This window comes from Trichosurus vulpecula, chromosome 2, assembly GCF_011100635.1.
Source record: "Trichosurus vulpecula isolate mTriVul1 chromosome 2, mTriVul1.pri, whole genome shotgun sequence".
Classification (NCBI taxonomy): domain Eukaryota; kingdom Metazoa; phylum Chordata; class Mammalia; order Diprotodontia; family Phalangeridae; genus Trichosurus; species Trichosurus vulpecula.
The window spans coordinates 13,159,767-13,230,316 of NC_050574.1; the positions used below are offsets into that span (position 1 = coordinate 13,159,767).

Below are 70,550 nucleotides of genomic sequence, written 5' to 3' on the forward strand. Positions count from 1 at the left end.
ACCTGTTTTTTTTTTCTCTTAGGCTCTCCTTGTACTTGCGTATTTGTTTTATTTATTTTCATCTTCTGGACTTAACTTTTGGGATTCTCTCCATCTGTAGGATTTTTTTTTAATTGTGTTTTGTTCTGTTAATTCATTTTACTAGATTCATTTTCTGTATTAGGTCTTTGTGCTTAGGTCAGATTCTTCTCTTCCTCCATATTCTTGGAGTCCCAGGGCCAATGAGAGCAGTGAGTTGTGTTATTGTAATAGTATTTTGGGGACTGGTTAGTAGGGACTTCCTACTTTTGTTTTTTTCTGTAGTTTGAAGTGAGCCAAATGACTTTATTACAGATGTAGGTTTTGTTGGTAAAATTGTTGGTGCTGGAACAAACCAAAACCAGAACCAGAAAGTTTAGGAAGCAATAAAAGTTTATTGAGTTCACCAGCAAGGGAGATCCACCAGTGTGGGCAGAAACTCCCTGAAGGGACAAAAGGACAAGGCTTAAATAGGTTTTAATTAGGCAGGAGGTAGATTAGGTATGGGGTACTTCTTGATTAGATAGAGCTTGTTGCTTGGGGCTTAGACTGGGGACCTGTAATAGGAATGCCTGTTCCTTAGGTTAGCAGTTTCTTGTAACCCATCCTAAAAAGTGGGACTGCTCGGAACACTTGCTGTTTCAGCATAAAGGAAGGGTGCAGATGTGACCACCGCTGCAGAATAAACAGGGTCAGGCACAAAATAGAGGAACTACAGACAAAATGGAATTGCTTAGTTTTCTTGACTACCTACAGTTTTTACCTAGGTCCAAAGCTAAGCATGAAGGCCATGATACATTTGTAGCTTACTTGGGGAGATAGTGTTTTTGATTAGTACACAATACTCTCCAGTATATACTCCATTCAGTTAGATGTGTGTTCAGTAACCTTAAAGTAGTCGAGCATTTCGAAGCCACTCCTTCTAAATATGACCAACCTCTTGCCACCACCAAGGAGTTCTGTAATTAGAGATATCCTTGGTTGAGCAGGATTGTGTTGGATGTTTTAGGAATCAGTGGCATTCAAGGATGTGGCAGTGGACTTCACCAGGGAAGAGTTGGGGCAACTGGGCCCTGCTCAGAGGGACTTATACAAGGAAGTGATGCTGGACATTTATAGGAACCTCATCTCCCTGGGTAAGGACGACTTTTCTCTGTAACTCAGCATCTGCACATTATGGGATAGGGAGGGAGGAATAATGTTTCCATTCTCAACTTGGAAGTTTCTCCAGTTCTTGGCTGACTCATTGGTATTCAGGCATATTCCATAAACTGTATGATATGAGGAGATCTCTAATCCCTTAGGACCAAGAGATACTCCCTGTTCCCAGGTGAAAAGTGTTTTGTACTGCGGATACGTTTCATGAGCTTCACAGTTCTGCCTCTGTGGCTGTACCTTCCGTATTCTTTGTTCCACTAGCTCAGAGTTTGTCCCCTAATGCACCACAGCAGATTGCTGAAGATTGTGGTGTATTCCACGTTGACATACTTGTTGTGAATATAAGACACAGATAGTCTTTTTTTAATTAGATTTTTTATTTTTAGTTTACAACACTTAGTTTTATATGTTCTTGAGTTTCAAATTTTCTTCCCTTCCCTTCCCTCCCCTTCCCCCTGCCCCCCAAGACGGCATGCAGTCCGATATAGATTCTACATAGACCTTCGCATTAAACTTATTTACACAATAGTCAAGTTGCAAAGAAGAATTATGACCAATGGAGTGAATCATGAGAGAGAAGAAATAAAACCAAAAAAAAGAGGAAAAAGGAAAAAAAAAGAGAGAGCAAATAGTTTGCCTCAATCCGCATTCAGACTCCACAGTTCTTTCTCTGGATGTAGCTTGCTTTTTCCATCGTGAGTCCTTTGGAGCTGTCTTTGACCCTTGTATTGCTGAGGAGAGCCAAGTCTATCAAAGCTAGTCATCACAGAATCAATAAGACACAGATAATCTTACTGCAACCCTCTGGATCTTCTTAGCACACCTTTTTCCTGATAAGGGAAAGTAGCAATACTTGTAATGAAAACTGACCTTTCTGAAGAGCTCTAAGGTTTGCAAAGTGCTTTTTGTGCATTGTCTGATTTGATATCACAACAGTCCTGTAGGGTGAGTTCTCTAGATCTTCTTATCCCCATTTTGCAGATAAATAAACCAAGGCTTTGAGAGGTTAAGTGACTTGCCTGAAGTCTCATAGCTAGTAAGTGTCAGATGGGATTTGAAACTGGTCTTTCCTGACTTCTTCTTTATCACATGTGCTTCTTTTTCTTGGCAGCTAGGTAGCAGATCAAGTGGAGTGCTGGACTGGAAATCAGGATGACTTGAGTTCAAATCCTGCCTCAGACACTTACAAGTTGTGTGATCCTGGGCAAGTTACTTGACCTCTCTTAACCTTAGTTTCCTTATCTGTAAAACAGGAATAATAGCATCTACCTCCCAGGTTGTTGTGAGGATCAAATGAAACCGCCTGTGTAAAGAGCTGTGCAAACCTCAGAGCCATATAGAAATGCTAGTTATCAGGAGGGCATAGACTGGAATTCTGAGATAACCGTACAAAATACTTTCCTACATCATTTTCCATGAGCAGGGCTTCCAGTTTCCAAACCAGATGGGACCTTCCAGTTGAAGAGGGGAGATACACCATGGATGCCAAACAGAAAAAACTCCAGAGACACCTGTCTGGGTGAGTAGGTGAAAACCAGGCAGATGGAAGTCACAACTGAGCCCCCGCGTTTAAGGGGCAATATTGGACCAGGAGTGTTGTTCAGTGCTCATGGAGGTTGAGTTGAGATTCTCCCCCGTGTACTTCACTCTACTCCTCTGTATTCATCTTCACCTCAAGAAACTCATTTCACCTTTCTGATCTGTTTCCTCATCTCTAAAATGAGGGAGTTGGACTAGGTGACATCTAAGTATCTTTCAGATCTGACATTTTGTGAAATGAGTCATCTGAGGCCCCCAAGCTAAGGAGCTTGTATTCTAATTGGGGAAGACAGCACATAAAAGAAAGCTATAAAAAGGAGTACAGGAGAAAGTTCTGCATGGGGGAATGGTGGAGAAAGAAGTCTGGAAAGTCATCAATGAAACCAGGAGAAGAATAAAGCAGTGAACGTGGTCAGCTGAATACTTCCTTAAAATGGTGGTTGTGGGAGGAACTGACCAGTTGGAGGAAGAGATTGTAGGAGTGGAGGGATCTTCCAGGGTGAGAAACCTTCTAGGGAATGGTGGAGAAAGGAACCCAGCATCAGGAGAAGAGTGAAAGAGTGGAAAATGTTTTTTAAGATCATCTTTGACTGTATAACAATAGTAGCCTACTTTGAATTTTAGAAGGCATTTTACTTTTTAAAACTACAAGATGTGAGAGTTGGAAGAGATCTTAGAGATCATTTGTCTAACTGTACCTGAAGAAGAATACTGTCTATAACATCCCACAAATAGTAAGCCAACTTTCACTTGAAGATATCTTTTTATTGGAAGGCCATTACTGCTTAAGGCTGATCATTCCTCTTTTGAATAGCTCTAATTGTTGGAAAATTTTGTTCGTGCTAAATGGAAATATTCCTGTCTACAACTTCCACTGATTGTTCCTGGATTTACCCTCTGGAGCCAAGTACAAGTCTTTTTTTTTTTGTCTCGTTTTCCCCAAATCTTGAAGTCTTTTCCTGGGTCCATACCCTCCCATTCTTCTGAGTTATCAGTTTCCCTCAGAAGCTATGATTCCCTTTCTCCTGAGGCAGGATGAGTGTTCCCCCTGCAGATGATATCCATTGTAACATCTCCATTTCCCTGTATAGAATGTCTTTCTTCTCTCATATGAGCATTCATTAATGCTACCCCTTCTCAGCACTGAATTACATTTCTTTTCTTTCCCTTTAGATAGGGTGTTGTGAGGTTTAGTTCATCATGTTACGGGCCACCATAACTTCTGTTTGATGTCTGTGTGATGTCTCATATCTACTCATGTACATTTGGAAAGATAGATCTTAAAGGTTCCCCTGTTGTTGTAGCGTTGCTATCCTTAGTTGCTCCATTTGTATTTCTGTTGTTTGGGTTATGTAAGAAGCAAATAATTTCTTGAGATCTCATTTTCTTTCTAGGAATGTTTTGGATGTCTCCTTTTATTGAAAGTACATCCATTTTCATTTATGGTTAGGCTCAGATTTTTCAGGTCACTTGGAGCTATATCTTGAGCTCCTTTGCTCTTCAGGAGATATTATTCATTCCTTCTGTGTTTTTTGATGGGTGCAGAATAGTTGTGTGTTATTCAAATTTCCTTTCCTTTATATTTGATTGTCTTCCTCCTAATTGCTTACAGGATTTCTTTTTTGTCATTGGAGTTATTTCCTTTTAATTCCTCCTGTCATGATCTACTCTCCTACCATGGAGTTTGTATGCTTTAAGACTAATGCCTCACCAAGCCTATCCTTCTGTCTTAAATCCCCACCTTTCCTACACTTGTCCATTCCTGTTTCCCTGTTGAGTTTACATATTTCTATGCCAAACAATGTGTGTGTTTGTCTATTTCTGATAAAAGTGAGGTTCACGTAATGCCTCTTCTCCCCACCCCTTCATCTTTGTTAATATATTCTTTATCTCCCATACCTTGATTATGTGAGAATAATACATTCTTTCCTTTCATTCTTCCCTACTGTTTTGCTTCTTCAAAATACTACAGTCCCTGCCCCCCCACCCCCGTACTCATTTGTCTAATTTTAATTCCTTATGTAAACTCTGATTACCTTAGGGTTATGAAAGGACACCTATTTATTTTTCCCCATTAGAATGTAAGTAATTCATCATATAGGCCCTTCCAAATACTCAAATGCATTTACCTTTCTAATTTGTTCTTTAATTCCTGTGTTTTTGTTTCATTGTTTCTACTCAGTTCTCTTCTTTTAACAGGAATGCTTTAAATAAAGTTCACTGTTCCAAATTTTTTACCTGTAGGATTTTACTGTTTTTCAGGGTAAGTTTTCTTTAGGTGTAAGTCTTTATTTATGTTTTACACTTAGAGTATCATATTCCGAGTTCTTTTGTTCTTCTAAGTGGTAGCTACCAAGTCTTGTGTGTTTCGACTGTGGTTCTTTTGTACTTGAATTTTTTTCTCTCTGTCTCCTTGCAGTATTTTTTCTTTGGCCTGGAAACTCTGGATTTTGGCTATGACATTCCTGGGAGTTTTCATTTGGGGGTTTCAGAAGGTAACAGGTGTTGATTCTCTTTCTCTGTGGAAGCTCATATGCGTGTGTGTGTGTGTGTGTGTGTACATACACACATGTATACACAGACATGTACATACATAGACATATGTATGAATATTTACACATGCCATACATGGATATATATGTGTGCATGTAAAATATATGAATGTAAGGTAGAAATGTGTATGTATGTGTACACACACACACACACACACACACACACCTTAAATTTTCTTCTTGTTTTTCTGTATTTTGATTTTGTTTTAATACTTTTAGTGTTTCTTTGATTCATTGTTTTTTGTTTGGTCCATTCTAGTGTTTCTAGTTCAATCCACTCTTTGCAAGTTATATTGGTATGGCACTTAATATGTACATTAACTTAGGTAGTATTGTCACTTTTATTACATTGGGACAACCTAACCATAAGTGTTTATTCTCTCTCTAATTATTTAAGTTTCTGTAGAGTGCTCTTTTAGTTGTATTCATATAGCTTCTATGCATGATTTGATAGGTGGATAACCAGGTATTTTATTCATTGAATGTAATTTCTTTTTCAGTTTCTTTCTTTTGGGTTTTGTTGGAAATATGTAGAGAGGCTAAAATGTAAAGAGTAATTTTTTTTCCTTTTGGTCTTTCTTCCCTCAATTTCTTCTTGTCTTATTATAGATGGCATTTCTTAACTGTTAAATAATGATGGTGACAATGTGCATCTTTGCTTTTTATCTTTGGTCTTATTGGAAACATTCCCAGTGTTTCACTGTTACAGATAATCTTAGCTTTGGGATAGAAACTGTTTACTTTAATAAGGAATAGTTCATTTATTCCTATTTCCTTTAATATTTTAAACATAAAAGCATGTTATATTTCTCATAAGTTTTTTCTTTCTCTGTTCACATAATCATGTAATTTTAAAGTTTGTTAATTATTTATTCTATTTTATTTATAATTTCCTAGCATGGAATAAATCCTGGTAGAAGTCCTACCAGGACATAATGTATAATGTAAATTCTTTACTAGTATTAGATTCATTGTTGTTGCAAAGTTTTCTTTCTCTGCTTTATCTCTTCCTGGTTTAGGTATCAGGACCATATTGTTCTCATGGACAGAGTTTAATAGAATGCTACCTTTCTCTTCTTTTTGCAAACAATTTATGTAAAATTGGAATTAATTGTACTCCCTGGGAGGTTTCTGGAGTGAAGAGGCCACATTACGGGTGGCCTGGGTGCAGGGCTAATGCAAAGCTTCCTGGGAAATACCTAAAGCTAAGGGCTAAGGGTCTCATTTTGGGGGTCTGGGTCTGGGTTTGACATTGGGCTCCATGGGAAATCTGAGGGGGTAAAAGATAGAGACCGCAGGAGGGTAGCCTGGTCTAAGCCTTAAGCAGGGTCTCTCTGGGAAGTTTTAAGGGTGAAGACAAAGGTGACAAGCAGATGTTCTGGATCTGAGATTGATGCAGAGCTTTATGATGTTAGGTCGCCCCATCTGCCTCAATTCCTGGCTTCTATCTTCTCCTAGTAGACCATTGTGGGTTCTGGTTACATTGAACTCTGTTTTTAAAAATGTTTTTTTAAAATGTAACTTTTCTTTTACTTTTTTCCAGTTAACGAATGTTTATTTTCTTTCGGTTCTACCTCCCCTTACTGGAAAAAAAAAAAAAAGAAAACCAAAACCCTTGTGACAAATATTCATACTTAAGCAAAACAAATTCTAACATCTCCCATGTTTGAAAATATTCCTCATTCTTCACCGTAAGTCTTATTACCTCACTCTACAATTCATTATTTTTCCTCTGGAATTATGATTAGTTCTTGAATTATGAAAATTCTTAAGTCTTTCATAGTTTGTCTATACAGTGTTATTGTTATTATATGAATTATTATCCTTATCTTGCTCACTATTTATCAGTTTATACAAGTCTTCACAAGATTCTCTGAAAACTGTGCCTTTCAACATTTCTTATAACACAAAATAACAATATTCTGTTACACTTGTGTATCATATTGTGTTTAGCCATTCCCCATTAAGTGGTCATCCTGTAGTTCTTTGCCACCACAAAGAGAGCTATCTATAAATATTTTTATACATATGGGTCCTTTTGTTCTTTCTTTGATTTCTTTGGGATACAATGTTAGTGGTATTGATGAGCCATGTGGTATTCATAATTTGGTGACATTTGGGGTATAGTCCCATTTTACAGATGGAAAAACTGAGTCAGACAGAGGCTAAATGACTTGCCCAGGGTCACTAGGAAAGCTGGAAGCTGGATTTTTTTTTTTTAAATGCAATTTATTTATTTAACATATTTGGTTTTCAACATTGATTTTCACAACAGTTTTAATTACAAATTTTCTCCCCATTTCTGCCCTCCCCCCCCACTCCAAGATGGCTTATATTCTGGTTGCCCTGTTCCCCAGTCAGCCCTCCCCTCTATCACCCCCCTCCCCTCTCATCCCCTTTTCCCTTCCTTTCTTGTAGGGCAAGATAAATTTCTACGCCCCATTGCCTGTGTATCTTATTTTTTAGTTGCATACAAAAACTTTTTTTGTTTTTGAACATCTGATTTTAAAACTTTGAGTTCCAAATTCCCTTCCCTCTTCCCTTCCCACCCACCCTCCCTAAGAAGTTGAGCAATTCAACCTAGGCCACACATGTATTATTATGTATAACCCTTCCACAATACTCATGTTGTGAAAGGCTAACTACATTTTGCTCCTTCCCAACCCATCCCGCTTTATTGAATTTTCTCCCTTGACCCTGTCCCCTTTCCAAAGTGTTTGTTTTGATTACCTCCACCCCCATCTGCCCTCCACTCCATCGTCCCCCCGCCTTTTATTTTTTTTTTTATCTTCCTCCCTCTTCTTTCCTGTGGGGTAAGATACCCAACTGAGTATGTATGGTATTCCCCCTCAGGCCAAATCTGATGAGAGCAAGGTTCACTCATTCCCCCCTCACCTGCCCTCTCCCCTCCTCCCACAGAACTGCTTCCTCTTGCCACCTTTATGCGAGATAATCCACCCCATTCTATCTCTCCCTATCTCCCTCTCTCAGTATGTTACTCTCTCATCCCTTAATTTCATTTTATTTCTTTTAGCTATCTTCCCTTCATCCTCAACTCACCCTGTGTCTGCTCTCTCTCTTTTACATATATATATATGCACATACATACACATACATACATATACACATAGATACATACATACATACACATTCACTTATATATATACATAAACATATATATATGCATATATATATATATATATATATATATATATATATATATATATATATATATATATATATATATATATGCATATTCCCTTCAACTACCCTAATACTGAGGTCTCATGAATCATACTCATCATCTTTCCATGTAGGAATGTAAACAAAACAGTTCAACTTTAGTAAGTCCCTTGCAATTTCCGTTTCTTGATTACCTTTTCATGCTTCTCTTGATTCTTGTGTTTGAAAGTCAAATTTTCTATTCAGTTCTGGTCTTTTCACTGAGAAAGCTTGAAAGTCCTCTATTTTATTGAAAGTCCATATTTTGCCTTGGAACATGATACTCAGTTTTGCTGGGTAGGTGATTCTAGGTTTTAATCCTAGCTCCATTGACCTCCGGAATATCCCATTCCAAGCCCTTCGATCTCTTAATGTAGAAGCTGCCAGATCTTGGGTTATTCTGATTGGGTTTCCACAATACTCAAATTGTTTCTTTCTGGCTGCTTGCAGTATTTTCTCCTTGATCTGGGAGCTCTGGAATTTGGCAACAATATTCCTAGGAGATTTCTTTTTGGGATCTATTTGAGGAGGCGATCGATGGATTCTTTCAATTTCTATTTTGCCCTGTGGCTCTAGAATATCAGGGCAGTTCTCCTTGATAATTTCCTGAAAGATGGTATCTAGGCTCTTTTTTTGATCATGGCTTTCAGGTAGTCCAATAATTTTTCAATTATCTCTCCTGGATCTATTTTCCAGGTCAGTGGTTTTTCCAATGAGATATTTCACATTGTCTTCCATTTTTTCATTCCTCTGGTTCTGTTTTATAATATCCTGATTTCTCATAAAGTCACTAGCTTCCACTTGCTCCAATCTAATTTTTAAAGTAGTATTTTCTTCAGTGGTCTTTTGGACCTCCTTTTCCATTTGGCTAATTCTGCCTTTCAAGGCATTCTTCTCCTCATTGGCTTTTTGGAGCTCTTTTGCCATTTGAGTTAGTCTATTTTTTAAGGTGTTGTTTTCTTCAGTGTATTTTTCAGTATTTTTTTGGGTCTCCTTTAGCAAGTCATTGACTTGTTTTTCATGGTTTTCTCGCATCCTTCTTATTTCTCTTCCCAATTTTTCCTCTACTTCTCTAACTTGCTTTTCCAAATCCTTTTTGAGTTCTTCTATGGCCTGGGGCCAGTTCATGTTTTTCTTGGAGGCTTTGGTTGTAGGCTCTATGACTTTGTTGTCTTCTTTAGGCTGTATGTTTTGGTCTTCTTTGTCACCAAAGAAAGAATCCAAAGTCTGAGACTGAATCTGGGCGCGTTTTCGCTGCCTGGCCATATTCCCAACCAACTAACTTGACTCTTGAGTTTTTCAGTGGGGTATGACTGCTTGTAGATTACAGAGTTCTATGTTCTACGTTTGGGGGGGAGGTGCCAGCTCTGTCAGAGCCGCACTCCTCCTTCCCCAAGGACCCCCAGTCCAGGCTGGGCTCAGATCTTCGGCAGGCTGTGCACCCCTGCTGTGATCCGCCACTTAATTCCTCCCACCAGGTGGGCCTGGAGCCGGAAGTAACAACAGCTGTAGCTGTCCCACCTCCGCTGCCCCCGGGGCTGGAAGCCGAACCGCGAACTCCTTCCACTCCCGCAGCTTTTCCCACTAACCTTCTCCGCAGTCTTTGGTGTTTGTGGGTCGAGGGGTCTGGTAACTGCCGCAGCTCACATATTCAGGGTGCTAGGGCCCCCTCCGCCTGGCTTCTGGTCTGGATCGTCCATGCCGCTCAGGCTGGGCTCTGCTCCACTCCGTTCCCAGCTCCCAGCTCCGTGTGGAATAGAGCTCACCCAGAGACCATCCGGGCTGTCCTGGGCTGGAGCCCTGCTTCCCTCTGCTGTTCTGTGGGTTCTGTTCTAGAATTGGTTCAGAGCCATTTTTATAGGTTTTTGGAGGGACTCGGGTACGGAGCTCACTGTAGTCCGTGCTTACCAGCCGCCATCTTGGCTCCGCCCCCCTGGAAGCTGGATTTTAACTCAATTTTTCTTGACTCCATATTCAATGTTCCATCCAGTGTGCCATTTGGCTGCCTTTGGTGGGTGTTATATGGAAGCTCAAAGTTGCTTTAACTTGCATTTCTCTAATTATTAGTCATTTGGAGCATTTTTTTCATCTGGCTTATATATCTTGAATGAGATCTTTATAAGAGAAATTTTTTGCAAAGATGTGTTTTTCAATTAACTATTTCCCTTCTAATTTTAACTGCATTGGTTTTGTTTGTGCAAAATCTTCTTAATTTTATATAATCAGTCAGTATTTTATCCATTTTATCTTCTCTGATCCTCTCTCTCCTTTGTTTATGGACTCTTTTCCTATCCATAGAAATTTCTTCCTTGTTCCTTTGATTTGTTTAGGATGTAACCTTTTGTATCTAAGACATATTTATTTGGAGCTTAACCTGGTATGTTATATGAGGTGTTGGTCTAAACCTAATTTCTGCCCATCTACTTTCCAGTTTTCCTAGCAATTTTTGTCTTTACTTTTCCCTAGTTCCCAGCACCAAGTCATTTTTATGATTGCTGCTTTGTAATATACTGGATTCTGGGTTCATTTCCTTGTGTGAACTCTCATTTGGGAGTTTATTTTGGCTCTACCTCCTTTACCCTCCACAGTTCCTGGGGCACTGGCACTAAGGTGCTAAGTTGGTCCTGTTTATTGCCGTGGTTCAAAGTGTCCTAAGAAGCTCCCATGACTACCTCCCAATACTGTGATGTGTGTGGAGTGGTTCTGCCTCTGCCTCTCTTTTGACAGGGCAGGGTCAGAACTGGCTTCAAGTTCCTGAAAGAATCAAGCTTTTGACCCTCCTACTCAGAATGATGGCTGACTAGGTTCAGGGCCATTTGTGGGAAGTTGAATTCTTTTCCCTAGTACAGCCCTTTTCTCTAGCTCTGCTGGCATCTGGCCTTTCAGTCTTACTGCTTTCCTTGACAAGGTTCTTCTCCTCACCTCCATTATCTTCCAAGTTTACCTATACTCATGCTGACTTCCCATATGACCCCCTTCTTCACCACTCTGCCAACTTCTGACCATTTTTTTTTTACAGTTCTGGACTGGATGGAGTCATTTAATTCTCTCTCTCTCCCCCTCTCTTTCTCTTTGTCTCTGTGTCTTTGTCTCTATCTCTCTCAGTTTATCATTTATCTTTTGGGGTTTGTTATCAGTTCAGATAAGTGGAAGAATGAGACTTTTCTATGCCCTTTCATATTGCCTTCTTAACTTGGAAATCCAGTCTTTTGTTTTATCATTGCTTATAAAAAATATGTTTGATAAGATTGTAGATTTTTGCCAAAGATTGACATCGGGGTTATCCATCTTTAATTTCTGGAATCAGGCTTCTTTTTCAAAAAATGTAATCATTGTTTTAGCCTCGTTACATAAAGATGATAACTAATATTTCTGTAAGTATCTGTAGGGACTTCAGTGTCCTGGAATGTAATTACATTTAGCACTAGATCTTTAATCCCATTTTAAGAAGCAAGATGAAGTTTTTATCATGTCCCTGTATATGTTAGACATCACATTGCACTGTTAATAGTATTTGGTCTACCTTTTCAAAATTATTCTTCTCTTTCCTTGGGAGAGAAAGTAGAATAAAAAAGTTAGTGTAAAGCGTAATATAAAGCAGTTTCCTTTTTCCCAAGACAGAGAACAGTAGAGATTGATATTTTTTTCTTTCTTTCAGAATTCCTTAGTCAGGAGACCAGCTGTGAAATAATGGAGTCAACTCCAAAGCAGGGCATTTCTCTGGACAAATCATCCAAGGAAAGAGCTGAGACAGATGATCCTTGGGATTGCAGTTTGGGAGAAGCTTGGGAATATGATATCAGAGTAGAGCAAAAGAAGTACAACCAGGAAAGACGATCCAGGCAAGAGACAGTCATGGACAGGAAAATTTCTACTAAGTTTAGTGCTCATGAATGTAATATGTTTGGAAGAAGTTTCAGTTTGGGGTCAATCCTTTTTCTACAACAGGGTGTTCACATGGGAAAAAATCTACAGGAATATGGTTCATATGAAAAGAACTTTAAACAGTTTTTAGAAACATGATAGATTTTTTTCCAGAAGGAAGATTTGTAAATGTAATATAAGCAGGAAGTCAGTTATTCTTCAGAGGACCTTATTCAGTCTCATAGAATGAACACTGAAGAAAAACCATATGACTGTAATAATTGTGGTAAACTCTTCAGAGATAGAACAGCCTATAAAAATCATCATAGAATCCATACTGGAGAGAAATCTCTTGATAGGCATCAATCTGGAAAGTGTGTTAGCAGGAGGAAATCTCTTACACAATATAAAATAATAGATACAAGAGAAAACTCTTTGGATCTAATGAATGTGGCAAAGTCTTCAGTCAAAGTTTTACTCTTACTGTACATCAGAGAATACATACATGAGAAAAACTGTTTGTAGTGAATGGGTGAAAACCTTCAGACAAAGTTCTTACTGTATTATACATCAGAAAATTTATACTGGAGAGAAATCGTTTAAATATAATGAATGTGGAAAAACCTTCAGACAAAATTCTTAACTTACTGCACAACAGAGAATTCATACTGGAGAGAAACCCTTTGAATGTAATCGATGTGGAAATCTTTCATCCAGAAAGGAAATCTTATTGAATATAAGAGAATTCATACTGCATAGAAATCCTTTGAATTTAATGGACATGGGAACTCATTTACTCGTAAGGTAAACATTGTTGAACATAAGAGAGTTCATGTAGGAACAAAGAATTCCTTTGTAAATAATTGGTGTGTGAGAACTTTGAGTGCACGTTTGTACCTTACTGTACATCAGAGAATTAATACAGAAGATAAACCCTTTGAATGTAATCACTGTGGGATATCATTCACCCAAAAAAGGAAACCTTACTGAACATAAGAGAATTGATACAGGAGAGAAATCTTATGCATGTAAGGAATGTGGAAAATCTTTTAGCTGGCACAGCTCACTTATTGTATGTACTGAAGAGAAAACTTTTGACTGTGATAAATGTGAGGAATCCTTTACTTGGCATACACAGCGTACTGAACATATGGAAATTCATACTGGAGCAAAGAAACTCTTTGAATGTGATGAATGGGAAAATTCCTTTGGCTAGAGAAGCTCTGGTACTATGCATCAGAGAATTCATACTGGAAAGAAACCATTTGAATGTAATGAATGTGAGGAATCCTTTACATGGCATACACAGCTTACTGAACATAAGAGAGTTCACTCTAGAGCAAAGAAACTCTGATGGTAATGAATGTGAAAAAACCTTTGGCTAGAGAAGCTCCCTTATTTTGCATCAGAGAATTCATACTGGAATGAAACCATTTGTGTGTAATGAATGTGGGGAATTCTTTACCTGGTATACCTAGTTTACTGAGCATAAGAGAATACATAGTGGAGAGAATTCACTTTGGAAAGAAACCCTTGGAATGGAATGAATATAGGAAGTACTTTCACAGGGACAAACATCTTACTAAACATAAGAGAAGTCATACTGGAGAGAAACCTTTTGAATGTAACCAATGTGGGAAATCCTTCATCCAAAGTTCTAACCTTATTCAGCTGAGTATACATCTTTTTGAGCACAAGAGTGAACAGGTGAAAATTTTTAATGTAATTACAGAATCACAGAATTTGAGACTTGGAAGGGATGTGTAGAGTACCCTAGTATAGCGGTAGGGAACCTGGGGCCTTGAGGCCCCACCCTTGCTCTAGTCTGACCAGTTCATAAAAGGAATCTCCACTCTAATTTGTACAAGTGGTTATCTTTCCTCTGCTTGAAGATCCTCAGGAAGGGTGAATCTGTCACCTCTTGAGGCAACCCATTCCATATTGGGGATGACTCCAAGTGTTAGGAAGCTTTTCCTGACCTCAAGACTAAATTAGCCTCTTTGCAACTTCCAGTCATTGCTCCTTATTTTGTCTTTGAGGCCAAACAAAACAAGCCTATTCCTTATCCTCATAACAGCCCTTCAGATATTTGGAGCTGGCTATCATGTTCCCATGAATCTTCTTTTAACCAGGACAAATGTGCCCATTTACTTCAGTTGATCCACATATGCCATGAACTCTGGGCCCCTTCACCATCCTCATTGCCTTCCTTAGGGCACTCACATTTATCAAGTTTCTTAAATTACTGTGCCCAGAGCTGAACATATTTTTCCCTGTGAAATCTGATGTTCACAGAATACAGCCAGACTGTCACCTCATTCCTGGAAGCCAAACCTCTTCAAATGTAGCCCAAGATTGCATTAGTTTTTTTGGCTGCCGCAGCACACTATTAATTTGAATTGACCTTACAATCCACCAAAATGTCTAAATCTTTTTCGTAACAGCTACTTTTAAACTTTTCTTCTCCTTCCTGTACTTATGAAATTAGGGGTAGTTTTGTACTCAAGTATAAGACTTTGATTTATGCCCACTGCTTTTTTTCTAAGTAGATTTAGTCCAGTGCTCTAGCATGACATCATTTTCAATCTTGACTCTGTAATCCAGTGAATTAGTTATCCTTCCCCAGCTTTGTCTCATCTGTATGTTTAAAGAGCATATCACCCATGCCTTTAAGTCATTAATAAAAACTAACAGCACAGAGCAAAGCATAGATCTCTGGGGTGCTCCACAGGACATCTTACCATGTTGCCATTGGAACTACTTGTCAGTCCAACCATTCAACCAGTTCTGAATAATCCACTTATTTTATACTCTAATACATATTTCACCATATTCTGCAGAAGAAAAAGGATGAAATAGTTGATGAAAATTTTCATTAAAATCTAGGTAAAATGTATCCACAATATCCCCATTATGGTAATTAGTTTCGTAATTTGGTGAATAATAATATTACCTAGCATTTATATGGTGCTTTAAGGTGTTCAAAGAACTTTATGTATGTTAACTCATCTGGTTTGATCCTCACAACACCCTTGTGTGGTAGGAAATTGATCAAGTCATGTCGACTTGTTTTGATTTCTTTCCATATACCAACCATCACTTTATTAATTCTAGGATTTTATTAGGAACTAAAAGTCAAATTCTCTGACTTAAAGGTTGCAGACTCTTCTGTTTTTTTGCAAATTGGAATAACATTTGCTCTTCTTTAATTTTGTAGTACCCTTCCTGTTTTACTAGCTCTTTCTAATATTACGGACATTGTCTTCCCAAGTATATCAGTTAAGTCTTTCATTGTCCATAGATGTAGTCTGTAATATGGACCAGGTGACCTGAATTCAGAAAGGGCAATTAGGTCTACTTCTTTCTGTCTTATTTAATTTCATCTGTTAACTTCCTGTTAGTAATCTCCCCGCCACCTCCCCGCCCCGCCTCACCAATTTTCAATACAAATGTCATTCTCTTTGACAGAAAACACCATAATGAATGTAGGAAAGCTTGAGTGTGCAGAAGACTGCAAACATGACTTTGAGGTACTTTGAGCTCAGGAGGATTGCTGAAGGATCTTAGGATTTTCATCTTAGAGAACTTCTAGGGGAAGACTTGTATTGGACATAACAGCTGTTTGATCCCAGAGGTTTCCTGGAGGATGGATTCAGGGTCAGTATTGTGATATATTTATCTAGAAAAGCAGTGCAATCTAAGGTTGAATTAAAGATGTGTAGTGGAGAAGAGAGTTGATAGGTCCATTCTATTCTCTCGATTATTCTCATAATATTCATGTCTTGAATATTATGTTTGTTCTGGGCTCTCTATTTTAAGAAAAGCATCAGTGAACTGAAGACTTTCCAGAGAAAGGCAAGCTGTAAAAGTGCCTTATGATTGTATCATATGAGCATTAGTGAAAAGAATTAGGACTTTCTTCCTGGTGAACTTTAGAGTGGCCGTACTAGCTGTCATGTTTCAGAGGGAGGGAGTAGACATGCTCAGCTTGACCAGAAAGAAAAGCTAGAAACAAGGGGGGGACATTGCAAGAGACAAATTTAGGCTTGATGTAAGGGAAGATGTCTTAATAATTAGCACTATCCAAAACTGGAGCAATCTTCCTTATGTGGGGTTGGGTTCCTGGATGACTAGTGGTATATGATAGAGAGCATTCTTGTTTAGAGATATAGCAACTATATGGCCTTCCAGTTTGGAGATTGATATACTGTGACTAGATTATTTCTAACATCATTTAAGTTCTTTATTTCTTTAAAAAAATTGTAATTTAAATTTTTTATCCTGACTTAAGACCAAAAAAAAAAAATTCCATACACACAGCAGCACGCAGAAGTGGATTCTATGTGAAATTGTAAATCTCTGTTTTATACTACTTGCTTAAAAAAAGTGTATGATAAATTACGTGCATTGCTTTCAAAACTGTCCTACTTGTGCTTCCTTCCTTAAAAAGATGCTTGGGAAGAGGCTTAAAAATTTCTTCAGTAATTAACAAAGAATTCTGTCCACTTTCCTTCTGCCAGCTTTTGTTGCCTGGTGGTCAGTCATAAGCATTGATTAAATACTCACAGGTGCTATGTACAGTGCTGAGGATACAAAGACAAAAAAAATCCCTGCCCTCGAGGAGCTTATAGTCCCATGAAGACAATATGTAAATAAGTATGTACAGGAGACAGAATAGATGGAATGTCGTCTCAGAGGGATAGCACTAAGCAGGTAGAGGTACCAGAAATGGCCTCTCATAGAAGGTGAGATTTGAGCTAAGTCTTGGATGGTGACAGGGATGTTAAGAGGCAGAAATGAGGGGGTAGAACATTCCTGGAATGGGGGACAACTAAGTGGGAGATGGAGTGTGTAAGGAACAGAAAGTAGGCCAGTATAGAGGATGTATAGGGGAGTGAGGGGTATGAAGATGGGAAAGGTAGAAAGAAAACAGATTACAAACAGAGGACTTGAGACTTGATCTTTTTAATAATTATTTTTATTTTATTTTTAACATTCTTTTAAAATAAAGTTCCAAATTCCCTTCCACCTGTCCCTCCCCCACTCACTGAGACAGCTAGTGGGAAAGCTAGCAAGATGATACCATTTATATATGTGAAATCATGCAAAACATTTCCCTATTAGCTATGTCGCAAAAAAAAAAGAAAATGAGAAAATTCTACTTCAATTTATACTCAGTTCATTTGTTATCTGGAGGTGGATAGCATTTTTCATCCTTTGGAATTGTCTTGGATCACTATATCACAGTAGCTAAGTCTTTCACAGTTGATCATCATCACGATATTGCTGTTACTATGTACAACATTCTCCTGGTTCTGTTCACTTCACTATGCATCAATTCATTTAAGCCCAGGTTTTTCTGAAATCATCCTGCTTGTTATTTCTTATAGCATAATAGTATTCCATTACAATCATATACTATAATTTTTTCAGCCATTCCCCAATTAATGGGAATTTTAATTTCCAGTTCTTTGCCACCAAGAAAAAGTTGGTATGAATAGTTTTGTACATATATATCCTTTTCCTCTTTCTTTAATCTCTTTGGGGTACAAACCTAGTGGGGTACAAACTGGGTTAAAGGGTATGCATTCCCCTTTGGGCGTAGTTCCAAATTGTTCTCCAGAATGGTTGAACCAGTTCACAATGCCACCAACAGTGTATTAGTATATCTATTTTCCCTAATCCCCTCCAGCATTTGTCATTTCTGGTAGAAATGGCAGTATCTCAGAGTTGTTTTAATTTACATTTCTGTAATAGTGACTTAGAGCATTTTTTTCATATGACTAAATAGCTTTGATTTCTTCTGAAAACTACCTGTTTATATCCTTTGATATCATTTGGGGAATGGCTCTTATTTTTATAAATTTCACTCATTTCCCTATAAATTTGAGAAATGAGGCCTTTATCATAGAAACTTGCAATAAATTTTTTGGATATTACTTCATTGTCTGTGTTACCTTTTAGCAAAATGTAGTTTCCCTGATTATTTCTTTTTTTGTTGTTATTCAATCATTTCAGTTGTGTCCAACTCTTTGTGACCCCATTTGGGGTTTTTTTGGTGGAGATAGTGGAGTGGTTCGCCATTTCCTTTCTGATCATTTTATAGATGAGGAACTGAGGGAAACAGGTTTAAGTGACTAACCCAGGGTCATTCAACTAGTAAGTGTCTGAGGCTGGATTTGAACTCAGGAAGATGAGTCTTCCTGACTCTAGGTCCTGGGCTCTATCCATTATGCCACCTTACTGCCTGATTATCTCTTTTAATTAGGTCCATTTTTATATTTGCTTTTTCTGAGATCATGATTGCTACTCCTGCCTTTATTACTTCAGCTGAAGCATAATAGATTCTATTCTGACCCCTTATTTTAACTCTCTATGTGTGTCTTTACTCTCTTTCTGACTAGTTGGCAAAACTCTTTACCATCTTTGGGCTGAGAGCTCCTGAAGCTGCTGTTGTATCTGTCCCAGCTGCTTCTAAGGCTCACTACTGGTACCACCACAACACATGATGTAGGCGAGCCCCAATGTCATAAACCTCTCCTGCTAAGACCTCCCCCTCCTAAGTTGTCTTAGGCTAGAAAAATGTCTTTCCCTGACCTTTTCTTGGCTCTGCCACTCTAGAATTTGATTTTACACATTGTTTTGAAGTTGCTTGGAGGGGAATGTTAGGAGAGTTTGGCTGGGTTTCTGCCTTTATCCTGCCATCTTGACTCCACTTCCTAGGTTTGATCTTGAAGGTAATGGGGGAGCCACTGCAGTTTGAGTAGAAGGGTAGCATGGTCAGACTTAATACTTTATGAAATTACTTTGGCACCTAAGTGGAATATGGATTACAGAGGGAGAGAGACTTGAAGCAGAGATACCACTTAAGGGGCTACTGGAATAGTCTGGAAGAAAGAAACGGGAGGGACTCAACTATACTGTTCATTTGTGAGTGAAGAGAGGAGGTCGTATAGGAGAGATGTTATCAAGGTAGAAATGATAAGATTGGACAATGGATTGCTAATGTGGGGTGAATGAGGAGTGTTTTTTAAAATTTTTATTCCAATTATATGTAAAGACTTTTTTAAAAATTATTTTTAGTTTTTAACATTTGCTTCCATAAGATTTTGAGTTCTAAATTTTCTCCCCATCTCTCTCCATGCCCCCCACCCCAAGATGGCATGTAATTTGATATAGACTCTACATGTACATTCATACTGAACCTATTTTCACGTTAGTCATGTAAAGAAGAATTAGAAGCAATGGGAGAAACCACGAGAAGGGAGAAACCATGAGAAAGAAGAAACAAACAAAAAAAAGAGGAAATAATATGCTTCAATCTGCATTTAGACTCCATAGTTCTTTTTCTGGATGTAAACAGCATTTTCCATCACATGTCCTTTGGAATAGTCTTAGATCCTTGCATTGCTAAGAATTGATAAGTCTATCAGAGTTAGTCATTGCACATTGTGGTTGTTACTGTGTACAATGTTCTCCTGGTTCTGCTCACTTCAGTCAGCATCAGTTCATTCAAGTCTTCCCAGGTTTTTCTGAAGTCTGCCTGCTCTTCATTTCTTATAGCACGATAGTATTCCATTACATTCATATACCGCAACTTGTTCAGCCATTCCCTCACTGATGGGCATCCCCTCCATTTCCAATTCTTTGCCACCACAAAAATGCTTTTGTACATGTGGGTCCTTTTTCCATTTTTATGATCTCTTTGGGATACAGACCTAGAAGTGACATTGCTGGATTGAAGGGTGTGCACATTTTTGTAGTCCTTTGGGCATAGTTCCAAATTGTTCTCAAAAATGGTTGGATTAGTTCACAACTCCACCAGCAATGAATTAGTGTTCCAATTTTCTCACGTCTTCTCCATCATTCTCCACATTCACTTTTGAAAATTTTGAGTTCTAAATTCTCTCTTCCTCTCTCACCTTCCCCCTTCCTGGGAAAGCAAGCAATTTGATATAGGTTATATATGTGTAATCGTGCAGAACATTTCCATATTAGTTATGTTGTGAAAGGAAACACAGCCCACCTCCACCCCCCAAAAATAACCCCAAGAAAAATAAAGTTTTTAAAAAAAGTGTGTTTTATTCTGTATTTAGACTCCATCAATTCTTTCTCTAGAGATGGATAGCATTTTTCATCATAAGTCCTTTGGAATTGCTGAAACTAGCTAAGTCATTCACGGTCATTGTACAGTGTCACTGGTACTATGTACAATGTTCTCTTGGTTCTGGTCACTTTACTTTGCATCAGTTCATGTAAGTCTTTCCAGGTTTTTCAGAAAATACCCTGCTTATCATTTGTCATAGCACAATAGTATTTTATCACAGTCATATGCCTCAATTTGTTCAGCCATTCCCCAGTTGATAGGCAGTCCCTCAATTTACCATTCTTTGCCACCACAAAAAGAGGTGCTATAAATATTTTTGTACATATAGGTCATTTTCTTTTTCCTTTTTAAAAAATCTTTCTGGAATCCAGACCTAGTATTGGTATTGTTGGGTCAAAGGGTTTGCAGTTTTCTAGCCCTTTGGGCATAGTTCCAAATTGCTCTCCAGAATGGTTGGATCAGTCCACGACTTCACTAATAGTGCACTAGCGTCCCAGTTTTCTCATATCCCCTCCAACATTTGTCATTTTCTTTTTTCATTGTATTAGCCAATCTGATAGTTATGGTGTGATACCTCAGAGTTGTTTTAATTTGCATTTCTCTAAACATTAGTAGTATAGAGCATTTTTTCATATGTCTATAGATAGCTTTTATTTTTTTCTTCTGAAAGCTGACTATTCATATACTTTAACCATTTATCAATTGAGGAATGACTTACATTCTTATAGATTTGACTAAGTTCTCTACATATTTGAGACATGAGGCTTTATCAGAGAAACTTGCTATAAATTTTTTCCCTTTCTGCTTTCCTTCTAATCTTGGCTGCATTGGATTTTTGCTCATGCAAAACCTTTTAAATTTAATGTCTTCAAGATTATCCTTTTTACTTCCTATAATGCCCTTTTTTGGTCATAAATTCTTCTCTGGTCTGACTGGTAAGATATTCTACGCTCCCCTAATTTGTTAATGATAGCACTCTTTATGTCTAAATTATGTACCTATTTTGACTGTATCTTGGTATAGGGTGTGGGATGTTGGTCAATACCTAGTTTCTGCAAAATTTCTTTCCAGTTTTCCCAGTGATTTTTGTCAAATAGTGAAATTTTGTCCCAAAAGCTTGGATCTTTGCATTCATAAAACATTAGATTACTATGGTCATTTACTACTGTGTATTGTGTGCCTAATCTGTTCCAATAAACCAACATTCTGTTTCTTAGCTAGTACCAGATTCTTTTGCTGTTTACTGTTTTGTAATACAGTTTGAGATCTGTTATGGCTAAGGCACCTTCACATTTTTTTTTATTGATTCCTTTGCCATTTTTAAACTTTTGTTCTTCCAGATGAATTCTGTTATTTTTTTTTCCAGCTCTATCAAAGAAATTGTTGGTAGTTTGATTGGCATGGCACTGAAAAAGTAAATTAATTTAGGTAGAATTGTCATCCTGATTTTATTTGCTAGGTGTACTCATGATTAATTAATATTTTTCAAATTCTTTAGATATGACTTTTTTTTTGTATAAAAAGTGCCTTGTAATTGTGTTAATATAGTTCCTGAGTTTGTTTTGGCAGGCAGACTTCTAAGTATTTTATACTATTTACAGTTATTTGAAATATAATTTTCTCTATCTTTTCTTTTGATTACCTTCTCCCTCTATCTGCCCTCCCTTTTATCATCCCCCACTTTTTATCCCCTTCCCCCTAGTTTCCTGTGGGGTAAGATACCCAATTGAGTGTTTATGTCATTCCCTCCGCAAGTAAAATCCGATGAGAGCAAGATTCACTAATCCCCCCCCCGCCCCCTCTTCCCGTCCAACAGAACTACTTTTTCTTGCCACTTTTATGTGAGATAATTTACTACATTCTATCTCTCCCTTTCTCCCTCTCTCAATATATTCCTCTCCCACCCCTTAATTTTATTTTATTTTTTAAATATCGTCCCTTCATAGTCAACTCACCCTGTGCCCTCTGTTTATGTATGTATATATTCCCTTCAACTACCCTAAGACTGAGAAAGGTCTCATGAATTATATACATCATCTTTCCATGTAGGAATGTAAATAAGACAGTTCAACTTTAGTAAGTCCCTTATGATTGCTCTTTCTTGTTTACCTTTTCATGCTTCTCTTGATTCTTGTATTTCAAAGTCAAATTTTCTATTCAGCTCTGGTCTTTCCATCGAGAAAGCTTGAAAGTCCTCTATTTTATTGAAACTCCATATTTTTGCCTTGGAGCATGATACTCAGTTTTGCTGGGTAGGTGATTCTTGGTTTTAATCCTAGCTCCATTGACCTCCACAATATCATATCCCAAGCCCTTTGATCCCTTAATGTAGAAGCTGCTAGATCTTGTGTTATCCTGATTGTGTTTCCACAATACTCAAATTGTTTCTTTCTGGATGCTTATAGTATTTTTTCCTTGATCTGGAAACTCTGGAATTTGGCTACAATATTCCTAGGAGTTTTCTTTTTGGGATCTTTTCCAAGAGGGAAGCAGTGGATTCTTTTAATTTCTATTTTATCCTCTGGTTTTAGACTATCAGGGAACTTTTTCTTGATAATTTCTTGGAAGATGATGTCTAGGCCCTTTTTTTGATCTTGGCTTTATCTCTCCTGGATCTATTTTCCAGGTCAGTGGTTTTTCCAATGAGATATTTCACATTGTCTTCCATTTTTTTCATTCCTTTGGTTCTGTTTTATAATTTCTTTAATTCTTATAAAGTCACTAGCTTCTACTTGCTCCATTCTAATTTTTAAGGTAGTATTTTCTTCAGTGGTCTTTTGGGCCTCCTTTTCCATTTGACTAGTTCTGCCTTTCAAGGCATTCTTCTCCTCATTGGCTTTTTGGAGCTCTTTTGACATTTAGGTTAGTCTATTTTTTAAGGTGTTATTTTCTCCAGTATTTTTTTGGGTCTCCTTTAGCAAGTTGTTGACTTGTTTTTCATCTTTTTCTTGCATCACTCTCATTTCTCTTCTCAATTTTTCTCAACTTCTCTTACTTGCTTTTCCAAATCCTTTTTGAGCTCTTCCATGGCCTGATACCAATTCATATTTTTCTTGGAGGCTCTTGATGTAGGCTCTTTGACTTTGTTGACTTCTTCTGGCTGTGTATGTTTTGATCTTCTTTGTCACCAGAAAAAGATTCAGTAGTCTGTGTCCTTTTTTGTTGCCTGTTCTCATTCCCAGCCAACTACTTGACTCGAGCTTTTCATTGGGGTATGACTGCTTGTAGAGTAGAGAGTACTTTGTCCCAAGCTTTAGGGGCTACACTGCTATTTTCAGAGCTACTTCTACTCCACCGTCACTGGGAGCTCTGGCACAGCAGCACTCTTCCTCCCCCAAGAACCACTAACCAGGACCGCAATCCAGATCCAAGTAGGGTAAAGCAAGAAAACACTGCCTCTGCTCCAGCAAAGCAATCCCTGCACTCCCACTCTGATCTGGCACTTGCTTCCTCCCACTGTGTGAGCCTGGGGCAGGAAGCAGCCACCCATGGGGCTGAAACCTGATCACTCTCACCCAGATCCCTCAGTTTTCCCACTAACCTCCTCCGTGGTCTTTGGCATTTGTGGGTTGAGAAGTCTGATAACTGCCACAGCTCAGTGGTTCAGGGCCCTAAGGCCTGCCCTGCCTGCCTCCTGGTCTGGTCTGTCCTGGCGTGGCCCACTCTGGGCTGCGCTCTGCTCCCAGCACTGTGCGATAGACCCTTCCCAGCAACCATCCAGGCTGTCCTGGGCTGGAGACCTGCTTCCCTCTGCCATTTTGTGGCTTCCACAGCTCTAGAATTTGTTCAGAGTCATTTTTTGCAGGTGTTTGGAGGGATTTGGGGGAGAACTTAAGTGAGTCCCTGCTTTCTAGCTGCCATCTTGGCTCCGCCCCCTCTTTCTATCTTTTCTTGCTGGACTTTGTTGGTAATATATAGAAATACTGATGATTTATGTGGGCTTGTTGTATATCCTGCAACTTTGCTGAAGTTGTTCATTATTTCAGTTAGCTTTTTAGTTGATTCTCTAAGTATGCCATCATATCATGTGCAAAGAGTAATAGTTTTGTTTCCTTACTGCCTTGTCAAATTCCTATAATTTCTTTTTCTTCTCTTATTGCTTATAGCTAGGATTTCTAGTGCAACATTGGATAATAATGGTGATAATGGCCATCCTTGTTTCATTCCTGATCTTATTGGGAAGGCTTCTTCTAGATTATCCCTATTACAGATAATGCTTGCTAATGGTTTTAGATAGATATCACTTATTATTTTAAGGAAAGCTTCATTTATTCCTATGCCTTCCAATGTTTTTAGTAAGAATGAATGTTGTATTTTGTCAGCCTTTTTCTGCATCGATTGAAATAATCATGATTTATGTTGTTTTTGTTATTGATATGGCTTATTATGCTGATAGTTTTCCTACTATTGAACCAGTCCTGCATTCCTGATGTAAATTCTGTCTGGTCATAGTGTATATTCTTTGCCATGTATTGCTGTAATCTCCTTGCTAGTATCTTATTTAAAAATTTGCTTCAATATTCATTAGGGAAATTGGTCTATAGTTTTCTTTCTCTATTTTTTGTTCTTCCTGGTTTAGGTATCAGTACCATATTTGTGCCATAAAAGAAATTTGGTGGAGCTCCTGCTTTGCCTGTTTTACAAATATTTTATGTAGTATTGGAATCAATTGTTCCTTAAGTATTTGGTTGGTTTGGTTGTTGTCCTTCATTCTTGAAGAGGACCAAAATGACATCAGTATGCTTGACTCAAGATTCAGTGTGTCCAACTGTGGCTGATTAGACCAATGTGAGCTGGGAATGCTCTACCACAGGTCGGGCACAAATAGTCGATGTGAACATTTGGAGTGGATACTCCAAACCTGCACATCCTTCATTTCCTTTGAGCTGTTTCAATTCTGCTTTTCTTATAGAGCACAGCACCTTCTCTGATGTGGGAACACCATGCTGAGCAGTCCTGTGACAATGTCTCTCATGTCACACAATCAATTCTAAAGTTCTTGAGAGAATTAGCTCAGCTAGCTCAATGTTTGGGAGTCTCTGAAGGAAAGTATGGGAGAGAAGAGGTATTAGACTGATTATCATGCTGAAGAGCCAAAGAGCCATGGTGCTGACCTCATTGTTGCATGCCTGTGAAACCTGGACAGTCTACGAATGCCCTGCCAGAAAACTGAATCACTTCCATTTGAATTGTCGTAGGAAGATTCTGAAGATCCCCTGGCAGGATAAGGTATCAGACATGGAGATCCTTACTCAAACTAAACTGCCAAGCATTCAAACTCTGTTTCAGAGAGCACATTGTTCGAATGCAAAATGGATGCTTGCCAAAAAGACTGTTTTATGGAGAACTCACACAGGGCAAGTGTTCACATGGTAGAAGAAGCAATATAAATATTTGGTAGAATTCACTTCTGAATCCATCTGGTCCTGGGGATTTTTTCTTAGGGAGCTAATTTATGACAATTTCAATTTCTTTTTCTAAGATAGAGTTCTTTAAGTATTCCATTTCCTTTTCTGTCAATCTGGGCAATTTATATTTTTGTAAATATTCCTCCCTTTCTCTTAGATTGTGAGATTTACTGGCATATAATTGGGCAAAATAGCTCTGAATAATTGCTTTAATTTCCTCTTCATTGATGTCAAATTCACCCTTTACATTTTTCATACTGGTAATTTGGTTTCCAGTGGTTTATACCTTTTATTTTTTTCATAATACTAGTTCCTAGTTTTATTTATTAGTTGAATGGTTTTCTTTCAATTTTTTAATCTTTACTTAGATTTTTAGGATTTTTAATTTGATTTTTAGAGATTTTTAATTTGTCCTTTTTCTAATTGTTTTAGTTGCATGCCCAGTTCACTGATCTTCTCTTTCTCTATTTTATTCATGTAAGCATTTAGAGACATAAAATTTCCTTTAAGTAGTACTTTGGCTGTATCCCATAAATTTTGGTATGTTGTCTCATTATCATTCTCTTTAAAAATGAAATTATTGTTCCTATGATTTATTCTTTGATTCACTCATTCTTTTTTAAAAATTTACTTATTTATTTTTAGTTTTCAACATTCACTTCCGTAAGATTTTGAGTAACAGATTTTCTCCCCATCTCTCCCTTCTCCCAACCCCAAGACGGCATGCAATTTGATATAGAGTCTGCATTTGCATTCATATTAAACCTATTTTCACATTATTCATGTTGTAAAGAAGAATTAGAAGCAATGGGAGAAACCATGAGAAAGAAGAAACAAAAAAGAGAAAGAGAGCAAATAATATATTTCAATCTGCATTCAGACTCCATAGTTCTTTTTCTGGATGTAGACAGCATTTTCCATCATGAGTCCTTTGGAGTTGTCTTAGATCCTTGCACTGCTAAGAAAAGCTAAGTCTATCAAAGTTAGTCATTACACAATGTGTCTGTTACTGTGTACAATGTTCTCCTGGTTCTGCTCACTTCACTCAGTATCGGTGACCTACACGTTCTTTAGGATTAGATTAGCTTCCAATTAATTTTTTATCTATGTTTCTATGGTCCTTTATTGAATATAATTTTCATTGCATTACAATCTGGAAAAGATGCATTTAATATTTCTGCTTTTCTTCATTTGTTTGTGAGTTTTTATGCCCTAATACATGGTCACTTTTTGTGTAGGTACCATGTATTGCTGGGAAAAAAAGGTGTATTCATTTCTGTTCCCATTCATTTTTCTCCAGAGGTCTGTCATATCTAATTTTCTAAAATTCTATTCATCTCCTTAGCTTCTTTCTGGTTTATTTTTTTATGGTTAGATTTTTATAGTTCTGAGAGGGGAAAGCTGAGGTTCTCTCCTTATAGCTTTACTGTCTATTTCCTCCTGGAACTCATTTAACTTTTCCTTTAAGAATTTGAATGCTCTACCATTTAGTGCATATATGTTTAGTATTGATCTTGCTTCATTTTCTATGGTACCATTTAGCAAAATGTAGTTTATGTATGGTAGATGTATATGCACATATATATCTACTATATATAGTTTATATATAGCATATATATGCACACACACACACATCAGCTCAGGCACAAGAGATTTTGCTCCAGCTCCTTACCTTTACTTTGTATGTGTCTCTGCTTCAAATGTGTTTTTTGTAAACCACATATTGTTGGATTCTGGTATTTAATTCACTCTGCTAATTGCTTCCGTTTTATGAGTGAGTTTATCCCATTCTCACAGCTATGATTAATGTGTATTTCCCTCCATCCTATTATCCCCTCTATCCCTGCCTTTTATTTCTCTCTCTCTCTCTCTTCCCCCTTTTACCCTCGCCTTAAAAGTCTGTTTCACTTCTGACTACCTCCTTCCCCATCTGCCCTTCCTTTTGTGTTCACACACCACCCCCCTTTTTCTTATCGTCCTCCCCTCCTACTTTCCTGTACGGCAAGATAGATTTCTATACCCAACTGTGTATATTATTCCCTCTGAACCAGTTCCAATGAAAGTAAGGTGGAAGCATTACCCACCACCTCCCCCCTCCCCATCTTCTTTTCCACCGTAAAAGCTTATCCTTTCATACCACTTTTATGTGAGATAATTTGCCCCATTCTACCTCTCCCCTCCCCCTTCTCTCAATGTATTCCTCTTTTTCACCCTTAATTTTATTTTTTGAAATCATCCCATCATAGTAAACTCACACCTGTTCCCTTTATGTGTATTCCTTCTAAATTTCCTAATAGTGATGATGTTTTTAGGAGTTAGATGAATCATTTTTCCATATAGGAATGTAAATGGTTAAATTTTATTGAGTCCCTTGTGATTTCTCCTTCATGTTTACCTTTTTTGTTCTTCTCTTGAGTCTTGTATTTGAATGTAATTTTCTCTATTCAGCTCTGGAGTGCTCAAAAGTCTTCTATTTCATTAAATATCCATTTTTTCCCCTAAGAGAAAGAGATTTTTTTTTTCAATTTTGCTGGATAGGTAACTTGGTTGTAATTCTAGCCCCTTTGCTTTTTGGAATATCATATTCCAAGTTCTCTTTTCCTTTAACATAGAAATCTTGTGTGATCCTGACCATGGCTCCATATTTGAATTGTTTCTTTCTGTCTTGCAGTATTTTCTCCTTGTCCTGGGAGCTCTGGAATTTGGCTTTAATGTTTCTTGGAGTTTTCATTTTGGGATCTCTTTCAGGAGGTGTTTGGTGGATTTTTTCTATTTCTGTTTTACCTTCTGGTTCTAGAATATCAGGGCAGTTTACTTTGATAACTTTTTGAAAGATGATGTCTAGATTCTTTTTTTGTTTTTAATCATGGCTTTCAGGTAGTCCAGTAATTCTTAAATTACCTCTCCTTGATCTGTTTTCCTGGTCAGTTGTTTTTCCAATGAAATAGTTCACAGTTTTTTCTACTTTGTCATTCTTTTGATTTTGTTTAATCATTTCTTGATGTCTCATGGAGTCATTAGCTTCCACTTGCCCAATTTGAATTTTTATGGAATTATTTTCTTTTCATTTGGCCAATTCAGATTTTTAAGGAGTTCTTTTCTTCAGTCAATTTTTCTACTTCTTTTTCTGTTTGGTCAGATGAAGTTCTCTTGAGTGGATTTGGCCCATTTTGTTTTTTAGGATGTAATTGAGTATTTTTTGTCTCCTTTACCAAGCTGTTGACTCTTTTCATAATTTTCTTGCATAATTCTCATTTATTTTCCCAATTTTTCTTCTACCTCTCTTATTTGATTTTTAAAATCCTTTTGGGGCCTCTCCCAGGAATTCTTTTTGGGCTTGTGACCAATTCACATTTTTCTTTGAACTTTTGCATGTAGGTGTTTTGATTTCATTTTCTTCTTCTGAGTTTGTGTTTTGAGCTTCCCTGTCACCGTAGTAAATTTCTGTGGTCAGATTCTGATTTTGTTGTTTGCTCATTTAAAGTTGGGTTCTGTTCTTGGGGTGAAGAGGGTCACCGTCCCAAGGGTCAGGCCTTTCTTGCTGCTGTTTTCAGAGCTAGTTCTGGAGGTATATAGTTTTTTGGTGCTTCCCACATGGTACAATCTAAGGAGAAGTGTAGTCATTACCCTTCTGGCCTATGTTTTGGTCTGTGAGCAACCGTAAGCACTCTTCTCTGTCTCTGTCACCATGGCCCATGTACCCCTGCACCTGCAAGTGCTAGTGTGCTAGTGTTGTTCTGAACTTTGGGACTGTGACCTGGAACTGCTTCTGGGCAATGTGATAGAGTCCTACACCCAGTGCTAGCAAAGGGTCTTCTGCAGTCTCCTTTGGACCAGTTGTCCAACCCCTACCATCTGTGGGTTGATAGCTCCCAAAGCTGCTACTGCCTCTGCTCATGAATTGCCTTCAAGGCCTGCTGCTTTCTCCCCATTGTGGCCTGTGTTGCGAGTTCTGTACTGGGCTCCTGGTCTGATCACCACTCTGCTAAGACAGACCTTTTCTGCCAATGTCCTAAATTGTCCTGGGCTGGAAAATTGTTTCACCACAACCTGTTGTTTGTTCCTCTGCTCTACTTGTTTGAAGGGGAATTTGGGAGAGCTCAGGCAAGTTCCTGCCTTTACTCTGTCATCTTGGCTCTTCCTCCTCCATGTTTTTTGATTTTTAATTTTTTTTCAGAAGTCCTCTGCCCACCTCTCCCCACATTTATGATTCTTTGGAACAAAGAAAAATGCTTTAGCAAAAATGTAAAGTTAGCCAACTTTACACAGTGGTTGTATCTTAACTGTATGTGGAATATCTCACATCCCTTGTCCCCTGCCGCTAGCCCGTGAAGAGAAGTGTGTTTTATTATTTATCCTTCAGGGCTTTGGTGTAATTTTTTGAAATGTTATTGATGCCTTTTGCTTTTATATTTTCTGATATCTGTAGGACTAGCGGAGAATGCATGTTGAAATTAATGGAAAAGATAGTTCATGTAGGTAGCTTACCCTTATATCTTTAATTCATGCTTAGGTATTTTTCTTAATATTTCTTTTTGTTTTTTTTCCATTTTTCAAATACTTAAACTTTTTAGTAAAAATTAAAATAAAACTGAACAATTTAAAAAGTCCTTTATTCTATCCCTTTAATTTTACAGATGAAACTGAGTCAAGTTACTTAAATTCTAATCACTGCCTGGAAATCTCTGAGATCAAATGGGTCATAGGTAGCAAGTATGAACATAGTTTTTCTGATTCTCAGTACATTGCTTTTCTCTTATGTATGTCTCACATAATGTTATCCTTGCCTTTAAAGGGTGAATATTACTCTGACATATAGACACAAGTTCCAGAACTCATAAAGTTGCCTTATTTGTCAGATTGATTTACCGGAGTATGTTTGTTTCCAGTCTGTTTAAATTTGACTTTATCCAATATTAGCGTTATAACCAGTACTTCCACTTTCAGTTTTCTTCAGCAGATTCTAGCATGAAAAATTTGTGATGAGTTTTCATTTTTAGTCATTGTTAAATATTTTTCTACATTACATATATTTCCTGAGTAGAACTATTATAATGTGATATTGAATGATTTTCATCAAACCTTTTAAAAAATTTGAAGAGACATTTGCATTTAGCATTAGAATTGTTAGTAGTTATCCTTAAATCATAGGAGGAAATTCAAACACACACATACACAATACATTTTCCTCATTCTACACCTTAATAAAACCACAGTTAAGATTCTTGTATTTCATGCTGCTAACAATATAAGATTTGCTTTTTGTTTTTTACTTTGTGGTCCCTTTAGAACTGATCCTTTAGGCAGGAGTTAAGTGATTAGTTATGTGATGGTAGAGTTATCAAGAAAACTAGTTGCATATAGCACGAAATTTATTGTCACCCCCAAGTTAAAAACTTAAGGGGAAGAATGTGTTCACGGCAAATGACATCTACACGATGCCAGTTTGAATATCCATCCGAAAGTGTACATTTGGCATAGTAAAACAGACAACAGTGATCCTAGTAAGTTTGCAGACAAAAGCCTGTACGATGTTAATGTAACAGAATCTGTCATCACAAACGAGTTACCAAAAAAATGAGCATTTCCTTGTCAAAAAGAACTAAAAGGATTGATAAATATTCTCAGACAACAGGATAAGCAGATTGTGGCATTAGCAGTCAGTGTCTGTTTTATACAGGTTGGATTGGCTTCCCCCTACAGGGTCAAAGACACCATCTTCAGGTTCTGGTTGGTTAAAGGTCTAGGGCTAAATGTTAATTTAAGTTAAGGCAGGGAACCAAACCTCTGCTGAGGTTGGGACGATTCTTAACATTTGGGCTGAAGTTTGGCTTTCTCTCTTAATGTAAAGGGATGTTTCTCCCTCTCTACCCCCTTACCTTTTTATGGCTGAGATAGAATTGAGGTTGGGGTAAGGAAGTGAACATATGGATAGGCACTGGGAAGAGAACGAGGCTTTTCTTAGGACTTTCCTTCAGTCCTTGAAGAGGTGGGTAAATGGTGGCTTCCGCCTGATCTCCCCCTCCGAGATGCCCGTATGGCTGGCCAATGGACCCCCTTGGTCTCTGCCTTCTCTGCAACTCAGACCTAATATTTCTTTCTCCTTATTCCTGTTGCCCCTCTGCTTCTCCTTTTCAGCTGAGCTCATTGAGTTTTGGGAAGGCCTGGGGAGGCTCACTTAATTGTTGGTGCTGCTGCTCAGCTCTTGGAGTCCTTATCACTTCCTCTCGTGTTGTATCTCTCAAACTGTGTTTTTCTTTAAGAACTCTGGGATATGAGCCAATTCCACCTCCTGGCTCAAATATTCTGGTAGTCCCAAGTAGGAACGCCTGTCTCTATGAACTACATATCCTGAGATGCCAATCAGTTCTCATATCCGTATTTATATATATGAAATGAAAAGAAAGCTGTACCTGATGGAGATTTGCAGTTTCACTTATTAATCTATTTTCAGTTCTACTTTGTATATGGAAATGCTAATTTTATTTGGTATTAAGTTCAGAGTTAATTTTTTTTTAGCTGCCCATGATCCTGTGCTCCTCTGGCGTATTTGGTCTGGCCATCCTGGGCCCTGCCAAAGTCTCCACTCAGCCTGACTTTTATGGACAGAGGCCTCCAAAAACATGGGCTTCTGGGGCAGAAGGGTCCAGTGGGAGAGACTGACAGGTGGCCAGCTTTAGCTCTTCCAGTATGGCAGCCTGTTCTGGGCCTCACTCAAAAGAGGTGCATTTGTGGGTGATTCAATAAATAGGAGCCATTAAGATACTCGGGTGGGCAATGTGGGCCCTCTAAAACCCAAGGAATCAATTAAGCCTCTGAGTTTTCTTTTTAGATTGTGAGGAAGTGAGAACCAGGAGCATACCCTATCCAGCATCATCTAGGATCTCCCTATCTACTGTTTTCCCCCAAACTTAGCAGACAGGGCTCTTTGCATAAGCAGTTTTCCACGCCAGGAATGTCCTCCCTCTTCACCTCACAGCCCCTAACCTTATTCAAGGCTCAGCTCAAGTAACGTCTCCTTTAAGAAGACTTTCTTGATCTCTATCCCTCTCCTCCTCCCCCTCCCCCAGTTGTTAGTACAATCATTTGTATTTCTTTTGGGTATTTATCAACATACATGTTGTTCCCATCATCTCCTCTCCACTCTTTTTGAGTAAGGGACTATTTAACTTTTGTCTTTGTATTCCTAGCATCTAGCATAGTGCCTAGTACACACCAGTAAATGCTTGCATTAAACTGAAATACCTACTATGTGCTGATTATTCCAATGGCCAAAATAAACAAGTGAAATTCTTCCCTTCTTGAGATCACCCTGAATAGGCTTTGTTCTTACCATTGCTTATGTATAGGTTGTATTTCCTCAGAAGAATGTAAGAGCTTTGAGGTCAAGGAACAGTCCAAAGTAGTTCCATTAGTCAGGGAGTCACCAGTGGAATGCCTTAGGGATCTGTGGTTGGCTTAATTCTCTTTAACATTTACGTCTATGACTTGGATAAAGGCTGAGGTAGCATACTGAGCCAATTTGCATATGAGTGACACCAAGCTTGAAGCATGGGTAACACACTGGATGACAGAATCAGGATCAAAAGAGATGGATGAGCCAGAGCATTGGGCTGAATCTGATACAATGAAATTTAATAGGTGACAAGCAAATTCTTACACTTGGGTTCACAAAAATCAGCTTCATGAGGACAGGATGGAGGAGGCATGGGTAGGTGGTAGTTTTTCTGAAAAAAAATCTGGGAAGTTTCAGTGATATTTAAGCTCCATATGAGTCAGTAGTGTGATGTAACAGTCAAAACAGTGACTGGCATCTCAGGTGGCATTAAGAGGAATAGATTTCAGAAGGAAGAAGGTGACAATCCCATTGTACTCTGCCTCTGGCAGGCTGTGTACGATTCTGGGCACCACGGTTTAAGACCCACATTGCTAAGTTGGAGAGTTTTCAGTATAGAGTTGGTTGTTGGTCCATTGTTTTCAAAGGTGAAGGGACTTGAGTCTATTTCACATGAGGATCAGTTGAAGGAATAAGGGATGTTTAGCCCGAGGAAGATGAGACTTAAAAGATTCAGATATTTGCAGAATTGTCATATGGATTAGACTTATTTGGCTTGTCTTGAGGAAAGACTCAGGAACAACACATGTGCATGTGGAAATTGTAGCGCAGCCACAATTCCTCACTCGACTCCCAGGAGCTGCTCATCCGTCCCATCTCAGCCACTTAAGGATGGTCAGATCCTTGTCCTTGCCATTGCCCGTAAGGGTTCTGCTTTCATGGTTAAGAATTCAGAAAGCCCTCTATCGGATTCTCATCTCCTATCATTTCTGTTCTCCCTAGGCCTTCTAAACCTGCTTTATCCTCACTGCGACTTCCAGTCTCCTGTCAGTATTTTCCCAGACCATGACCCCTGTTCTGGCTACAGTCTTCTCCCTTCCCAATCAAAACCCTTGAGTTAAGCAAGCTCTCTTTCCTATTCATGCCTAGTCAACCTCCAACCCTAGCTTACTGCCACCACTGATGAACTCTGCTCCTTCTCACATGATGCTGAGTGGAGGTGGAAGAAGCCATGAAGCCATTCTAAGCCATGACAGTTTTTATTGGTCTTCTGTTTCTCACCTTGTCATAGCTATCCCCAATATTCTTTCCCTTCGCTTCCTGAGAGCCATCTCATTTAACAGATATTATTTTTTAAAGAGGAAAAGAAATCAGCACAACTGATCAGCACGTTAAAAACATGCAAAGATGTGCCACATGTAATACCTGTGGACCGTTGAGGCTCTCTTCTCATATCTCTTCAGTCTAGGCATGCTTGGTCTTTATAATTTTATTTCATTTGCTTTGGATTGGGGGTGTGTGTGTGTGGTTATTTTTTTTCCATTTACATTGTTGTAGTCACTATGCATATTTTTTTTCTTGGCTTTACTTACTCAGAACTCAGTATTAGTCCATATAGCTCTTTCCAGGCTTCTCTGTACTTGTCACACACATCATTTCTTACAGCACAGCCATATTCTATTACATTCATGTATTTGTTTTTTTGGGGGAGGGGCGGGGAGAAGGCAGGGCAATCAGGGTTAAGTGACTTGCCCAAGGTCACACAGCTAGTAAGTGTGTCAAGTGTCTTGAGGCTGGATTCGAACTCAGGTCCTCCTGACTCCAGGGTTGGTGTTCATTCATGTATTTGTTAACCGTTCCCCAGTTGATGGGCATCAATTTTGTTTGCAGTTCTTTGCTATCTGTGGTCTATTTTCAACTAAGCCTTTTTACTCCTTCCCTAATTGATTCTGTTACCCTTCCCCCACAGCCTCAGTTCCAAAACTCTTCAAGTGTCCCCCAACACCCCTCCCCCACTCTTACATTTAATAGGGAAAATCTAGTCATTTGGTGCGAGCTCCCTCTTCTCCTTTTCTCCATATCTCACAATACGTTGACTTCATTCCCCACTATTTCTTCTTTACTTCAGTCCCTGGTAGATGTTATAGGTCCATAAACATAGAGCTGAAAGCAACCTCAGAGACTGTCTAGTCTACTTCACCCCCTCATTTTACGGATGAAGAAACAGACTCAGGGAAGTTACGTGACTTGTCCAGGGTCACTAGTCAGAGGCAGGAGCTGAACAAGGCCAGCACCATCCTTTACTTGGCTGTCAAACTGATCTTCCTAAAGTTTAGGTCTGACCATGTCACTCCCATCCATCACTTCCAGAATCCAGTATAAAAACCTGTTTGGCTCATAGAGCTTTCCCTAAGCTGACCTTCCAGTCTCAGTAAGTGTTACTCTGCTCTCCATCCTCTTCCATCTAGTGACACTGGTGCCCTTGCTGGTCCCTGAACAGGACCCTGTCTCTCGCTGTACTTTTTCTGTGCCTGGAATTCCCTCCCCTCATCTTGGCTTCCAGGCTTCCCTGGCCTCCTTTGTGTACCAGCTCAAAACCCACTTGTGTAGGCAGCCTCCTCATCCCCCTGAAGCTAGTACCTTCCCTCTTTTGAGCATCTCCAATTTATCTATCTTATTTGTCTATAGTGGTTTGTTGTCTTCTGTGAGCTTCTTGCCTTTCTTCATGTCTCCAGTGCTCGGCACCAGGCTTAGCACATAGTAGATAATCAATGTTTGTTGACTTGTTCACTATACCATGCTGAGCAAGGGCTTTTCCAAGTTCTCTTGGTCCCCTCCCCTCCTGTCTTCTCTGATAGATTGCCCCCACAATCATCCCTTGTCTCGTTCTTCCTACCTCATCATTCAACTGACACTGCTCTCTCCGAAGTTGCCAGTGATCTCTTAATTGCTAAATCTAATGTTCTCTTCTTAATCCTCACCTTTGTTGGCCTCTCTGCAGCCCTTGACACTGCTGATCACCCTTTTCTTTTGGATACTTTGTGCTCACTAGGTTTTTGAGACACCCCTCCTGCCTGTCTGATTGTTTCTTCTCTGTTTCTTTTCTGAATCTTCATCCAGGTCATTTCCATCTCTGGTCCTCTTCTCTCCTCCCTCGATATCTTCTTGCTCGGTGATTTTATCAGTATTTATGGATTCAGTTATCATCTATGCAGATGATTTTCAGATCTGTTTATCCAGCTTTAACATCTCTCCTGACCTTCAGTCTCCCACCTGCCCGATGAACATGTCAAGCTGGATCTCTCATAGGCATTCTAAACTTGACTATTTAAAACAAAGCTTTTTCTTTTTCTTTCCCACAAACCTTCTGCTCTTCCAGCTCCCTTTGCCTATTACTTTTGAGGGTACTTCTCTCCTCCAAGTCATCCTGGGTGTCATCCTCAACTCTTCCCTCCCACTCCAGTTTGTTGCTTAGTCTTGTCATTTGTGCTTTCCCATCATCTGTCCTCTTCTCTCTATTCACACAATTGACACTTTGGTACTGGCCTTCATCTCCTCAAGCCTGGATTTTTTCAAGAGCTCTGATTGGTCTCCCCGCTTCAGGCCCTTCCCCTGTGTCCATCCTCCACTCAGATGCCAAAGTGATCTTCCTGACTTGAAAGTCTGACCATGTTGCCCTCAGTGAATTCTGGTGGCTCCCTCTTTCTGCCAAGATCAATATAAAAATCCTCTGTTTGGCTTTTAAAGCCCTTTGCAGTCTGGCCCCTTACCACCTTTACAATCTTCTTATACTTTATTTCCTTCCTGTGACCCAGCAATACTGGTCTTCTTGCTGTTCCTCCTATGTGACACTCCATCCCTCAGTCTGGCAAAAAGCATCCAGTTAGTGCTTGGGTTCCAGGTGCTGTGCTAAGCATTCTCTGGCCAATCTTTGTGCTTTTTCACAGTCTGTCTCCCATGCTTCCTAAGCTCTCCCTCCTCACTCCTACTGCAGGTTTCCCTGGCCTTTCTTCACAGCCCACCTTTTGCAAGAGACCTTCCCCCCACCCCACCCCCACACACATACACACTCACACTGCTAGTACCTCCGCTCTGAGATGACCTCCTAGTCACACTGTACATAATTCTTTATGTTTTGTCTCCCCTCTCCAAATGTGACCTCCTTGAGGGCAGGGACTGTGCTTTTGCCTTTCTTTGTATCTCAGCACTTGACACAGCGCCTGGCACAGCTTTTGTGGCTTCAGTTGTCGTGTCCATACGAATGACTCTCAGGTCTATAGATTTAGCCCTGGTCGTTCTCCTGACTGATGGGTATGCACCTCTAGCTGCCTTTTGGACATTTCAAATGCAGTGTTCTGTAGACATCTGAAACTCAGCATGTCCAAAATAAAATTCATTACCTTCCCCCCCCAAGTCCTTCTCTCTTCCCAATTTCTCTTTCTATCCAGGTTGCCATCATTCTTCTGATCACCTGGGTTCACAACTTCAAAATCATCCTTGACTTTTCTCTCAACCTACTTATCTGGTCAGTGGTCAAAAATTGTCATTTCTTCAATTACAAAGTCTCTTGCATCCAGGGGTGTGCAGGATCCAGCTCATACCAGTTTGGGAGAGCTGAATGTTAAAACTTAAGCATTCACCCCTCTGAAATTGGCTTGATTTATTGTTTTGTTGACTGTCTAGATTTAAGAAACTGAGGGAGAAAGTGTTAATAATGAAGATAAAACTTTAAATGTATCCTGCCCTCCCCCCAAGCTGGTTGTTAAACATTTACCAGGACACCCCTGCTTGCATCCATCTCTACTCACATAGCAATGTCAGTCTAACTCAAGCCTTCATCATTTCTTGGCCTGGACTATTACAGTAGCTTCCTAATTCACCTCCTGGCCTCTGCCTTCCCTAATTTATCTTCCACACAGCAGCCAGATTGGTTTTCCTAAAGCTCAGGTCTAACCATACTGTCTCTGGACTCAGATAAAGCTTTTCATGATTTCTCGCCAATTTAGATCATCACATTGGTTACATGTTATTCCCATTCCTATCACCTCCAGGAGCAACTACAAAATCCTCTATTTGCTGTTCAAAGCCATTCATAACCTAACCTTCCCCACTACCTTTCCAGGCTTCTTAGACCTTACCCCCTCCCACCCATCAGCTTACAGCTCACTCTGTGAACCAGGATCACTGGCTTCCTTTCATAGACTGTCCCCCAGGCCTGGAATACTCTCACTCTGTGAACCAGGATTACTGGCTTCTTTTCATGGACTCTCCCCCAGACCTGAAATACTCTGCCTCCTGGCTTTCCTGGCTTCCTTCAAGTCCCAGCTAAAATCCCACCTCCTCAGAAAGCCTTTCTCAGGCCCCTTAATTCTAGGGCCTTCCTTCTATTGATTATGTCTAATTGATCCTGAATGTAGAATGTAGATCTTTGTGTGTTATTTTCCCATTAGACTCTGAGCTCCTCCAGAGTAGGGACATTTCTTGGTACCCTCAGCACTTGGCACAAGACTAAGCACATAGTAGGTGCTTAATATATATTTTCTGACTGACGGAATGGAGTAGCCTGGACCAGATAACAGCTATCCAGTGCTGGGAAGTCATTCTGCTTTGGTCTTTGTATGCTCAGCAAATAGTACTAGGCCCTTCCACAAAAGAAAAGGTGTTTAATAAAGTTTGTTGAATTAAGAAAGGAAACACTCCGTGCCCTGGATGGATTTAAATTCTTCTTTCTGAAGCCACAGTGCCCAGAGCAGGAAATCCAAAGTAATTTCAGGCAGGAGAGAACCCTTACCATCTGGGCAGGTGGTGTTAACAGCAGCGGGGCAGAGATAGCATGTGTGCTGTGTTCAGTCGCTCACAGCTCATGCCTTTTCCTCTACTATTTGGGACTAACTGTCTTGATTACATCTTCAGCCTTGTAAAAACAGTGTTTCTTGGAGTATCAAGTCTGCTTAATTCCCTAATGATTGAGCGAAGCTTCACCTGGGCCTTTATAAGGCACAAATCACCCAGACTTCAGCTGAAAGGAACCCCCGAGTAATTGAAAAATGCACTTGAAATTCTGGCATCCTACTGGAATGTTGAACTGTCTGAAAAGAGAAAAAAAATCGATGCTTCCACACACAATAGAAAAGACTTTCGTCTGGTACAAAGAGAACCTTGAATATTCTGGGGCTGACAATTTAAACACCGAGTGGCAGTGATTTAAACCCCACTTTAACACCTAATACTTTATATTATAGTATAGTATATGTATTATACATTATATCATATTATATATTAAATATTATATATAAATATATTAACCACATTATACAGAATGTATGTGCTATATAATATATATTATATATTAAGTGGCTAAAAATTCCCTCCATTTTCTTTGCAGAGGAAATGCCCCCAGCCATGAAGATGACATCTGAAGGTTTGGGCCATATTAATGATTAATAGAAGTAATTGGATTTGCCATTGCCCAGGCACCTTTATCTTACCATCAGATATGATTTAGTAGAAAGACAGGAGAGAGGCAGAGGGAAAAGCCCTAACTGGCCACCTGCAAGGAATGATTGAAAAAGCATTTATTAAGTGCTTACTGTATTCCAGACTCGGCTAAGTTCTAATGCCAGAGAGGCGGCCCTCTGGAGCACCTTTTCATTGGATAGATAACGAAAATAGGAGAGTGGTGAAATGGAAGCATAGGGAAACAGGCTGTGTGCCTAGTCTTTGCTCAGTTGGGCACAGAGGTAGGCTCATTTAAATCGGGGATGCTTAAGCTGGGGTCTGTGAACTTACAAAAAGATATTTTGGTAACTCAAGATAATTAGTTTCCTTTGCAGTCCTAGGCATTTAATTTTAAGCATTTAAATACATTATTCCTAGCATGGGTCTATAGGCTGGAGGTCACAAAAAGACACATAAACCGGTTTTAAGAACTCTGATTTAAAGGGAAAGATGCCATCATAAGCAGGTTTATTGAGTAAAAGCAAGGATGAGCCTCTGGAAAAAAAGGAACTCAGGCACTTGAAGGGAAAAGAATACTTACCTCTAACTCCCTGCTTCCCACCCCCCAATTGACTAAGGTGTGGCAACTTCCTGTTTCTTTCATTATAGGCCCAGAAAGACTTCCTACTCACGTAGCCGGCCTGCCACCATGAAGCCCTCCAAGCTTGGTGAGTACTAACTTGCCCTTCCCATCCTAGACCCAGTGACTTTCCTCCCATTTTTCTATGGTGTTGGTGTCCCCATAGTCTGGGGGCCTGGATTTCTAGAGTTTGTGCGACCTTCTCCCTCTTGAATTGGATGCCAGAGTCTGCATAGTGGTGAGCACTGTGCTTACTTCTGTCCAGCCTCCTGAGTGGAGCCATGCCTCTCCACAACCTTCACTAACCGCCTGTGGAATAAACCAATGAACCAGCTGTCACTGGCTGGGGTTTTTCCTAGCCTTGGCGGTTTGTTGTGGCATCATCCCCTTCACCAGGAATTGGAGGGGCTTGGATCTGACTGCTCTGTCCTCACTGCCCTTTTATGGGGGGGGGCTTGGATCTGACTGCTCCCTCCTCTTGCCCCCTCAACTCTTCGGCCTCTTTCTTCTGTTTTTTTTTATTTTCTGATCCCACTGATGATGAAATTACAGCTTAAAGTGGGTGCCCTGTGTTCTCTCCCTTCCCCAGCTACTTCCCACTGCATGGAATGTTGGCTCCTGGGGCGAGGGTGGGGGTGGGGAGGGGGGGGCAGGCCTGGAATTCTTGTTGCTTAAGCTCTTGTTCTGGCACCTGAATAATAATAATGGGCACTTACATGATAATGGAAACTGAAAAGCACTAGTTGCCTCAAGAATAAGAATAGCTAGCTTTTTATATTGCTGCTTTAAGATTTCTAAAGTACTTTACAAATATCTTCTCATTTAAACCGGTGGGTGCTATAATTATCTCCATTTTACAGATGAAGAAACTGAGGCAGACAGCTTTTACATGACTTCCCTAGGGTCTCACGGCTTGTAGCTAAGGTCGGTTTTGAATTCAAGTCTTTCTGACTCCAGATTCATCACTTTCTCCAGTAGGCCACTCAAAAACAAGCAAACATGCTCATTGAAATAGTCCTTCCTCTCAAATAAGATTATCTACCTGGAACAAGTAGGAGCTTAATAAATGCTTATAAAACAAATTGTAGATCACAGAGATTCACTGTTTTTTGTACAAGCCTTTTTCTTGTGTATGTAGAAAAGTCGGGTTTGATTGACAGTTTTGGTGTAGCTTACAAGACCATAGCTGCCCCCAAATTCCTCCTCCCCTGGATGTGAGAAAGGGGTCTGTGTTAGGAATGGGGACTTTTTCTTTGCTGCTGCACATACAAGGAGATTGTTTCCCTACTGCCATCTCTTGCCATGGGCCTGGATTGGTTTTGGTGATTTTATAAATAACTGAAGGTAAATTCTGAGAGATGCAGGGTACCAGACTTATTTCTTCGTAAATAAATAGCTTTCTAAGGAGGGGAGCTTAAGACTAGAAAGCTACTTTGCTCATCTTCTGCCACTAAGTCCAAATTTGATCAAAAGGTTTACTTGTTTCCTCTCTTTTAAATTGTAAACTTTAATTAAACTTAATTAAATCATTTAGTAATAAACAATTATAAACATCAATAAATAGGAACATTTAAAAATACAAAGATTGTTTGAGATCCTGCACTTTGCTTATGTACAGGGTTTTTTTCTTAACATTCAATAATGTAGTAGCAAAATTGCTCTGTTTGTGACCCCTTCTGCATTTCTTCTTCTGGGCCTTTAAATGTTTTATCGGTGCTTATTTTTCATGTTTATCAAATGAGTTGAAATATGTAAAGCCTGTTGCAAACCTTAAAGTACTTTGTAAATGCCAGTTCTCATCTTCATCATCATTATCATCATTATTCCCCCCCACCCCCCACATAACCCCCAGTGCTTGCTTTCTTTCTCTTCCCATCTCCTCACGGCAGTGAGAAGTCCATGTGAAAATGAGTCTTCTATCTGATTTTCAGGGGGATAGTTGTGACGCCTGTCTCCAGCTATTTACATCACCTTTCCTATCTTGTGCAGTGTGTTTTCTCTGGCTCTTACCAGTCTGAAGTAGTTTATGTCTTGCAAACCACCATGAGAAGTTCTGCTCAGAGGTTGAAGGGGACTCAAACTCCCTGCCAGAACCTTACTCTTTAGTTGGGGTAGAGAGGAGGTTTGACCTCTGTTATGGGCTGGCCTTTGAGGTCTCATTGCATTTCTCAGACTGTGAGCCCTGAGAATAAGCCATCCAGAGTATATAAAATCAGGCAAAGGAAATAAAAGTGTTGTTTCTATTAGATGGGTTTTGACATTCCAGAGTAAAGAAGGGAGTGTGCCTACTTGTGGCGATCCAGCCAGACCTCATCTTGGTAGCATTTGAACTGGTGCTTTTAAATCAACAAAACAGTTGATTTATAGTTAAAATTTATAGTTAACAGGTTGCAGTAGGATAAGAAAGAAGGAAGAAGTATTTATTAAGCATCTGCTTTATACAGAGCATTGTGCTACTTCTTTATCTCATTGACCCTCCTAATAGCTCTGGAAGTTGGGCCCTATTATTATCTTCACTTTACAGTTGAGGAAACTGAGGCAGAGAGAAGTTAAGTGACTTGTCCTGCATCACATGTAGTAAGTGTCTGAGACTGGATTGGAATTCAGGTCTTCCTGACTCCAGGCCCAATGCTCTATTCACTGCCCCTCCTAGCTGCCTAAAATTTATTGGTTGCTGCCAGTGTACCTAGTAATTGATCATGCGTGGAAACTTGTCTCTCAGTTTACCATAATTTGCAAATGTATCAGGATGTAAAGATTGAAAATGAAATATCTCTGGCTCTAAAGGAACTCGGATTCTACTAAGGGCTGGAGGTGAGGTGGGGATGGAGCAGTATGTCCACATTTAAGGAAAAGTCACTTCAGAGGGAGGGAGTACTACCTGGGTGCCTTCTGGAGAGTGAGGAAAGACTTCCTGTGTGGAAGAGGTGGCCCCTTGGTTTGGCAGGATGCTAGGGATTCTGAGGCTCCCTCAAACTGGCCGCCTTGCTGTTTCTCATGCATCACACCCATGATGATGCTTTCGCACCATTTGGCCCTTGGGTCTGGAATCTACCCCCTTTCCTGTCACCTCTTAAGAATCCCTAGTTTGCTTCTAAGCTGACAGTTCTGTCTGAGACCTTTGAATCATCCAGCCCCCAAATTCTCTTGTATCCCAAATGCGATCAGTCATTCAGTCAGCAGACGTTTACTCTACCAGGTATTGGGGAAGGATTAAAAAGAAAAGGCAAAACCAGCCCCTGCCTTCGGGGAGTGCACATTCTAACAGGTTATTCAGCATGTCAAGAAATGGTTCATATGAGTTCTATGCTGAGTAGATAGAGAGAAATACTTGAATTCTTGTTTTAAAGACTCCTCAACTTTTCCCCTTCCCTTAGAACCTGGCTTGACCTCTGACTCATCTACAAGCAGTAAAAAAGGGGCTAAGAGGGAGCGTACCATGTTCAATGAAGTTCAGCTGGACATCCTTCTGGGTGAATTTCATAAGAACCCATATCCTAACTACTCCGTCAGAAGTGAGCTCGCCAACCGCCTCGATGTTCCCGAGTCTAGAATACAGGTAAGTTAAGAGTTCACGCCTTAGCGTGGGAGGGTCCTGTGTGTATTTTCCTGGCTGTGCACTAAGCTGAAACAAGCATTTAGTCAGCACTCGGAGCACCTGGCACAACGCCTGGCACACAGTAAGCATTTAATAAATGGGAGTTGCCTAGATACTAAATAGTGAAGAAAGGCAAAAAGACAGCCTCTGCCCTCCTGGAGGTCACATTCTAATTCTGTAATGATGCCTGAGTGTCACCATTGAAATCCAGCCCCTTTTCCTCTTCTTGGGGTGCAGATGCATGGCTGCCGTTTCCACATTCATCCCGTCCTAATAGAATCCTCCCTTGTAAAGAAGAAGTTCAGGGCTTAGCCACGGAAGCCATGCCTGGCACCTAAGGCATGAAGAAGGCTGCATGTGGAGTTTGCCACATCTCCTCCAACAAGGACAAGGCTTTTTTCCTGGCTCGCCCCAAGGCAAGGCCAAGAATGTTCCCCCACTCGTTTTTTTTTCTCCTGGCCTCCCTGGCTCCCTTCAGGTCCCAGCCCAAATCCTGCTTTCTGCAGGAAGTCTCTGTCAACCCTTAACCTGTAGTGCCTTCCCTTTTGAATTATTTCCTATCTTTCTTATCTATAGCTTGTTTGTATTTATTTTCATGTTGTTTCCCATTAGACTAACGTGAGCTCCTGGAGGGCATCGATCATCCTTTGCCTCTTTTGTGTTCCTAGTTCTTAGCACAGTGTGCCTGGCACATAGTAGGTGTTTAATAAACATTTGTTGACTTGTTGACTGACTAGTAATAATAGCTGGCATTAATGTGGTAGTGTTTACCTGCTTTATCTCGTTTGACCTTCATAGTAACCCTGCAAATTACGTGCTGCTTTTTCTATTTTCCAGATGAGTAAACTGTTTATATGTCTTCCTAAATTTCTCTAAATTCTTTGTAGTTTCTTATGGTTCAATAATATTCCTTTATATTAGTAGGCCATAGTTTTTTTTTTTTTTAGTCATTCCCCAATCAGTGGGTGTCTGCTTTGTTTCCACTTTCTTACCACTACAAAAAGTGCTCCTGTAAATATTTGGTTTGCCTGGGACCTTGGCCTCTGTCTTTAACCTCCTGGTTAACCATCCAGTAGTGGTAGCTTGAGGACAAAGAGGGTGAACAATTTAGTCCCTTTGTCAGCGTAGGGTCTAGTTTTCCAGAATGGTTGGACCAATTCCTAGCTCCAAAGACAGTGGGTGAATATGCCTGTGTTTGCATTTTTAAAAAATCGTCGCCAGTTTACTACTGACTCAGTTTGTGGAAGCTTTGTCAGTGGTGAGTGAGTCACTGATGGGAGAACCTACAGGTTAACAACTATACAAGGTTTGGAATTTAAAGTAGAATTCACTGTAAGACAGGACCGATTTGGATTGCATCTGAAAACGGTTACTCACAGAAATACTACAAATACACCTTTTGAAGACAATCCCCCTGAGGATAACATATTGGTCAAACTATAGAATTCCCCCTAACGTTGGGTACATATTCTGGGAGCGAGAAGGAACCTGAGGGATTATTTTAGTATATCCCCTCGTCTTATAAATGAGGAAGCCTGCGAAAAATAAAATGGCCTACTCAAGGTCATGCAGGTAGTAAGTAGCAGCCCTGGGATTTGAACCCAGATTCTTGAATTCTTTGGTGGGTCCATGGTTTTTAATCTGTGCTGGAACTCCTTCCATGGATCCAGATTATAACAGCCTCAACTCACAGCTTAGTAGATAATTTAACTTAAACTCACTAGATGATTTCATGAGTTGATGCTGCCTCCCCTCCCACCCCTCCCCCCCCCCCCCGAAAAAAACAAACCAAAACTGCAAAACAGAACGTCACTTGATCACTTTGGTAGCAAGACTCCAAACTTGACTGGGTTGGTCCTTAGTTCACACTCACATGTGTACAGTGCCCCCCCCCCCCAACACACACATACATACACACTCACTCACTCACTCCATTGCTAGGTTTTGGAATCCTTTTAGCCAAAAATTGCCGTTGTGAGTGTAAGGGAGGAGAATAGATTTCTTTCCATCAAGTATGAACAAATAAATGGTCTTATTTTATTAATCTGTTTTCAGCCTTTGCCTTTCTCTTGGCACACAAGGCTGGATCACTTATCCTCTTTAGTAGAGCGGATGACAAAATACTACAAATCCCAGGAGCCCCCGATCGCCCAGCTTGGGGCTTCTTAACATGAGTCTGGGAATTGATTTCAGGGGCTCTATGAATGACACTATATTTTCACTCACCTCAGACAAAAATGTACTGTTGCCTTCACCTTTTAAAAACATAATGCAAGAGATGTTTAGAGCTAAAATCAACAGATGTCGGGGCTGTGTGGATTTGTGGGGCGAGGGAGCGTGAAGGTAAGGGTGGTCCTGGGGCTGTGAACCTGAGGAAGCCTGGTGGTGTCTTTGGGAGTAATAAGGAAGTTGAGAAGGAAGGTGGGTTCTTAAGGGAATGGAATTAGTTCCGTTTTGGACTTTTGAGTGATTTGAGATAGCTGTGGACTAACTACCCAGTTAAAAACGTCCAGTGAGTAGTGGTGATGAAGGATGGAATACAGGAAAGGGAATCAGATCTGGGAGCTGTCTGTATAGCAATGATCATCAAACCCACGGTAGCTTATAAGGTAACCAGGTCGGGAAAGAAGAGCCTGGGAGAGGCCTTAGGAGACAGCCGCCGACAGTCCAGGGTGTGACACGGATGATGTGGCAGGAAGCCCGCCAGTTAGGAAGACCAGGAAGGGAATAGACATTAAGTGTGCCTACTGTGTGCCAGGCACTTTCACATGTTATAGGCGGGGGGCGTTATTATTACCCCCATTTCACATATGAAGAAACTGAAGCAAACAGGTGAAGTGACTTGTGTGGGGGTCACGGAGCCAGTAAGTGTTGGAGGCTGGATTTGAACTCAGCTCTCCCTGACTCCAGGCCCAGCAGTCTGTCCACTGAGCCAGAGCTGCCGAGGAGCAGGAGACAGCAGTGTGGAGAGAGGAGAGTAGCCAGGATGAGGAGGGAAAGTCGGTCAGTTAATATCTGTGAAGTGCTAAGTGCCCGGTGCCATTGTCAGAAGAACGAGGGCTCTCCGGAGGCTGCCGTCCAGGCTGGCCAAAGGCTGAGCTGGGAGTGGGAGAGGAAACAGCCAAACTAGCTGAGTTCTCAAGGCCTCCCTGAGTGGACATTCACCAAAGTGTCATGCAGCCCGTCTCTGTGTGTGGGCCCTGTTCAGTGTCATCAGTCACCTGCCGCCTTTTACCTGTAAAGAACAGTGCAGGTTTTAAAGTTAGGACTTGGGCCTCTAGGAAAGACAAGTGATGTGTGAGAAGAAAAGTGGTTCAGCCGTCCACCCTCCTCTGCCTTTATGAACAGTTACCCAAGCTGGAGTGGGGTGGGCTGATACTGTTCTTTGCTGTCTGGGAAGTGCTCTGTCCTCGGGCCCGGCTGCTAAGACCCCCTAGCTTCCTTTGGGGTCAGTTCCACCTTCTCCACAGAGCCTTTTCTGATCCCTACCCGGTGGCTCCCTCCCAGATACTTCCTGTGATTCTGCGTATGCTGAACATAGCACCACCATTGCTTTACACATACTGTGACCTCACATTGATGCAGGGCTTTAGGATCTAGGATGATAGGTCAGCCGCTCCATTTTACAGGGGAGTAAACTGGGGCACAAGAGAGTCCAAGTGACTCGCCCAGGGTCACATAACTAGTGAATGGGTCTGATATAGGATAGGAGCCCTGGTTTTCTGAACTCCAAGCCTGGCACCCTCTTCAGCACACCATGCCACCTCTCCAGCTGTGCGGGTCATTTTTCTTTTCAAGAAGCATTTATTTAGCATCTGCTGCATGCAAGGCATTGTGCAATAAACCTGTGAATGCCTGTAAAACACCCAAATCTGTGTATGGCCTCTCTTTCCAGAGCAGGGCTTCTTTACCCTTTGGGTGTCTGGGACCCTTTTGCTGGTGAAGCCTATGGATCCTGACTCAGAATCATGTTTAAATGTAGAAAATAAAATAGATGGGATTACAAAAAAACAAGCACCGAAAAATTGTACACAAATGCAGCTATCAAAATATGTGTATTTTTTAAGTTCACAAATCCCAGATCAAGAACCTCTGTCCAAGAATATAAAGAAGGTAGGGTGTTGTGCTTAAGAGATCAAGTGTTTTTGATGTGGCCTTTAAAGAATTTGTGCTAGAGTGGTCACTGTTAATCAGACCAGTTTAAATCAAATCAAGAGATGATATTTGGAAAGTACTTAGCACCATATAATTCCTTTCTTCCCTCTCTCCTCTCCCTCCTCTTTCCTCTCCATCTTCTTTCCCATTCCCTCCCTCTTTCCCTTCCCTTCTCTTCCCTTTCTTTTCCTTCCCTTTCCTGCCCTCCCCTCCTTCCTCCCTCTCACTCTTCACCCTTCTTCCTCCCCTCCTTCCCTGAAACCTGCCATTCTTATGAGAAAAAAAATATATAACTTAGTGGACTTCATATGATTTCTTTTTCTCCCCGTTTAGAATTGGTTTCAAAACCGAAGAGCTAAACAATCAAGACAGCTGAAAGAAAAGGAAAGTTTGAATTTATCTGGACAGCCCCAGGACCAGGGCGAACAGAGCTCCTTGGTTCATGGCTCCAAAAATCCTCAGACTTCAACTCCTAGCCAAGTTCCACAGGAAAGTCTCCCAGAGACCCAGTTAGCTTGGCCAAATAGATCCAGGTTTCCCTCATCTAAGATGACCAAGGTGACCCTTGGGGAAGGTTCTGGCTTTCCAGAGACAGTGGCTACAGCCTCAGCACTGACCAAGGAGGCTTCCACGAGCCCAGGAGCCTGGCTGCAGCCTCCTGGCCTGACTGTGGAGTCTCATGCCTGTTTAAAGTCCCCGACCTGGGCAAGCTCCTCCCAGAGCACACCCTCCCGGCTCCAGACCCTGAAGAGAGGACAGCAGCCGGAGAGACGGCTTTGGCTCGAGTACCTTCGCCAGCTTCACGAGCAGTCACAGCAGTATCCCTGGATGCAGGAGTATCTGGAATACCTGCAGCAGCACCCAGTTCCCGTAGCCCCTGCCCTAGCCCCTAGCCCACCAGCAGCCCCCCTGGCAGATACCCTTCCCAGTGCCTCAGCATCCTTGGCCACAGAAGCCACAGGGCCAGAGACCACTCCTGCCAAATGAGTCCTCCCTCACCCAAAGGTGCAGGAGCATCTGTAGTTACTTAGCATTGCAACTGTTATGGAACTCTTTCTTGTCCCATTCCCCCCAGTAACCTCTGCTCTGTGACCGTGATCTGGTTGGCTTCTGGGACCAGGCAGCTGTCTGACCTAAATTGTCTCTTTGATGTACTTTGAGTTAAACAGTAGATTCCCCTTTTGTTGTAGAAGGACAGCTCTTTGCTTTGAGGTTGGTGATGGAACTTGGGAGTGTCTTAGTCTGAGTTGAGTGGGTAGGTGCCATGTTTTTTTCCTAGTTCTGCTCATTCAGTTGATATTTCCTAATTATACCACTGTTTAGAGCAGCAGCAACAAGCCCAAAGAGTAGTCTCTTAATTAACAGGATCCATGGGCCCTGCTAATTAACAGTGGACCAAGAGACCTGGGCGGTCTGGACCGACCTGTTCAGTATCAGTCCAAAATAAAGGGAAAGCTTCATGGTGCCGTACCTGCCTTACTAGACAGTACCTGGGCCATCAGTGGTCTTTCAGGGTAGTCATTTAGACAGTATCCTGACTGAGCATCTCAGAAATGGAGACCTTGTGTTTCTTTCCACCCTAAAACAAGATTTTTTCCTTAGCTGACATTAAAAAGCCCCACTCTTTTGGATGCCAATATTTGTTACCTAGATGTTACTCAGTGACCATCTCAGAAGGGCATGGTTTTGAATAAATGTATATTAAGTGGGCAAATACAGACTATTGTTCCTCTCTCTCCCTGTGGGGGAGGAGAGGACGGGGTAGGAGGAGGCCCCTCTTGATAACTGCAGTTTTGCCTTAAACCTCTCAAAAGGAACAGAAGATGGCAATAATAACGGTAGTATTTTTACAATTAACAGTCCGTTTTCCTTACCCTGACCCTGAAGGGAGAGGCTTCTTAGTAATCGGAGCCCAGTGATTGGCTCCAGCAAGACTCAAATGCGGATTCTCTCACTGTCAGCCCCATTTTCTTCCTGTTAGGGCATGCTGCGCGCTCTCTGTGCAGGACTTTGGGGTCCCCCCCTACTCTCTCCCTCTGCCTTTTCCAGGGTCCCCTTGTGTTCTTGGCTTCCCTTTTAAGTATTAGCTGCTTCTAGTGGAGAGTCCAGGTTTTGGAACCTTGGGCCAAACTGGAGACCCTGAAGGAGTTTGCCACGGTGACGCTGATCCGCCTTTGCTGTCCCCATCCTTTCTTTTTTTCCCCCTTCGTTCTTCCAGGGAAGCAGTGTGGCCTGGCCAAGTGAAGTCCCAGCCTGAGGACTCCCGGTGACCTTGTGACTTCCTGGAACCAGTTTGGTTGGACTGACTTAGCAGCCTCTAAGGGCCTTTCCTGCTTCATGCGATCATCTTTTTCTTTCCTCTGAGCATTTCTTTGTTTTCCATCCATCACTTCAAGGCTCATCTCAGGGGACACTTTGTATGGGAAGCCTTTGCTCATCCCCCTCTCTCCTTAGTTACTTACCTAGCTAAATATTGAATTCCCAATGGAATGGAAGTTTCAAGGTGGGGTGGGGGGAAGGGAGTTTTTTTTTCTCCTATTTTTGTATCCTTACCAGAGTGTCACACACATAGTGGGCACTTGATTATACTTAGAGAATTGGATACTCAAGTGAGGATTTATTTTAATCAGTACCCTGCAGCAGCACTTGCTTGATAATTATTGGTGGAATACATGTTGCATCTGAAGAGAGGACCTTAAAACAGGCAGTGTTGAAGCCAAAGAAATGAACCTCCAGTGGTGGCCTTGTAGGCACTCTGGCAGTCCAGTGGGCATGCTGTTTAGCGAGGAGGAAGAGTGGCTTCAGGTGAGCAACCACCAGGAGAGATCGACCCAGTTCAGAGCATATGTAGAAGGGGGAAGAAGAAGCGAAGCATCGTCAGGATGTTAGTGACTCAACACTATCTGGAACCCTGCTTTAGGCTTGAGGAGTCAGGTAGACCTTCCAAGTGCTGAAGACTCAGAGAGGACAGGGTTACTGTGGTCCCTTTCCTGTCCAGAGCCTGTGCTTCCTGGCTGTTCCCAATGATAGAGAATGCCACTAAGTCAATGCTGATGATGGGTGTTCGCTTGACTTTCTGTTGTTTAAAGCTCACCATTCTGAGATTGTCTGCCTCGAGCTGCTTTTAATGAATTAATAACCTCATTCTGTGAAGTGGATCCCTGGGCAGTGGGGGAAGGTCACTGCTATTCTTGGATCTGAACCAGACAGCAGCTTGTTTCCCTTTCCCAATGATTTCAGTTGTGTGATATGTCAACCCTGTTGTCAGGGACTAAGTCATATTTTTATCACCCTATTTATGTCAATAAACTTAAATGACTTTTCATTACTTAGGTCTTACTTGCTAATCTTTCTGGCATCTTTGTCTAACAAGGTATTCAGGGACCTTGGAGGCCATCCAGCCCAACACTTATTTTATGGTTAAGAAAACTGAGCCCTAGAAAGGTTAATTGGCTTGCCCAAGACCACTCTGTAGGCAAGGCAAACCAGGCAGTAAATAAGTGCTTGCTAGGTGCTAAGCCCTGGGGATACAAACAGGAGGAAAGACCAGATAGATCCTGCCTTCGAATAACTTATTTTAATGGGGGAAGACAACAAAAAGGATCCAAAAGCGGAAGGAAGTGGAGGGGGAAGATGCGGGGGCTTGGTGTGGAGGGTCAGAAGCAGAACCCAGGAGGTGAATGAAGTTTGGCTGGCCTTGGCCCCTCCCCAAAAGAGACTCTGGGAAGGATTCACCCATGGGAAGAGCAGACTGGCATGGCCCAGAGGTCGAATTTGAACTCGGACCCCAACTCAGGAGCCAGTACTCTTTCAAATTCTGCACTACACTGCCATAGAATGAAGGGAAGAGGATACATTTTTACATAAATTATTTGACCTCAGGGCTAGAGGAAACTTCTGTACTAGAGTACAAAGTGCTGTATCTGCCTATGCACTCAAGCAAGTTTCTTAGGCCAGGGCTGCTTAAGGTTTTTGTACTGGAGATCCTTCCAGCGAATCTTAAACTGGGGGTCTCAAACTCATATGGGGTCTTGACCCACAGTTTAAGAAGTGCTGTAAAAATATGCACGTGTACCTGGCATAAGAAATGGTCAGAATGCAGTGTTGTGAGATGGTGGCAGAAAAACGCATAACCAGAGTCCAACCATATTGGATATAAGCGTGAAGTTCCTTGGTGTTGGGAGGTCTGAGAAGAAATCGCTGAATTAATTTAATCTGCATGTTTCCTCTTGAGACTCCAGCATTCAGATTTTAAACTTGTTTGTTCTAAAGTGTTATAGAATCTAAGAATTTGAGAGTTGGAAAGGGGCTCAGCAGCCATCTCGTTCAACTCATTCAAAAAAAATCCCCATCAAGTGCTCAGGTGGGCCTCTGTTTGAGGACCTCCAAGGAAGGGCAGCCCAACTATTCCCCTCTTGGGCAGTTGTAATCGTTAGGGAGTTTTTCCTGATGTCAAACTCAGTTAGCCTTTCTGTGACTTGCACCCATTGCTTTTGGTTCTGCCTTCCTGCTCATCCTCCTGTGACATGGACTCAAGGCTCTCCACTGTCCTAGGTGCTTTCCTTCAGAAACCCAACAGTTTATCAACGCTCTTCTTAAACCTTGATGCCCAGAACTGAACACAGTACTCCCACTGAAGTCTGACATGGGCAGAGTAGAGTGGGAATGTCACCTCTGTTCCTGGAAGCTAGGCTTCATTTTTTAAAAATAAGATTTTTATGGTTGTATCTTCTATTTTGATATCACCTAGATTTCTCCCTTCTCTTTCCCAGTCCTCTCTGACAGGTGTCCCTTATCACAAAGAATTTTTTTAAAAGAGAAAGAAGAAAAATACTCAGCAAAATTATTAGACCAAACAAAAAGAAAGTCCAATATTAGCAATGTTTCACACTCATGGATCCTGAACTCTGCAAAGGACGGGGGAAGGGGAAAAGAGGAAGGGAAGGAGACGTTTTCTCTTATCTCTTCTTTGGGGCCAAGCTTTAAAAATGTTTTCATTGATAGCTTGTTTGTAAAATACGTAGCCTATTTGCCTGTATCCCTCCCTCTTCTCCTTCCCAGAGAGCCAAATGTCCCTTTGAACAAAGATTTTTTGAAAAGAAAAAAAACAGGAAAATTATCAAAACTGATCAATACATTGAAAAAATCTAAAATATATGCCATATACATTGCGTATCTATGGACCACCCCTCCTTCCTCCCCAACCCCAACCTCCCCCTTCTGCAAAAGAGTGACGGAGGTGTATTCTTACAGCTCTTCCTTGGGACCCAGTCAGTTCTAATTTTGCAATATTAACTTTTGATGGTTTTGTGGTGATTTTTTTTCCCCAATTCCTTTGTTGTAGTTACTCTGTATTATGTTTTCTTGGCTCTGCTTACATTGGTTCATGTGTTTCAATGCTGCCTCATATTCATCACATCCATCATTTCTTACAGCACAGTAATATTTTGTTTGTTTATCCATTTCCCCAACGCATAGCCTATACTTTGTTCCTAGTGCTTTGCTGCTATAGAAAATGCCACTATAAATATTTTGGCACATATTGGGGTGTGCAGGGGATAGAGCCCTGGGCCTGAAGTCAGGAAGACAACCAAGAGTTAGACATGACTGAACAACATACACTGAGACCTTTCTTTTCTTCAGTGATAGCAGCGGAATCTCTGGGCCAAAGGGTGTGGACATTAGTCACTTTACTATCATAATTCAAAATAGCTTTCCAGAATGGTTTTTAACCAATTCACAGCTCCACCAACATTGAATTGGCATGCATGTTGACTGTTCCCATCTTTGGTCATCTTTTTAAGTTTTCTTGGAGTGAGGTGAAGCCTCAAGTTTAGGTTTGCATTTCTTTTAGCTCTACCTCATTTGATGAAACCAAAGACTACTAGTTTTTTCATTGTCCTATCACATTGCTAGCTCATGTTGAATTTTTTTGTTGTTCAGTCATATCCAATTCTTCATGACCACATTTGGGGTTTTCTTGGCAAAGATACTAGAGTCATTTGCCATTTCTTTCCCCAGCTCATTTTACAGATGAGGCCAATGAAGCAGAGTTAAGCGACTTGCCCAGGGTCACACAGCTAGTTAGTATCTTTGGCCAGATTTGAACTTAGGTCTTTCTGACTCCAGGCTCAGTGCTCCGTCTATGATGCCACTTAGCTGCCCCTATATTGAATTCTAGTTCACTAAAATGCCCAGATCTTTTTTTTTAAATGCGGTAAGATTGTGAAGACTTTAGGGGCACAGATTGTATTTTCTTTATAATTACTGATTAAAGGCGAGAGCTTTAGAAGAGATAGGCAGATTTGAGAAATAAGCAGCTGGTTTAACAGGATGGCTGAGAATAGGATTTGGATTGGAAGAATCAACATGGTCTAGGGGAGGGGTGGGAAAGCAGTACAGCAGCAGGTCCAGAGAAACCTGTGTTCATATCCCTTCTGGGATACTTATTTGATGTGTGACCAGCGGACAAGTCACTTAACTCTCTGAGCTTTGGCTCATGAGAGAAAAGAGGGAAGTCAGGCACCCTAGACTTGGGGAAAGCAGATTTAAAAGAGGCTGGAGAAATGATAGGTAGGACCCTATATTTTAAAGTAGGGAAAGTCTCAATAAAAGAATTCTGAAGATACAAAATGCAGGTGGTGTGATCACCAAGATGGCAGATCCTTTGTTTTCAGTACAACTCCTTCAACCTAAAAACCTCAAAACAAAGAGAAATGTGCCCAAACTTATTGAAGTTTAAATTAGATCATCAGGATAGGGGAGACACAATACAATGTGAAATCCTTATGAAATAACATTGCAGAGCTGACGTACTTCTAGCTCCCATTCACTCTCCCCCCTTCAGCCCTGAGCTGTCTTTATTGGTGAGTGAATGCAAATTCACTTCGTTAGGTCCACTATAACTTGCCAGCCCTAGCTCAGGCCACTCTTCACCTCCCATCCAGTTCTCTGCACACACCTTCTTGCCATCTGACCTATCACCGTACATGTATCTTCCAACCCCAGATTTCTACCCAGTGTTCTGGGTACAGTAATCAAATCAATAATGCTTGAGTTTCTAGAAAAGGGGAATTAATCAGCTACCCCATGGATCAACTTGCCATTCCTGCAACTTCTGACACTGAAACTGCTCTGTCTGGCTATTATTCCCCTATATGTGCAGTCTCTGCTTATAATATAAGCTCTTTGCGGGCAAGAACTTTATATTCCAAGCTAATGAGAGAATGGAAATTGATTGGAAATCAGGGGGAAAAAAAGATGACAGAATAGATAATTTAGAAATCAGAATAGAGAGTCTTTCCAAAGTAGCAGTTAAAAAATAAATAGAGTTTAAAAATACCAGAAGTGGAAGAAAATTTGCTAGAAGAGGAGCAAAAGACAACTTTTTGGAAAGTACATGAATTCTACATACGCAAAATGAACTGACTTGAAGACAGTATTTGGGGAGATGATGTAAACACTGTAGGTCTCCCAGAAAAAAAAAGAGTTGAATTTAAATATTTGAATACCATGCTATAGGAAGTAATGCAAGAAAACTAGGAAATTTAAATACAGATGACAAAGTACGATTGATTGAATCTATAGATTGCTATCTGAGGAAAACTTGATGCTCGAAACTCCAAAGCAGATAGCAAATTTCAATGCTAAATAACAGTGGAGTTGAACTGGTTCTAGAGGGTCAAGATGGGCAAGGGAGGAGAGTGTAGGTGGTGTAGGGTAATTGCCTGGGAAAGAACTAGAGGTACTAGAAGTTATGGTGAAGTCAGAGAGTAGGGTTCAGAGTTATAAGACAGAAAAAAAATTAGAATGATAAAAGAGTTTGATAAAGTAAAGGTATTTCAGAGTTTACAAAGATGGAAGGGGAACCCTCATGGATGATAGCAAGATCAAGGGTATGCCATCTTTGTGTGCCGCTAAGGTGGTGTGCAGGAGTAGGCCATGGGAAGTGAGTAGCTTGAGGAATGAGGAGGTTAAGGTGTGTGAGGTGTTATCAATGTCTATGCTGAAGTTTCTTCGCATGAGGGTGAAGACTGTGAGCCAGGAACTGAATTCACCAAGGAAGTAAGTGTCTTGGGAGTGGGTAGCTAAGAGCCACCAGAATCTAGATGGGGGGGAGGGGTGGAGAATGGTGTGGTGAATAGGGACTGAATGACCTTCAGAGGAGAACTTATTTAGCAGCAGCGACAGAGAGTCTAGAAGTGGCAACGACTCCCCCACAATGACCAATGAGTATGGGGGAGCAGGAGGGGAGAATGAGTGAAAGCACAGTTGAAGCCGGCAGCGCTGGCCAGTGAAAAAAGGTTATTACCTTTGGAACCCATTCTAGAGAGCACAGCAGAAGCGGGGGAGGGTTCCACATTACTGTTGAAAGAAGAGTGTGGCAGCATGGGAGTAGGCTGACCTCAGGCAAATGGATTCAGGCAGACTATCTTTGGCTGGAGAGAAGTAATTCGAATACCGAAGGCCTCTCCTCCTTTCTTTTATTTTTTTTGGAGGGGGGAAGGCAGGGCACTTGGGGTTAAGTGACTTGCCCAAGGTTGCACAGCTAGTAATTGTGTCAGGTATTTGAGGTCGGATTTGAACTCAGGTCCTCCTGACTCCAGGGCCAGGGCTCTACTCACAGCACCACCTAGCTGCCCCTGAAGGCCTCTTCTTACTCTCCAGCTCTGTAGCCCATGTCCTAAGTCCTCTGGAGCCCAGGAGACTAGACTTAGAATGGGCTGGATCAGAAGGTATGGTCAGGGGGGAATCTGGATAGGAAATAAGAGCTGGTGCAGTGCTCACCACGTAGTAGGTGCTGTTAAGTACTTACTGATTGCTTGAGAGATTTTTTGACTCTGTAAAGGGGTGGAGGCTATGACCTCCATAATGAGGCTCTCCATTTCCTTTCAATAATATTATCATGGATGTTCTAATGCTGCCAGACTCCTTCAATACGCTTATTTTCCTGTTCCTCAGAGTCAGAGGGTTGTGTTTGTTTTCTCTTTCTGCCCCTATCCTCTCACTCCCACTTCTGACTGCTGCTGAACTGCTAGTTTCAGTCCCGGCCAGTGTTGACTGTTAACTTGGAAGACCCTAATGGGCGCTGACTCTGGGACCTGTGGGCCGGCCAGGGACCGCTAAGGTGCCCTGCCTCAGAGCTCTAGGCCTTAGACACCTGGTGGGGAGGGGGAGACCCAAGACAGTGGCACAGAGTCAGAGGACTTAGAATTGGACTTAAAGGTCACTTAATCCAACCTCCTCATTTGCAAGGCGCAGGGACATTAAGGGACTTGTTCCGCTCTTCTCTAACCCAGGTGCACAGAAGACTCTCTTGGTGTGGCAGAAAGAAAGGTGGGTGTGGAACTGGATGAGGAGGCTCTACTTCTGGGACCCCAAGCAAATCACTTATCCTCAGTCTTCTCAGCTGTGAAGTGGAAATAAAGCAGCACCTGCCCTTGCCAAGTTGTTGTGAGGATCTAATGAGGTTGTACAGAGCATGTAGCACAGTGCCTAAGCGGCCGTCTCAGGCTCCTCCTCCAGCCCAAGGGATTCTTGATTCACAAGGCGGCCTGGTTTAGATTTGGAGATGGAAGGGACCATGGAGGCCAGCTGGCCCAACCTTCCCGTTTTACAAGTGAGGAGGCTAAGGATCCCAGAGTCAGAAATGGAAGTTACACCCAGGCTTTCCCAACACCAAGCTTTTCACTCTGTCTGCTATATGGCGCTGTGTCTCTCTCAGGGACACGCTCGGGGACAAAAACAGTGGAGGAGAACACACCTGAGACAGAGACAAACCTGGTCTGGCGCCGACCCTTTGGTCCTTCGGCTTCTTTGTCCCGGCTAGGTGGAAGAGGACCAGGAGACAGGACACTGGACCTGGAGTTAGGAGGACCAGAGTGGGAATTCTGCCTCAGACGTGTGTGTGTGTGTGTGTGTGTGTGTGTGTGTGTGTGACCCTTGGCAAGTCAATTAGCTCGTCTCAGTCTCAGTTTCCTCAGCTGTAAAATGAGAATACTAGTACCAACCTCAAAGGATTGCTGGGAGAATTAAGTGAGTAATATAATAAAGCGCCAAGGCAGTGTGGAGCAGTGAGTGGAGAGCTGACCACAGAGTGTCTGGACTTGGCAATTCCTACTCTGAGTGCAGCCTGAACCAGATGAAAATGTTTGTAGAGTGTTCGACAAAATAAAGAAAAACACAATAAAACATAGATGATGTTAGTTTGTGGTTTTTGAAGTCGGTACATGGCTTGTAGAGATCCTTGACAGCTGCTCCAGGTGACTCTTTGAGACCATAAATGGCAGAAAAGATGCTTATCTGCAGTGCAGAGCCACTTTCTTCCCCTAGGAGCTTCCTAAGCCAATGACATCACCAGTTCTGGTCCTATATCAACACTTAAAATATATATGATAAAAACATATATCCGTATATGTAATATACATATATCTGTCAAAAGCACCTTGCAAACCTTAAAGTGTGGTATGTTAGCTATTATTATTACTACTATTGACAAAATGAGGGGATGAGAATCTACGGTCCCACCCTCCCATCCACAACCCCACCACCCAATTCAGAGGCTAAGTGAATTGTACAAACCTTTATTCAATCAAGTGCCCCATGCTGGGAGAAGGCCCAGAGAAGACTCAAACCTGTGGGAGCTCAGCCTCCTTGGGGAAAGGAGAGCCCCAGTGGAAATTCAGTGAACATGAGCCCCACCTGAGATTTTGTGCGGAACAGTGAGGAAAGGCAGCTGTCCAGAGGATGGGGCCAGAGAAGAGAAGTGATCTTGTATTCTCTTCTTAGTCCCCTATTAGTGACGAGATCCAGACCCAGGGCTAGGCTGGGAGAACACTAAGGTTGGTCCCTGAGTAGAGGCGACAAGTCAGCAGGGATCCCCACCCACTCCGGCAGGAAGGCAGCCTCCGGTTTGAAGATCTTCAAGAACTTGGAATTGGGTAGGGTGTAGTTGGCCAAGTAGACGGTGTTTCCTCCTGCCATGTAGGCAGCCCAGAAGCCGAAAGTCCCAATGGTCATGACTGTGTGGTTGCACTGCGTCAGCAGGGCAAAGTCTTTCTCAGCAGACTTCCTCATCCATCCCCTGGCAAACACCACATCCCCCTTTGAGGTGTCAATGTTTCTCCGGCACCAGGCCATCCCATCGCTGGTGACCACAAAGACAACATTGGTGTAGCGGGCCCGGAACCAGTCCAATGCCTGCTCCAGGTAGCCCCTGTCAGCCACCACCCCCTCCCACCTCTCAGGCATGACATGGACGTAGTCTCCCCGACGTACGTGGACCCCCACAAAGGTGAGGCTGTGGCCTCGGCCCTTGCGCACCTGGTGCAGGAAGGCCTGGGCCTCTTCCCGGACCTTGACATGCAGGGAGAACTCCCTGAGGATTTCGTCCCGTAGATGGTGGTAGAAAGTCCAGGAGCAGGGGAAGCCTTTGAAGAAGATATATTTCCAAGGGATGTGGCGGTATTCATGCTTCATCCTGTCTTCCAGCTGGTAGCTGACCCAGGGGATCTGCAGGTCCTCTGTGTCTGTGAGCACAGGCAGCGTGATATGGAAGAGGCGGCCCAGGGTCTTCTGCATCTTGGGTGAGATCACAGCCCGTTTCCTGTTCAACTTAGCCAGGGCATAGAGAGTGGCGTACTGCCCCATCTGGTTCCCCAAGCGGCCTTTGGTGTTCACTGTCCAGCTGCTGGGAGGCAGCTCGACTCTGGGGGCTGGAAGTTCTGGAAACTTCCACAAGTTCCACCATTCCATGTAGAAGATGGTGGAAACCATGAAGAAGAAGAACAGAATGTGGAAGGGGAAAGAGGAATCCCAGACTCCTGTCATGTCCCCTGTAGGGAGGAGAGGACAGTCAATCCACCCATCCATTCCAGGCACTGTGCTAAGCACTGGGGACACCAGAAGGGGTAAAAACGGTCCCTCCCCTCCGGGGGCTCAGTCTCATGGGGGTCACAGGTGGAAAATGAAGCACCTTCAAGCACAGAGAGGAGATAAAGGGCATCTGAAAGGGGGGGACTGGGAAAGGCCTCCCACAGAAGATGGGATTTGAGGGGAGGCAAAGGGGGAGATACTTCCAAGTCTGGGGAGGCAGCCGGGGAAGAGGCACTGGGTCAGGACATGCAGAGTGGGTGAGAGGAGCAAGGCATCAGAAGGCTGGACAGCCCGGAAAGCTGGTCCAGGTCTCTCCACTCCCCACTCCTTGTGGACTCTTCCAGAGGAGATGCAGACTCATGGCCCATGGGTGCTGGGGTGGTGGTCCTTGCTGGTGATTATCAAGGGGGTGTGCTGGGAGGGAGCAATGGGGGGTGGTCCCATGAAGGTGGGGGGGAGTCCCTTCCTAAGGGCTCACATCTGGGGGGCAAGGACAGTGTCTCATAGATGGAAGGGAAGAAACAGGAGAAAGGAAGTCAGGAGGGAACAGAGGGTGCTGGCTGGAAAGACCTGGAAGGAGAAGGGTAGCTATGGAGAGTCAGAGGAGGGTGAGCCCAGGGATTTCAATGGGATTCCAGCAAATCTTACCAATGCTATGCAACGAGAGATCCGGAGACAAAAATAACAAGTGTAGTCACTCTGTCCTTTGGAGTTAGCACACACCTCAGGAGATAAGTAAACACCAGGTAAATGCAGGAAAGGAGAACACTGACAACTGGGAAGATCAGAGAAAACTTCCTGGAGGAGGTGGCCCCTATGCTGTAGAAGGGAGATAGTGGATGAAGAGGGAGCAGCTCATTCTTGGCCTGGGAGGTGGCAGGGAGAGAGAGGCCAAGCTCAGTGGGCTGCCCAAGGGCCGCCCAAACTCTTTGTGTACTGAAATGTGGACTCTGTGAGGAACCTGGAGGGGCCAGCTGGGAGAGCGGGTGCAGGTATGACAGAATTCACAAGGACGATGTTCTCTTAGCCCTAACTGGGAGCTTTGTATGTGAAGCACACAGACCTGAGATTTAGCAAGGAGCTAAACCAAAAAACCCAGACTTCTATAGACAGAGGCCACACAGCCTATGGGATGGGGCATCTTATGGAGGGACAGGATAAGTACAAACAAGGGGAGGAAGGTGGCTGCTTGCAAGATAAGGAAACGTTGTCGTGACACAGGGTGAGGAAGATGAAGGACAGGAGAGGGAATGCAGGATGAGGGGGACAAAAGCAGTTCTTTTGGTGTAAGTTGGGTGGTATTTCAGGATAAGGGAGAAAGGACATTAAGATACCCTCAAGTTACAGGATCTCAAATTACAGGATGGGCTACAGAATGAGCCTCAAACCCCCCTCGGGAGCCGGGGAAAGTAGCCCTTACTATTGCTTTTAGCCCGTAGGGCACCGTCTGTATCCACATGCAGGGAGTCATTTGAAACGTCTGGAGGGCTTGGTTAGAGCTGGTCTGAGGTGGACCTTGAATGTCAGCAGGAGGGCTGTGCATTTAACCTCTGAGGCCCTAGGGAGCCACTGGAGGTTGTTGAGGGGAGGATGGCAGGGCACAACCAGTAACTCAGTAAGATTATTTTGCCAACAGTAAAAACAAACATTGAGGGGCAGCTAGGTGGCGCAGTGAGTAGAGCACCGGCCCTGGAGTCAGGAGGACCTGAGTTCAAATCCGGCCTCAGACACTTGACACATGTACTAGCTGTGTGACCTTGGGCAAGTCACTTAACCCCAATTGCCTTTCCAAAAAAAAAAAAAAGCAAAAAAAAAAATTAAAAAAAAAAACAAACAAACATTGATTACAGCCAAGGCACTGGGCTAGGGTAGCAAGGTAAAACAGCTACCCCAGGAGAAGAGGTACACTGGGGAGGGGAGAGACTGGAAGCAGGATATGAGGACAAAAACACAGGGGAGGGATAATGAGGGCCTGAGCTAGAGTGGTTGGGAAAGGGAAGGGGGTCAGAGAAGCACCACCTTGGGGGGCAAGGAGGAGGCCAGGAAAGCAGGCAGGAGGCTGGGGGGAGGGGCAGAGAGGAGGGGAGGTGGGGGCAGGGCGGCCAGGGTGGAGGTCAGGGAGGAGGCCAGGAGGGCAGGGATGAGGCAGGGAGGAAGCCAGAGGGGCAAGGAGGGAGGTCAGAGATTCAGAGAGGCAGGCCGGGGAGGCAGGGTAGAGGCCAGGGAGGCAGGGAGGAGACCAGCGGGGCAGGCAAGAGGCCAGAGGGGCAAGGAGGGAGGTCAGAGATTCAGAGAGGCAGGCCGGGGAGGCAGGGAGAAGGCCAGGAAGAGGCTGGGGTGGGGGTGGGGGGCAGGGAAGAGACCAGGAAGAGGCCAGGGGGTTAGGGAAGAGGTCAGAGGGGCAAGGAGGGAGGTCAGAGATTGGGGGGGGGGGCAGGGAGAAGGCCAGGGGGGCAGGAAAGAGTCCAGGAAGAGGCCAGAGGGGCAAGGAAGGAGGTCAGAGATTGGGGGCGGGGCAGGGAGAAGGCCAGGAGGAGGCCAGGGGGGCATCATGGAGGCCAGCGAGCATGCAGGTGGAGGGGACAGGAGTCAGCGGGGGATCTGCCAGCAGGGGAAGAGGCCAGTGCTGGGTCACAGGCTGGGGCAGCCTTGTGCAGGGCTTAGGCTGCCAGAACTCACCCTCCAGACCTCCAGGACCAGCAGCAGCTTCCTCCCAGCCTGGGTGTGCTGGGAGTCTTGCTGTGCCCTCTCCCTGCCCCTCCCCCATATGCTCCGAGGTCACTTCCAGCTCTGGGAGCTAGAGGGAGAAGGGAGAAAGGCCACCTTCAGGCTCCAGGGGGGCTGGGGGGAGGGGGCAAGAGAGCCCTCCCTCTTCCTCATCTGGGGTCTGGGAACTTGTTTTAAAAAACATTTTGATAACTATATTTAAATATAGTTGTTTCCTTTGTCACCCCGTGTTCTTCTCAGAAGGGGTCTGTGGGGCATGCCTTCACCAGGCGGCTCCCAGGCTGGGCTCCACCCTCCCACCGCTTTCAGGACAGTCCTGGATTCCAGGACTTGTGATTGCTGAGAGTTCACCTTATCTACAGGGGCCTATCCCCAGGTGGGGCTCAGGCCGTCTCCCCCTCGCCCCCCCTTTCTACCTCCAGCACCATCCTCATAACTTCTCAGACCACTTACCACCACGTACTCATGTGACCTGCAGGTGCCTGTACCCCCACAGCCTAGCATTCTGTCCCACCCCTCACCTCCCCGCACATTGTAAGCGCTAAATAAACCCTCTTCCATTCACTCATTCATTCAAGTCAGAAAGAGCGGCAGAGACAGACAGACAGACATTTGTAGCAATTAAGTGGGATGCCGGGTCATTGAAGAAGAGAAATCACTTTCACTCACAGGGAGGTCAGAAAGGGTGGAGTCAGGGAAGATTTCACTTAGTCTCTGAACTGGTTATTACCAAAGAGTGGCCAAAAGAGAGGGTATGTTAACAGAAGAACCTGGTTGTTGCTGCTGTCGATGGTGGTGGGGGTAGTGGAGAGTTTACTCAAATTATAGCCTATGGTGTGAGCAACGACCTGTAGACAAGAGAAGGCAGAACAAGAATAGGGGAGGAAATAGGAACTAAGCCTTGATTGGAACACAGACTGCATGGAAAATAACGTGAGATAAAGTTGAATAAATAGGTTGGAAATCTTCAGATGCTCAAGGAACAAACTAAGAGCCATTCTCCAGTTGATGAATGGTCACAGGGGGTGAACATGCGATTTTCAGAAAAAGGCCTCCAAGCTCCAAATTGCTGTTAGAGAAATGCCAACTCTCAGCTTCGGCTTCCCACCCATCATCTTGGCAAAGACGACAAAAAATTTTGATGGGTCCTCTTTTTGCTACAAATCCCTGTTTTTACATGATTTGGCATTGAATTAACAAGATTTTCACATGTATTCTTTCAGATTTAAAAAAAAATCAATTTTTCTTAATGTGAAGAATGTGTGTATTGAGTTTCACCCATGCAGGTTATGTGTGTCCACATACAGAGAGGTAGGGCTGGTAGGGAGGCATGAACAGATATCTCTAGACTCCTGCCAGGAAGGAATGCAGGAGGTTGCTGTCAGAGGGTAGCTACCCTGTCCTCCCCAGAGAAAGGGTATCTGGCTATAGTTATATTTATCTGCCTCCCGTAAATATGATTACTCTAGGAGAACAATTTCTATATATTATATTGGCTTGGCCTACCCATGAGCAATTAATATTTTTCCAATGATTTAAATATGATTTTTATTTGTATAGAAATGTTTTATACTTATGCTCAGATAGTTCCTGCGTTTGTCTTAGCAGGTATATTCCCAAGAATTTTATATTGTCTATGGTTATTTTAAATAAAATATCTCTTACTCTCTCTTCTTGTAGGACTTTGTTGGTGAAAAATGGTGATAATTTATTTGCCATTATTTTATATCCTGCTACTTTGATAAAATTATTGTTTCAACTAACTTGTTCTCTGTCTATATATACTCCTTCTAGCTGCCTTAATAATGAGAAAGTTCTGAATATTACCTTCCTATGTAGGAATATAATTTAACCTCAAGCCCCTTAAGTTCTGAATATTACCTTCCTATGTAGGAATATAATTTAACCTCAAGCCCCTTGTGATTTCCCTTTCCTGTTTGACTTTTCATGCTTCTCTTGAGTCTTGTATTTGAAAGTCAGATTTTCTATTTGGCTCTGGACTTTTCATCAGGAATGTTCAAAAGTTCTCTATTTCATTGAATATTTTTTTTTCTCCCGAAGGATTATACTCACTTTTGCTGGGTAGGTGATTCTTGGTGTAATACTAGCTCTTAAGCCCTCTGGAATATCATATTTCAAGCTATGATCTTTTAACGTAGAAATTGCTAAATTTCGTGTTATCCTGACTGTGGTTACACAACCCTTGAATTGTCTCTTTCTGACTGCTTTCAATATTTTCCCCTTGATCTGGGAACTCTAGAATTTGGCTACAATATTCCTCGGAATTTTAATTCTGGGATGTCTTTCAGGAGGTGATTGAATGATTCTTTCAATTTGTATTTTACCTCTGGTTCCAGAATATAAGGGGAGTTTTATCTGATGGTTACTTTAAAGACTATGTCTAGGCTTATTTTATTGGTGGTGGCTGTCAGGTAGTCCAATAATTCTTAAATTATCTTTCCTCAAGCTATTTTCCAGGTGAGATGTATCCAATGATATACCTCTCATTTTCTTCTATTTTTTTATTCTTTTTGATTTTGTTGACTAGGTTGGGATGGAGAGCTGCGCCGAGCTGTGTCTGGCGACCAGGTGGCTATGTTACCATACAGGAAAGAATGAGGGGAAGAGGTTAAGAGAAAGGGGCGAGGGGCTTCCAACAAGGTTTCCAGTGGCGCGGCTCTTTGGTTACCCGCTCTGGCCAAGGGTGTAGGTGGTGGGAAGGGGAGGGTGGGACAGCGGTGAGCCGGGGAAATGGCGGAGCCTTCTGCCCAGGGAAGGGGAAGGTGGTCTCCTCTCCTTGGCGTTCAGGAACACAAGGCGGACACGCGAGAGGGATGGCAAAGCCTAGCCAGGTGGCTGTGCAGAGCCCTCTGGGGCTCTGAGCTCTGAAATTGGCCAGGGTAAGGGGAGTATGGCTGGCATCCACCAGAACCACAGAGGGGCTGGGAAGGCATGAGGGCAAGGGCCCGAAAGCTTGGTCCCCAGTGAAGGAGCGCGGCCAGATGAGGCGACGTGGGATCCCCAGATGGAGAGAGGGAGGGAGTGGAGCCACTTCTGTTTCTTCTGTCACCCTGGGACGGTGTAGTCCAGCCCCTATTTGGCGCTCTTCTATCCAGACCAGGCTTGGAAGGGAGGGGCCAAAGCTGATTGGCGAGACCGTCTTAACTCCTCCGCTTCTATCACTGCCCTTGACAACCACTGGGCACTGGGCGCTGGGCTAGCGCTGTCTGTCTGTCTGTCTGTCTTTCCTCTTCCCAGTCCAGTCCTTTCCCAGGCGCCTGTCTTGGCTCCCCTGTGAGAGTTCTACTCCGCCGAGGTGGTCTCCGCGCTTACTGCCAGCCGAGGCTGATGTGTCCTATCTGCCCTTCCCTGGTTGGGGGGGGGGTCCGATCTGATTCGGGGCTCTTGCCCGTTGAACCCTGGTAATCCACAGCTGTAACACATTATGCGCCGAGCCCGACTTTTATGTCTTTGGCCACTAAGCTACTCACATAAGTGTTGAGGTGTAAGTGTGCGAAATGCCGCAGCTCTCTCCGAGGAGCCAATCAGGTAATTCACGTGGGTTACGAACCCCCGCGCTCCGCCAGTCAATCGGGTAACGCACGTGGGCTACGAACATGGGCTCAGCCAATCAGACCACCCACAAGGGCTACGAAATGGGCCCAGCCAATCAGATGCTGAGTAAAACTATATAAACTGGAAGCTCGCTGTCGCCTTGGGGCTTACAGCAAGAGGGGTTCCCCCGAGACCTGTTGAGAAGAAGATGAGACTCTGGGTAGCTGTTGTTAGAAGGCCCCCGGCAACGAATGTGAACCCAGAAGAGAAGAAGACGAGCATTCAGCACAGGGCTGTCTGGTGCGAAGAAAAAGCCTCCTTTAAGAACTGCCATCACAGAGCCTCCGGGTTTGGCTTTGAAAATGAATTAGGACGCGGGCGCCGGAGGCGTGTGTGACTGTTGTGGGTGTCCTGTTGAGCTTTGTTTTCCCAGAGAAAGAAGCTGGGGGCGGGAGTCCCCGGAGCCTGCCGTCAGACAAAGCAGAGAGAGCAGGGAGCGGAGGCGGGAGTCAAGAAATGGAGTAGGAGTGGAAAGCAGTTTGCCTCAGGACCCAGGTAAGAGCTGGGGGCATTGGGCCCCCTGCGGCCCCAGGGCTCCAGGCAGGATGAGAGAGGGCTTCACTTGGACATTCTGGTACCTTACTGTGCCTTAGGGGTGGACGGCGTGGTATTTTCTGCTACCCTCTAAGGACGTGTTGTGCTAGGGAAGACCCTGGCCTGGAACCCCGATTGTATAAAGAAGTATTTTGGGGAATGCAGCGATACCTGCTGTGTGCCGTGTTACGGACCGAGCGTTATGATGTGTGTGTGTAGGATGATGTATTTTCTTTAAGGACGTTGCTGTGAATGTTATAACATTCACAAGGTTTAGTTTTAAATAGAGAGTTCATTATAGTGTGAAATTCCACTGTGAAGTTCACAGCAGCCTTCAAGGGTGCTGTGTTAGTTAGCATTACACTACTCTTCAGTGGAGCCCCCTGGAGACACAGCTGTCTCTGCAGAGAGAAGCAGTGCCTGCTGGGATACCCATAAACCCCTTCCACAGAGGATCCCCAGGAGACACAACTGGTCCTCTGTAGGAGAGATGCAGTGCCTGCCAGGATGCCCATGCACCCCCTCCTCAGTGTATCCCCAGGGAGACACAGCTTTGTCTGTAGAGTGACACAGAGCCTGCTGGGGTACCCACACGCCCCGTCTAGATGGGATCCCCTGCCAGACACAGCTGTCCCTCCACAGGAGAGACACAGTTCCTGCCAGGGTACCCATGCACCCTGTCTTCAGGGGACCCCCTGGCAGACACAGCTTCCTCTGCAGAGAGAAGCAGTGCCTGCTGAGGTACCCACACACCCCTTCTCAGTGGATCCTGCAGGAGACACAGGTGTATCTTTGGAGAGAGACAGGGGCTGCCAGGGTACCCACGCATCCCCTCTTCAGTGGATCCCCAGGGAGACATAGCTTTCTCTGTAGAGAGAGACAGAGCCTGCTGGGGTACCCATGCACCCCCTTCCCTGTTCAGCTCTCACCAGGCACAGCTGTTCCTCAGCAGATAGAGGCAATGTTGGGGTACCCACACACTCCCTCCTCAGTGAATCCCCTGGGAGATACAGCTGTCTCTCTGCAGAGAGAAGCAGTGCCTCTTCCATGGCCTGAGACCAATTCATATTTTTCTTGGAGGCTTTTGATAATAGGATCTTTGACTTTGTTGACTTCTTCTGGCTGTATGTTTTGATCTTCTTTGTCACCAAAAAAAGATTCTGTAGTCTGAATCTGAGTCCTTTTTACTTGACTTTTGAGCTCTTTGTCATGGTATGACTGCTTTCAGGGTGGAGAGTGCTTTGTCCCAAGCTTTGGGGGTTTTGCACTGCTGTTTTTTGAGCTACTTCTGTAGTGATGTGGTATGATGCTCCTCTCCTGGCCTGTGCTCTGGTCTGTGAATGTAGGCACTCCTTTCTGCCATATAACCACGAGGAGGACTCCCTCTCCAGTCACTGCAAGTTCTGCCATACCAATGTTCCTCCTCCCCCAAGAACTGCCAACCAGGACTGCAACACAGATCCAAGCAGGGCAAAGCAAGAGAATCTTGCTTCTGCATCAGCAAAGCACTCCCTGCCCTCCTGCTCTGATCCAATCCTTGATTCCTCCCGCCATGTGGACCAGAGGCTCTAGAAGGAGCTGCCTGAGCTTCCCGCTGCTGCCATCCACTTCTCCTGGGGCTGGGGCCAGACTGTATGCTTCTGTCACCCAGATCCAGCAGTTTTCCCCACTGATCTGCTCTGTTGTCTTTGGTGTTTGTGGGTTGAGAAGTCTGGTAAATGCCACAGCTCAGTGATTCAGGGCCCCGAGGCCTGCTGTGCATGGTCTATTCCACCCCTGGTCTGTCCTGAGGTGGCCCACACCAGGCTGCACTCTGCTCCCTGCACAGTGTGATAGACCCTTCCCAGAGACCATCCAGGCCATCTTGTGCTGGAGACTTGTTTCCCTGTTATTTTGTGGGTTCTGTAGCTCTAGAATTTGTTTAGAGTCACTTTTAGAGGTGTTTGGGGGAGAGTGCGAATCCCTGTTTTCAAGCAGCCATCTTGGGTCTGCCCCCGTGACAAAATCTGGCGTTTGTTAATCGAAAGTTTAAGACCATTTTTCTTTAGCAGAACCAACACTTTCATCAGTTTCTTCTCATATTCTTCTAGAGTCTTTCCAAAGACAATGTTGTCATTAAAGTGCAAAAACTAACCCTTGGAAGTAATTCATGTCACTGACTGCTTTCTCCACCTGACTTCCAAAAGTGGCAGGTGCCACTAAGAAGCCTTGTGGGGTGTATGTTTAAACTGGTAAAATTCATTTGGAGAGATAAAAGCAGCAATGTCTTTATTTTGTTCTGCCAAAGGAATCTGGTAATATCCACTGCACAAATGCACTACAAAAAAACCATTGACTACCTAACAGATGATCCAGGGCAACTGGGACCCCTTGCATAGTGTATTGGTTCACTTTTGTTCTTTTCTTCGAAGTCTGGTGGTATGAACACATGTGAATCTTTCCATTCTTCTTCAGGACCACCACCATCGGTGATGCATAGGGTCTAATGGACTCTATCCCTATTTATCAGCAAGTTCTCAAGATATTCTCTGTCATTCACAGTAGTGAAAGGAACGTTTATGGATCTTTCCCCAAATGATCAAGAGTCAGTGATGTGGATTTTTTGGGTTGTTCCCTGTGTACATTCCATATCCCAGTCATGCAGTGAGAACACACTTGCTCTGTTACTTTACTCCTACGTCAGCCACTCCTGGGAACTGGCACTGGGAAATCTCTAAAGTCAAACAACTTAGTCTGCTTCTGCGAAGCACACCCTTATGACGATCATTTTCACTTGACTTGTGCACCTGTATGCATCTGTACAAGCTATATAGATTGCCAGATGCCCATGTACGATTCCAGCTTATTGCTTTTAATATTCAGTTAGTATTCTGAACAAACTAGAATTAGTTTCCATTAGTGCTGAAACTCTGTCAACACCGAGAGGCTGGACAACCTAAGGCAAGAGTGTGCATTACTTTGTTGATATCAGCAATATTTTGTCCTCCTACTCCAAAACTTACAAGAAGCTATCTAGGTTTTTTCTCCAGATGTCTCTCAAAGAATGCCTGGAACACAATGGTGACCTGTATTCCACTGTACAAGACAGAAGTACAATCCACATTTCCAATTTTTACAGACACTTCTGTTCAAGGTCCTATGTAGTGGACAAAAGTGCCATGTAATTCAGGTTTCCTGTGTTTGTCCTCCATGTAGATCCTCTCCTGAGAAAATTCCAAACTTGGGCCAGTGGCATTTCTCCAACATAATATACCTAATCCTATATTTGCCAACAGGTGGAATTTTTCTGCTACATCTACCAGGTTTCTCCCCCTTTTCACATTTAGAAGAACTTTTACTGTGTGACTCAGGGGAACTAGGTCTGATCCAATCACAACATCTATGTGATTGCAGTGATCTTCTAGTGACCTGACAGACTTGGCATTGGGTTGTCCCCTTGATGACGTATTGACATAATTTATGACTGATCTCTTGCTTTAGGAAGACAGCTCCCTTTGGACTTCTAGACTCAAAAGGAGGCAAACTTTTTGTCTGGTGAACTATATATAGCCTCACCATCACTAGCTGTGATGAAAATTTAGATTTGAAAATCTTTCCCACCCATTAATAGGCCATGTGACCTGCTTGTGTCAAATGGAAGCCTGTCACATGTGGTTGGGGGAGCTTGCTGAGAGGAAAAGGAAAGTGTGTCACAGAAACTGCAGAGAGAGCAGTCAGAATTGAGAGAGAAAGTGAGCAGACATGGTGGCTCTGCTGTGATTTTTG

At 42.5% G+C, this 70,550-nt stretch overlaps 2 protein-coding genes across 2 annotated transcripts; one reads left to right on the forward strand and one right to left on the reverse strand.

Annotated features, from left to right (window-relative positions):
- The first annotated feature begins 13,686 nt into the window (after positions 1-13,686).
- LOC118839798 (homeobox protein otx5-B-like) lies at positions 13,687-51,322 on the forward strand. Its single transcript, XM_036747319.1, has 5 exons — positions 13,687-14,060; positions 39,590-39,625; positions 40,312-40,370; positions 43,660-43,841; positions 48,369-51,322. The coding sequence occupies exons 3-5, from the start codon at positions 40,352-40,354 to the stop codon at positions 49,020-49,022; spliced, it is 855 nt and encodes a 284-aa protein (XP_036603214.1). The 5' UTR covers positions 13,687-14,060; positions 39,590-39,625; positions 40,312-40,351; the 3' UTR covers positions 49,023-51,322.
- A 7,549-nt stretch (positions 51,323-58,871) lies between these two features.
- On the reverse strand, positions 58,872-66,255 carry LOC118836256 (galactoside alpha-(1,2)-fucosyltransferase 2-like). Its single transcript, XM_036743590.1, has 4 exons — positions 66,128-66,255; positions 65,326-65,578; positions 63,367-63,484; positions 58,872-59,869 (listed from the first exon to the last, which is right to left on the reverse strand). Exons 1-4 carry the CDS (start codon positions 66,253-66,255, stop codon positions 58,872-58,874), a joined length of 1,497 nt encoding a protein of 498 aa, XP_036599485.1.
- Positions 66,256-70,550: the final 4,295 nt, after the last annotated feature.

Bases quoted from the DNA above. Each gene is read 5' to 3' on its own strand.
- LOC118836256 (XM_036743590.1), bottom strand. From the start codon at position 66,255: ATGTTCGTAGCCCACGTGCGTTACCCGATTGACTGGCGGAGCGCGGGG. The intron at 65,579-66,127 runs GTGAGTAGCTTA...ATGCCTTCCCAG, and splicing joins ACTTACACCTCAACACTTAT to CCCCTCTGTGGTTCTGGTGG. The intron at 59,870-63,366 runs GTAATAACCAGT...TCCTCCCTACAG, and splicing joins TCTCTTTTGGCCACTCTTTG to GGGACATGACAGGAGTCTGG.
- LOC118839798 (XM_036747319.1), top strand. The intron at 43,842-48,368 runs GTAAGTTAAGAG...CTCCCCGTTTAG, and splicing joins TTCCCGAGTCTAGAATACAG to AATTGGTTTCAAAACCGAAG.